This window comes from Gossypium raimondii, chromosome 11, assembly GCF_025698545.1.
Source record: "Gossypium raimondii isolate GPD5lz chromosome 11, ASM2569854v1, whole genome shotgun sequence".
Classification (NCBI taxonomy): Eukaryota; Viridiplantae; Streptophyta; class Magnoliopsida; order Malvales; family Malvaceae; genus Gossypium; species Gossypium raimondii.
This window is the reverse complement of record NC_068575.1, coordinates 54590128-54662216: the sequence shown is the minus strand read 5'-3', so window position 1 is coordinate 54662216 and position 72089 is coordinate 54590128. Positions and strand designations below refer to the sequence as shown.

Sequence of the window (72089 nt, the reverse complement as noted above, 5' to 3'; positions counted from 1 at the left end):
CACTGATATCAGGACGTATCAATTTTAGTAGAAAAGCGATGTGTCTATCAGTGCGATACTAACTACCTTGCTTTTGACTTAAAAAATTGGGTATAAATAATCTCGATGTTAAACACACCCTTTGACAATAAAAACAACATTGGTCAAAGGGTTTTAGTTCTATCCAATACACTTTTCAAAACATTAATTTTAGAAGTAAAGGAAGAAACTTATTTATATGGCTTAATGGTATTTTTTGCCTTCGAAATTTTTTGAAAAAATCAATTATACTCCTCTGATTTTTTACACCCAATTGAGCCTTTGAACTAACAAAACTAGTCAAATAAACCCTTAACTGACATTGATTGTTACAATGTTGACATGGCTGTCACCGGTGCCAATATGGCGCTTTTGATGTGGCAGTGCCATGTCATTTGCCACACCAGCAAAAAAAAGTTCATTTTTAAAAAAATAAAATATTTTTATTTTTTTTCAAAATGAACCTGAACAAATAGTTGTCCATATTCATTCATTTCAAAGCTAACTTTGTTTTAAAATTAAAAAATTATAAAACATTATTAATATTTAAATATTAAGCGCATTCATATTTCTACAAGAAAAGCTAACTAATATTAAGTGCTCTTTTGCAAATAAAAAGGATGGTTTTAAAAGAAAATTATCAAAATATTTTAATTATTTATCACCTTTTAGTTTAATTAATTCACTTTAAATAGCAAACATATAGATATATACTCTCTCTTTTGGTTATTCTTATATTAGACATACAATTATTTTCCTTTTGATTTTTATTTTAAATTTCTATATATTTAAATTTATAAATATCATGTTTGTAATAATTTCTATATCTAAAATATGATTTATATATTTAACTTAAAATTTTCAAACAAATAATATTAATTGTTTAAAAAATATTGAATGTTTACTGTAAATACCCAATCTTGCCCGGGTTTAAAAACCTGAATTACAAATGGGCCACAAGGCCCAAACTAAAACAAACAAAGGCCCGAATACAGAGGCCCAAGACAGATAATGAAACCCTAGGGTTTCTAATCTTCAACAGCGCCGCAAGACCAAGCCAAGGCCGAATCTCCCCGATCTTCACCTGCAAAACAAGGAAAGAAGTCAAACAATATATGGAAAAATCATAGATTTGAGAATCAAAGATATGACCGGATTTATTCCTTCTTTGCTTTATTTTCATTCGACTATAAAGGGAGATTAAATACACTGTAAAGGGGATCGGGATTTTGAGAAATCAATAAAAAACCTTATTTTCACAATACAAACAGAAGAATCAAACGCACTAAAGGTTGTTATTTACATTTTTCATCATTGTCTTTCGATTTTATTTTATACGATTGAAATAAATAGGAAAAAGGTGAGAAACCACCTGTGTTTGGAGCCCCAAATCGCCGTGAAAGGCCGAGGGAATCGTCTCCGAGGAAAGACGATCGGGAACCGAAGAGTTTCCTGGGGTTTTGGAGGTTTTTTTCTTTATTTTTTGAAAGTTTTAAGCCCAAATTTGGGCAAAAGAGGGTTGAGTAGGCTAAAACGAGGTTTTTTTTCCTTTTCCCGCCATCATGACGGTGTATTGGCGCCGGGAACAATGGCCGTAGCGGTGGTGGTGACCGTCCGATGACCGTCCGATGATCGGCCAATGGCCGGAGGACAGAGCGGTTAGGAGAGTTTTAAAGGTTTTTTTTTGTTTTTTTTTTAAACTGGTTTTGAAATGAAATTTTTTTTGAAGGAAAGAGACTTATATACGGCACCTAAACGGTGCCGTTTTGGAAAGCCTCCAGACACGCAAAACGTCGTCGTTTTGAGGCGTCCGACCCGAATTTGACCCGACCCAGTTTTAGGGTCCGCGTGTTTTATATGGAGGGGCTAATTGCGCTTTTAGCCCCTCCGCCTTTAAATGTCTTTATAATTAGTTTTTTTATTTTTTATTTAAATTCGCTCTTTAATTTATTTTAATTTCAATTTAACCCTTCTTGAACGACACCGTTTTAGAGGAGAAGGGAAAATTACCCTTCCAGTCCCTCTATGTAATTCGCACGTTCAATTAAGTCCTCATGGCTTTATTTATTTGCGGATTTACCCCTTTATTTTTTTACTAGCGATTCGATTTAGTCCTTTTTATATATTTCTCTTAAAATCAATATTTTAATAATTTTTTTAACTTCCATAAATAATTATTATTATATATACAGTTTTATGTATATATTTCTACTAAAAACATATTTTATATTCACGTGCTTAATTTATTTAATTTTGATGTTATTTTAATTGTTTTAAACTTATGTTTTTTATTTCAATCATTGGTTTATTAATTTAGGTTTACATATTTTTATCTTGTCCATTTATTTAATATTCTGCAGCCATTATTTATTTATTTGTTCATATATTTGTATTATTTTTTATGCTATTGTAGTATTATTGCATTATATATTTAATGTAGCATAACATTACATTTCTTCACTCGATTTTTTTAAATTCAAACTTTTTTCAAAATGGATATTCTTTTAATTAAAATAAAAGCTCATTATTGGGAATTCAACACGTTGTGTCCTAACGTATTGGATGTGGCGCATTGATTTCTCGAAATGAAGATTTTTTTTAAAAATCATGAAGGAAATATTCCGAGTTTGAGATTCTAAAGGAATTGTGCCCTAACGTATTGGGTGTGATTTCTTAAATCTTGGATAAGTGGATGTTCTTTTAAATTAAAGGAAATATTCCGAGTTTCGGATTCTAAATGGATCGTGCCATAACGTATTGGGTGTGGTTTCTTAAATCTTGGATGAGTGGATGCTCTTTTAAAATTTTTATATTCTGACCTAATTCATTTTTGGGGAAATTAGAAGGTTGTGCCCTAACGTATTGGGTGTGGCATTTTTGCTTCTCTGAATTGAAAAGGGTCTTAATATGCAACGTTTTAAGTTTTTAAAGATTAAATTTTTAAAATTTTCGACCTTAAGACATTAATTAATTAATTAGGTACCAATTTTTGGGCGTAATGGGGATGCTAATCCTTCCTCATACGTAACTGATTTCCGAACCCTTTTTTTTTTAAAATTCGTAGACCAAAGTCATTTTAGGTGACCCAATCACACCTTAATAAAAGATTGGTGACGACTCCCAATTTTCATTTTTTAAGTCGACAACCTAAAATTTTTGTTTTTCAAAAAATAGTTTCGATAGCTTGGCGACTCCGCTGGGGACCTTTTTTTTTAAAATAAGAGAGTCGAGCCACAAAGTTGATTAATTTTTGTCTTATGGTCGAGAAAATTTTTTTTTAAAAAAAACTCATGACATCCTTTTGCATTCATTATCTTCTTGTTTAAATATTGTTTGCATTATACATTTCATGAGTTGAACAATTTTACCCTTTTAAGTGGGAGTGAGAAGCTATGCATTCGTGAGGTTTTTACCTCCGTGTAGGGTAGTGGATTACTTTCGGGATACATCCGTACCTATGTCTTCGTGAGAATTTTTTCATCTCCGTGCAGCCATAGGGAAATGTATTCCCCTGAACTGAACTCGGTCCATATGAGCCTATAATGGGTGAGGATTGAGGAATTTGCTGGTTCGGGTACCTTTACTCTAGAAGCTAAACCACATATAGTGAACCTTAGAAATTCACCTTAGGTAGAACTATACTAAACCCTAGTAGATATCCAATTAGGGATCTTTATTATTTCTTGATTATATCTTGTGTTTTTATGTTATATTGACTTTTGATGTTTTATTTGCATGACATGACATTCCATTTCATTATAAAAGGCGTCAATTCAAATTCAGTTGCTAGATTGAAGGCTTAACATGGAAAGTGGGTTTCTTGATAAAGTGGAGGACAATACGGCTGTTCGAACTTGGTCTGAAACAACGCAGCAAGAAAAGGGTGATAGTTTGGCTGATGGGCATGTATCGGAGTTATGAGACTTTACGCATATCAATGCAACTCAAAACAATTTGCAAGAATTGAAGGAAATCTGGGGTCAGTGGAGTGATGAGGTTAGACAGCTCTTTTATGATAATTATGGGGATTTGCCTTATTTGCTTGATGTGAAGGTAGATAAGCGTTTGTTTCAAGCCCTTGCCCAATTCTGGAATCCTGCTTACAGTTGCTTTACGTTTGGGAAAGTCGATTTAGTACCTACGATAGAGGAGTATATGGCTTTACTCTGTTGTTCAAAGTTTCAAGTGGACAGGGTCTATTCGAGAACGGTAAATGTGCCAAATTTTTCCAAGAAGCTGATGAGTGTAACTGAAATGAGCGAGCAGTGGGTTGTCGCATGAATTAAGCAAAAGGGGGACAGTAAATGCGTTCCTTGGAGAAGCTTGAAAGATGCAATCCTCACACACCCAGATGTCAGGAAAAGGTTAAATGTTTTTGCTTTAAGTATATATGGCTTGGTTGTCTTCACTAAAGCCTTGGGGTATATGGATGAAACAGTCACTGATTTATTCGACCGGCTCGATAAGAAAGTTACGCCGATTCCAGCAATTTTGGCAGAGACTTTCAGGTCATTGAGTGCATGCCGGAAGACGGGTGAAGGTAGATTTATTGGATGTGCACAACTTCTACTTGTGTGGTTTCACAGTCACTTCTGGAAGGTGGATAAAGTGTTGTATCGAGTTTTCTTTGAAAATTATTCACCACTAAAGGAGATAGTCACTACACCCAGGAGAGACGACATTTCGAATGAGAAGTGGATAGCAATTCTTCAAAATCTTCGAGAGGAGGACATTGAGTGGAGAGCTCCTTGGTTACTTCCAGATGAGATCCTGTATAGGTGTGGTAGTTTTGATTGGGTTCCTTTGCTAGGGGTTTGGGGAGCTACTGGATACGCCCCATTATTGGTGCTAAGGCAATATAGGTCAAGGTAATTTATACCGGCGACCCAAGGGTTAGCTGATTGTGAATTTTCGTACAAGGATGATGGTTACAGAAAAAAGATTCAAGAGATGGTTAGTGTGTGGAAACAAACTCGCCGAATGAAGAGGCTAGCTGTGGGTCCAATGACAACTCCTGGGTATCATCAATGGTGGGCTAAAAGGATAAATGATAATACACCTAAGCTAAATCAGGAAGAAAGCCAGTCAATAGAAGAGCATTTGCGAGTCATTCCTTCTGAATTGGAAATGGTAAGACAAGATTTTGAGAGGAAGAATGCGGATTTGGAGAAAAGAATAGAGCAAGTCGAGGCGGAAAAGGCGAACTTGAGATTGGACATAGACGTTCAGAAGCTTGAGAATGAGAGGTTGAAGAAAGAAAAGAACAAAGCTGATAAGGAACTGGGCAGTCTTAAGACGGATTATAAAAAGCTGCGCTTGTCAATAAGAACTGCTGGGCTGGGAAAGACATCAGAACAGTGGCGAGTAGAAATCCATGGAGAAAAGGACGAGGCCGATAAGTGGGAACAGAGATTCCAAGAGATGCAAAGGCGAAATGAGGCCTTAGAGAAGAGTTTGTCAGAAAGTCAGAAGGAAAAGGGGGAGTTAAAGAATAGGGTGATTGTATTGGAAAGATCCATTCGTCAGTATCGAAGCCGAAATTCTACGATAGAGTTAAAAGCTAGCTTGTGCAAGATTGAAGAAATGGAGAAAAGAATTGAAGAGTTAGAGATGGAGCTGCAAAATTATGAGATCCAGATCAAGCACTTAAAAGTAAACGAGAGTCATAGTAATGAACAGCTTCACCATTTTCAGAATCAAGTTAGAAGAAGAGATCATCTTATTGAGGAAGTTGTAGTCCAGATTCGAGAAGTAGCTGATCATATACAGACTTTAGCAGTACAAGCTGACACGCTGAGTGTGAAGTATGAATTAGAGTCAGATCGAGGGTAAGAATTGGCTTTGTTACTAAGGAAGATTATAGTTCTGGGTACTAGGGCAAGGTCGTATTTGTAATTCATTTTATGTGAAGGAATTTAATTTCTAGTAAAGTTTTCTTATATGGGATTGAATTCAAATTGACGCCTTTTTTCTGCATTCATTTCATGCATTGCATTGTTTCATATGTATTAATAAATACATTAAGGGATTCTAATTAATCTAAATTACTCGTCAGTTAATCTGGAAACCAATCAAGCTATCAAACAGTGCTACGAAACTCGATCCAAAACTAGAGACATGGACCAAAGGCTAGAACAGTTCCAGAAAGAAATGCAAGAGCAAATGAATAAGCAATTAGAGAAGATTCAACAAAAGATGATGAAAAAAATAATGGAATCTCAAGGGAGTATGATGGCTAAGTTGACTCAGTTACTGGCTGGAGGAGTTGACAAAGGAAAGGGGTTGGTGCTCAACAATGAAGAAGGAGACAACGAAGGACCTGTTTATTCCTTAGGACTTACTTCTCAACAAGCGGGGATATATCCGCGCAAATCTTCTGTTACTATCAAACCTCAGGACAGTACTGAAACACTGATAAACTTCCAAGCTAGAGACAATCTTGCTAATCCTGTTATCCCAGACTTCGATGAGACAATCGAGAAAATGAATGATGAATTGCCAAAACAGCTCGAGGAAAAGTATAAATGGCTGGAGGAAAACCTTAGAGTGATAGAAGGTACTGAGAGTTACCATGGAATTGATGCTAGAGAATTGAGCTTGGTTCCAAGTCTGATACTTCCTCACAAGTTCAAAACTCCGAGTTCGAGAAGTATAATGGAACCAAGAGCCTCAAGCACATATTACTATGTTACGTAGGAGTATGATGGATATGTTAATAATGACCGATTCTTGATACATTGCTTCCAAGATAGCCTCAAATTTGCATCCAAATGGTACAATCAACTAAGTCGTAGCAGATTAATTCATGGAGAGATTTAGCAGGCATTTTAAAACAAGACAACCATGTGAGTGACATGGTACCTGATAGAATTACTCTGCAGAACATGGAGAAGAAGCCTGGTGAAAGTTTCAGGTAATACACACAGAGATCGAGGGAGGTTGCTGTCCAAGTTCAGCCATCTCTTCTAGAGAGAGAAATGACGATGCTTTTCGTTAATACATTGAAGGCCCATTTATTACGCATCTGTTATGGAGTGCTTCCAAAAGCTTTTTTGACATAATTATGAACGGAGAAATGATAGAAAATGCTATCAGAAGCGGGAAAATAGAAGCTGGGGAAGGTAGCAAAAGGTCAGCTTCGAAGAGAAAAGAGAACGAGGTTAACAACACAAGTTCATATTCAAAAATGATTACAGTCAATCAATCGGGAAGGCAGTACATTAACCGCCAGGATCATCGAAACAGAGATCTGACACAAGACAAAACACAGAGAAGCTTCAATTTACACCAATCCCAATGTCGTATAGGGAGCTATATCAGAATCTATTCAATACACACGTGGTTTCCCTTCACCACTTAAAACCCCTGCAACCTCCATATCCCAAGTGGTACGATGCGAACGCACAGTGTGATTATCACGCTGGAATTGTGGGGCATTCTATAGAACATTGTACGACATTCAAGAAGCTGGTAGAAAGGCTTATAAGCATGGGCGTGGTAAAATTGGATGATTCACCCAATACAGAAAATTCATTACCTAATCACAACGGAGTGAACATGATAGATGGGAGCATGGGTAGAAAGATCAAGGAAGACATATCAGAAGTGAAAATTCCTTTGAGGTGGATCTGGGAAAATATGGTGAAAAGGGGATTGATCACCCCGAGTTCAGAGAGAAGTGTCGAAGGGGCAAAAAATTACTGTGAGTTCCATCACGAGGAGGGACATAAAATCCAGGAATGTGCAGAATTTAGAACCTTGGTTCAAGACTTGATGGATAACAAGGAGATGGAATTTTATGAAGAAGTTAAGGAGGAGGTGAGCATTTGCACATCAGAGGCTTCGAAGGTTCCAAGAATAGTGCAACCTGTGGTCATTATCTCACGACCCAAGAAAGATGAGGTGAGAGCACCAGCAATGCCAAAAATCATAATAAAGAAACCTGCAACCTTTCCTTACCAAGACAGTAAGAAGGTCCCATGGAACTACGAGTGCAATACGACTGTCCCAGGAAGTGAGGTGGCAAAGAGCCGGTGTGTGAGTACTGATCCAGAGTTTATGTAAGAGGCTATAATAGGGGAGCAAAAAGGGAAAGTAGTTGAGCCAGTGAAGGAGGAAGAAGCTGTGGAATTCCTCAAAATTTTAAAGCATAGTGAGTATAATGTCGTTGAGCAGTTGCATAAACAACCGGCCCGCATATCTGTACTGTCTTTACTCTTGAATTCTGAAGTGCATCGAAATACGTTGATGAAGATGCTAAATGAAACCTATGTGTCCAAGGATATTTCTGTCAGTAAGCTAGACCGATTGGTCAATAATATCAGTGCTGATAATTTCATATTTTTCAATGATGATGAAATACCTTCGGGGGGCATGGGATCTACCAAAGCTTTGCATATCACTACACGATGCAAGGGGCGTATTTTGCCAGGAGTACTGATTGACAATGGATCAGCTTTGAACATTTTGCCGTTATTCACACTGAACAGGCTGCCTATAGACAGTTCGCACATGAAAACGTGTCAAAATGTAGTGAGGGCATTTGACGGTACAGAAAGGAAGGTCATGGGAAGAATTGAGGTACCCTTACTGATTGGTCCAACAGTTTATGAGGTAGATTTTATTGTGATGGACATCAAACCTTCCTATAACTGCTTATTAGGAAGACCATGGATACATTCGGCTGGGGCAGTTTCGTCATCATTACATCAGATGTTGAAGTTAGTGTCAGATGGTCGGCTAGTGACAATAAAAGTCGAAGAGGATATAATAGGAATTGTATCCAATGAGATGCCGTACGTGGAAACCAATGATGAGTCAGTTGAATGCTCGTTTCCATTTTTGGAGTTTGTAAATGCGGCATTTGTCCCTGAAGTGAGCAAAATTGTAGCTCCAAAATTATCCAAATCCATAGAGATGGGTTTACAATTGTTAGTAGGAAAAGGAGCTTTACCCGGAAGAGGGCTGGGGACATATCTTTAAGGGAAGACTGAGGTTCCAATGCTGAAAGAAAAGCAAGATCATTTTGGTTTAGGATACAAGCCGGATAGAGGACAAATAAAGAAGGAGATAGAAAAAAGGCAGGAAAGAAGAAGGGCGCGTTTGAAGGGGGAGGAAAATAAGTGGGAGCCAATGATAATTCCCCACATATCCAAAACTTTCATATCCGGAGGGATCATTCATCAGGAAAGAACGAAATCGGTTGAGGAAAGCATCGAGGAGACATTGGGAAATATGTACATTAACGCCATTCATGAGCTTGGGAATGAAGAGAGAAGTTGGCTAGACATTCGTCCTTATGAGCCTGGGAGTGTTCTAGACAATTAGACTGCGGAAGAAATACCTAAAGTCTTTAGAACTGTCTCAGAGTAATATTCAGAACAAACTTGTTGTTTTAGCCTAGAAATAACAAAGATTCTTTTGTGAAATAGGTTTATGTTTAGAAATCATTATTTTAATAAAATACATCCTTGCAATTATTTCGAGTAAATATTCTTTCATTCTTTCATACGCCTAAAATATATTCTTTCATTACATAAATAAATTGTACATAAATTTATACATTCTTTTGTAACCATAATAGGTCTCTGTGTATCAATGACGTGAATGACACTGCTACGAGCTCAGAGTGCCCTTTTGAACGAAACGTGTGTTTAGAGGGATCGCACGACTTTGAAGGTGATGAAGATGGTGGTTTATCTTTGGACTTGTTGAGGATGGTGGAACAAGAGGAAAAGCAAATCCTACCTCACAAAGAGTCAGTAGAAGTTGTGAGCCTGGAAGAAGGGAAGGAGGTGAAAAATGGAACCGAAATTCTCACAAAGATAAGACGAGACCTCATTGAATTAATCCATGAATTCAAGGATGTCTTCGCATGATCATACCGGGATATGCCTGGATTGAGTGCTGACATTATAGTGCATCGCTTACCCATAAAAGAGGATTGCAAACCAATACAACAGAAGTTTAGAAGAATGAGACCGGATATAGTGCTCAAAATAAAAGAGGAAGTTAAGAAACAGTTTGATGCTGGTTTTTTGCAGGAGGTCAAATATTCTGAGTGGGTAGCCAATATCGTCCCAGTCCCTAAAAAAGATGGAAAAGTACGAATGTGCGTAGATTACAGGGATTTGAATAAAGCAAGCCCAAAAGACAATTTCCCATTGCCACATATTGATACTCTGGTGGATAATACAGCGAGATTTTCGCTGTTTTCTTTCATGGCTGGGTTCTCAGGGTACAATCAGATAAAGATGCATCCGGAAGATATGGGAAAGACTACGTTCATTACTTAATGGGGAACGTTTTGCTATAAAGTGATGCCATTCGGATTGAAGAATGCAGAATCAACATATCAGAGAGCCATGGTAGCCTTGTTCCATGACATGATGCACAAGGAAATTGAGGTGTATGTCGATGATATGATTGCCAAATCCAGAACAGAGGAGGAACATGTGCAAGTCTTGAGAAGATTGTTCTTAAGATTAAGGAAATTTCAGCTCAAGCTTAATCCGACAAAATGCACTTTTGGAGCCAGGTCAGGAAAGCTGTTAGGTTTCGTAGTCAGCGGAAATGGAATTGAGATTGATCCAGACAAAGTCAAGGCAATACGAGAGTTATCGCCACCACGTACCCAGAAAGAAGTTCGAGGTTTCTTGGGAAGACGAATTACATTGCTCGGTTCATTTCACAATTGACCGAGAAATGTGATCCCATAATTCGCCTTTTGAAGAAACATAATCCTGATGTCTGGAATGAAGAATGTCAAAAAGTCTTTGAAAAGATAAAGCAATACCTATCCAATACCCCAATTCAGTCACCACCTAGCCCAGATAGACCCTTGATCTTGTATTTAACGGTGTTCAATAACTCCATGGGATGCGTGTTGGGTCAACATGATGCGACTGGAAAGAAGGAAAAGGCGATTTACTATATCAGCAAGAAATTCACTGATTGTGAGATGAGATATTCGCCTATTGAAAAATTGTGTTGCGCCCTGATTTGGACGACCAAGAGGTTGAGGCAATACTTACTCTATCATACGACTTGGCTAATCTCAAAATTAGACCCTTTGAAGTATATGATGGAGTCAACAGCATTGAATGGAAGAATGGCTAGATGGCAGATTTTGCTCTCTGAGTTTGATATCGTATATGTAAGTAAGAAGGCCATCAAGGGGAGTGCGATAGCAGATTTCTTGGCTAGTAGAGCTCTGGAAGATTATGAGCCTCTGGATTTTGATTTCACAAATGAAGATTTGATGTATGTGGCGAATGCTGAAGAGGATTCCCAAGAAAATCATTCTTGGAGATTGAACTTTGACGGAGCATCGAATGCACTAGGCAATGGGATTGGAGCAGTCTTGGTATCTCCGAATGGAGATTTTTATCCTTTCACCAGTAAACTAGACTTTGATTGTACTAATAATATGGCTGAGTATGAAGCTTGCATCATGGGTATACGGGCAGCCATAGAGCAGAAAATCAAGACATTAGAGGTGTACGGAGACTCAGCATTAGTGATATACCAGCTAAGAGGAGAATGAGAGACAAGAGATCCTAAATTGATCCGTTATCGGAGATTGGTTTTGGGATTGATCGAAGAGTTTGACGACATTACATTCTGTTATTTTCCACGGGAAGAAAATCAGATGGCTGATGCTCTTGTTACTCTAGCTTCCATGATTAAAGTGAATCAGTTAGAGGATATGAAGCCCATTCAAATTAGTATTTATGAGATCCCAGCTCACTGTTACAGCATTGAAGAAGTAGAGAATGATAGTCTTCCCTGGTACCAAGATATATTGCAATATGTGAAGAATCGCGAATATCTAGATCAGGCAACGGAGAATGATAAGAGGACATTGAGAAGGCTAGCTATTGACTATGTCTTGGATGGGGAGATCCTATACAAAAAGGGAAATGATCGAGTACTGTTGAGATGCGTGGACGCTGTCGAGGCTAAGGAAATCTTAGAAGAAGTCCATGAGGGTGTTTGTGGAACACACGCTAATGGACTCACCATGGCTAGACAGATTATGAGATTCGGGCATTACTGGTCCACCATGGAAGGAGATTGCATCAATCATGGCAAGAAATGCCATAAATGCCAAATTTATGGGGATAAAATGCACGCGCCTCCTTCTCCTCTTCACGTCATGACTTCTCCATGGCTTTTCTCCATGTAGGGTATGAACGTTATTGGACCAATATCACCGAAGGCTTCTAATGGACATCGTTTCATTTTTGTTGTTATTGATTACTTCACTAAGTGGGTAGAGGCGGCCTCATATGCCAATGTCACGAAGTCGGCAGTCAGCAAGTTTTTGAAGAAGGAGATTATATGTCGATATGGAATGCCTGAAAGGATTATATCTGACAATGCGTTGAATCTAAATAACAGCACAATAGCGGAAGTCTGCGATCAATTCAACATTAGACACCATAATTCATCACCGTATCGCCCGAAAATGAATGGTGCAGTGGAAGCGGCGAATAAAAATATCAAGAAAATCGTGGCGAAAATGGCTGAAACTTACAAAGATTGGCATGAGAAGTTACCTTTCGCTCTTCTGGCTTACCGAACATCTGTCAGGACTTCTACTGGGGCAACACCTTTCTCTTTGGTTTATGGAATGGAGGCAGTGTTACCCATTAAGGTTGAAATTTCTTCTCTTCGGGTATTGGCTGAGTTAAAATTGGATGAAGCCGAATGGATCCAATCTCGGTATGATCAACTGAACTTGATTGAAGAAAAAAGATTGAAAGCCATTCGTCATGGCCAAATGTATCAGAGGCGAATGATGCGAGCTTACAATAAGAATGTTCGTCCCAGAGAATTTCATGAAGGGGATTTGGTTCTGAAAAAGATTCTCCCTTTACAAAAAGATTTCAGAGGGAAATGGATGCTAAACTGGGAAGGACCTTATGTTGTGAAAAAGGCTTTTTCTGGAGGCGCTTTAATTTTGAGTGAAATGGATGGCAAAAATCTTCCGAATCCTATAAATTCAGACTCAGTTAAGAAATATTTCACTTGAAAGAAGAGAGGAATTAAGGTGAAAACCCGCAAAGGGCGCTTTGATTTCCTAAAAAAAAAAGGAGAGGCCAAGGTGAAAACCCGAAAAGGGCGCCTTGAGACCAAAGGGGGTTTGAGTTGAAAACCTGAAAAGGGCGGCTCAAACATTGTCAGATTGGGGCATATGGTGACCTTGCTAAAGTCAACAATAAAGGGATGCACGACGTCTTGGGGGCATTAACAAAGTACTGTAGATCCCCTAAACACATGTTAAATTCAGAATGGTTCTTAGCTTGTATGGAGAAATTCAAGCGGTGATATCCAAAGCACCTAGTCTTCATATTGTTTGTACCAAGTTTGTTGGTTCTTGTAAATAGTTCATTCTTTGTTGTTCTTGAATATTTTTTCTTTTCAAGACATTTACTATTAATAAATTCCTGAATTAATTCATCTCTTACTCAGTATTTTTTATCTTTGCGCAAGCATGTTGCATTAGAATAATGATTGATGGACTAATTAACTTTTACAAAAGAGGTTTGGCCTATTACTCTGGGAATTTCTAAATAATTTAGTAACCTAAAACAGGACTATTGTTTGGAACACCCCGAGGACAAAAGATAAAGAGTCTAAGAAGGAAAAAGTTTAAAATAAGACTGCTTCAGTTGTCTAAATAGCGAATGAGACAGCATGAAGTTTTTATGGGGTAGGAAGAAATCCCCTATGGATAGAACGCTCCTCATTTGGGCATAAGCATTTGATAGGACACCCTGAGAGTGGTGTAAATGAATTTCATAATCTGTATCCTTGAATTGTGATAGGAGAGGATTGAAGAAAATTCATATACCGTTGGGTTACCGTGGGAGAACGATGGTATGAATTTTGGCGCCCTAATGGATTAAACTTTGAGGTTTACAGTGGGGGGCAACCTGGCTAAATGTTTCTTCAGAAAAGCCAGTCAAGTAAGAAGGCGTTGCAGCACGTCAGTCACAAAGCCTTAATAAACTTCGAATAATGACAACCTAAGCGGGATCATTCTCGGAAAAATAAAATTTTGCATTCATCATTCATATATACCTAGTTAGGAGCATTTGACTCATTCTGATCATGACATCCTAATCACTAGGCATATTTAGGTTCATAAAATGAATTATACAGGTCATATTCCCCAGAAAACAAACCGGTGAAACACCAGATCTTATCTCCCTAAGCAATAGTGGAGCAGATCGAAGACGGCGAATCTTATCTTTCCAAGATAGTGGGAAGCAGATTTAAGCCACCAAGCCTTGTCTCCCTGAGCAGCAGCGGAGAAAGTTGAAGATTATAGATCTTATCTCCCTAAGCAGTAGTGGAGCGGATTGAAAACGATGAATCTTATCTTTCCAAGATAGTGGGAAGCAGATTTGAGCCACCAAACCTTGTCTCCCTGAGCAGCAGTAGAGAAGGTTGAAGATTGTAGATTTTATCTCCATAAACAGTAGTGGAGCAGATCGAAGACGGCGAATCTTATCTTTCCAAGATAGTGGGAAGCAAATTTAAGCCACCAAGCATTGTCTCCCTGAGCAACAGCGGAGAAAGTTGAAGATTATAGATCTTATCTCCCTAAGCAGTAGTGGAGCAGATCGAAGACGATGAATCTTATCTTTCCAAGAGAGTGGGAAGCAGATTTAAGCCACCAAGCCTTGTCTCACTGAGCAGCAGCGGAGAAAGTTGAAGATTATATATCTTATCTCCCTAAGCAATAGTGGAGCAGATCGAAGACGGCGAATCTTATCTTTCCAAGATAGTGGGAAGCAGATTTAAGCCACCAAGCCTTGTCTCCCTGAGCAGCAGCGGAGAAGGTTGAAGATTATAGATCTTATCTCCCTAAGCAGTAGTGGAGCAGATCGAAGACGGCGAATCTTATCTTTCCAAGATAGTGGGAAGCAGATTTAAGCCACCAAGCATTGTCTCCCTGAGCAGCAGCGGAGAAGGTTGAAGATTATAGATCTTATCTCCCTAAGCAGTAGTGGAGCAGATCGAAGACGGCGAATCTTATCTTTCCAAGATAGTGGGAAGCAGATTTGAGCCCCCAAGTCTTATCTTCCTGAAGTTGCAGAGAAGTAGATTAAAGCACTAGTTCCTGTACTTCTGAAGATGCAGTAGGAAGGAATACTAAAACCCAGCACGACCGAGCAAAACTTGGCATTTTTAAGGAATACTAAAACCCAGCACGACCGAGCAAAACTTGGCATTTTTAAAGTCTTTGCTCCATTCTCGTTACACGATAACGAGCAAAGAGGGGCAGCTGTAAATACCCAATCTTGCCCGGGTTTAAAAACCTGAATTACAAATGGGCCACAAGGCCCAAACTAAAACAAACAAAGGCCCGAATACAGAGGCCCAAGACAGATAATGAAACCCTAGGGTTTCTAATCTTCAACAGCGCCGCAAGACCAAGCCAAGGCCGAATCTCCCCGATCTTCACCTGCAAAACAAGGAAATAAATCAAACAATATATGGAAAAATCATAGATTTGAGAATCAAAGATATGACCGGATTTATTCCTTCTTTGCTTTATTTTCATTCGACTATAAAGGGAGATTAAATACACTGTAAAGGGGATCGGGATTTTGAGAAATCAATAAAAAACCTTATTTTCACAATACAAGCAGAAGAATCAAACGCACTAAAGGTTGTTATTTACATTTTTCATCATTGTCTTTCGATTTTATTTTATACGATTGAAATAAATAGGAAAAAGGTGAGAAACCACCTGTGTTTAGAGCCCCAAATCACCATGAAAGGCCAAGGGAATCGTCTCCGAGGAAAGACGATCGAGAACCGAAGAGTTTCCTGGGGTTTTGGAGGTTTTTTCTTTATTTTTTGAAAGTTTTAAGCCCAGATTTGGGCAAAAGAGGGTTGAGTAGGCTAAAACGATGTTTTTTTCCTTTTCCGGCCACCGCAGACGGTGGCGCCGGCGCCGGGGAATGGCAGCCGACGCGGTGGCCGGTGACTGTCCGATGACCGTCCGATGATCGGCCAATGGCCGGAGGGTAGAGCGGTTAGGAGAGTTGTAAAGGTTTTTTTTGTTTTTTTTTTTGAAACTGGTTTTGAAATGAATTTTTTTTTGAAGGAAAGAGACTTATATACGGCACCTAAACGGTGCCGTTTTGGAAAGCCTCCAGACACGCAAAACGTCGTCGTTTTGAGGCGTCCGACCCGAATTTGACTCGACCCAGTTTTAGGGTCCGCGTGTTTTATATGGAGGGGCTAATTGCGCTTTTAGCCCCTCCGCCTTTAAATGTCTTTATAATTAGTTTTTTTTATTTTTTTTGAATTCGCTCTTTAATTTATTTTAATTTCAATTTAACCCTTCTTGAACGACACCGTTTTAGAGGAGAAGGGAAAATTACCCTTCCTGCCCCTCTATGTAATTCGTACGTTCAATTAAGTCCTCCTGGCTTTATTTATTTACGGATTTACCCCTTATTTTTTTACTAGCGATTCGATTTAGTCCTTTTTATATATTTCTCTTAAAATGAATATTTTAATAATTTTTTTAACTTCCATAAATAATTATTATTATATATACAGTTTTATGTATATATTTCTACTAAAAACATATTTTATATTCACGTGCTTAATTTATTTAATTTTGATGATATTTTAATTGTTTTAAACTTATGTTTTTTATTTCAATCATTGGTTTATTAATTTAGGTTTACATATTTTATCTTGTCCATTTATTTAATATTCTGCAGCCATTATTTATTTATTTGTTCATATATTTGTATTATTTTTATGCTATTGTAGTATTATTGCATTATATATTTAATGTAGCATAACATTACATTTCTTCACTCGATTTTTTAAATTCAAACTTTTTCAAAATGGATATTCTTTTAATTAAAATAAAAGCTCATTATTGGGAATTCAACACGTTATGTCCTAACGTATTGGATGTGGCGCATTGATTTCTCGAAATGAAGATTTTTTTTAAAAATCATGAAGGAAATATTCCGAGTTTGAGATTCTAAAGGAATTGTGCCCTAACGTATTGGGTGTGATTTCTTAAATCTTGGATAAGTGGATGTTCTTTTAAATTAAAGGAAATATTCCGAGTTTCGGATTCTAAAGGGATCGTGCCCTAACGTATTGGGTGTGGTTTCTTAAATCTTGGATGAGTGGATGCTCTTTTAAAATTTTTATATTCTGACCTAATTCATTTTGGGGGAAATTAGAAGGTTGTGCCCTAACGTATTGGGCGTGGCATTTTTGCTTCTCTGAATTGAAAAGGGTCTTAATATGCAACGTTTTAAGTTTTTAAAGATTAAATTTTTAAAATTTTCGACCTTAAGACATTAATTAATTAATTAGGTACCAATTTTTGGGCGTAATGGGGATGCTAATCCTTCCTCATACGTAACAGACTTCCGAACCCGTTTTTTTTTAAATTCGTAGACCAAAGTCATTTTAGGTGACCCAATCACACCTTAATAAAAGATTGGTGGCGACTCCCAATTTTCATTTTTTAAGTCGACAACCTAAAATTTTTGTTTTTCAAAAAATGGTTTCAACATTTACAAAATTAAATTATTTAAATATCACTTAAACTAAGTTAAATTGAAAATTTAAACACACTTTGCAGGATCGTATTTTACAACAAATGGTGAACACTTTCTAAACCACTTCATCTAAATAAGATTTTCAACATTAAACAGACCTGACATCCACAACGGGGATATTGCATTATTCTCTTAGGGCCCGTTCTCCTTTGCGTTAGAAAAGGGCTTTTTATTGAAAAAGTCCTTTTCTCTTAAAAGGAAAGAAAAACGGCCTCCGTTTCGGAAAAAAAATCACCATCGGAGAAGTCCTTTTCTCCAGATGAAGAAGTTAAAATTTTCTCCTTTTCTTCAGCCAAAAGTGCTTTTGGCTGGTAATTTCCATTTTTCTCCCCCAAAAATTGTTCTTCCCTCTGGTTCTTTGCCTGAAATATAAAGTTCTTTGCCTTTGTTTCTTTTCCTCTGGTTCTTTGTTCCTCTTCCGCCGGTGAGTTTCTTTATTTGCATTTCAGTTGATGAAATCGGTATGAAATTGGATTTCGTTTGGGCACCTTCTGTATTTGCATCTGCCACTTTTGATTTATTTGCTTCTGCATTATTGAACAAAATCGATACTTCTACATTTTGATGTTAACTTCTACAATTACCTCATTCATGCTGTCTGCTTTGTAATTTGACGAACATATTTTTTTCCTTTCCTTCTTTAATTACTAGGCCATTTCGTTCTCTGATCTTTTCTGGGTCACAAAACTCAATATGGCAAACATCTGGATTCTGTCTCAGATGCTCTCTTCGTTGCACTTTCTATCATGGTTTAGGGTCAAAAGCTTCACTGAAGCAGTTTTCTGTGAAAATGCCATGAAGTTTATTTATTTTACTAAAAGAGGATTTGGCTAGTCAAAGTAATTGTGATTCATGTTAATGGAAAGTTGCCTTTTAATTAATTCTATATATAGTGAGATCGAGTAGAAACTAAAAGACTTTGGTTTTAGTATTTCCAAAAGCAAAAGATTTCGTTTCTACTTACTCCTACAGTGTGTATTCTCTTTTCGTTTAAGTTCATTGAATTTATTATTTGATGAAATGTTTTCTTGGAAATTTTGCTGCAGAGTGTTTTTGTAGTGTTGAAGTTTTCTTAATGAATATACATCTTCCAATTTGTGTTTTTCTAATTAGTTTTTATATTAAAATGGTATGCTATGAGATATTCATAGAGCCTCTAATCAGTTCACAAATCCTACAATGGCAGGCTGCGAAGAAGCATTTGAATCAACTTATTCAGAACCTGGATGGTAAAATGGAAACACAGAAAGAAATCTTGAAGAGCATTCAAACAAGTGTAAGTGCACATGTGTTTCCATCTTTGACATCATAGCCAGATTATCTCCTCAATTAGAAGCATTTGAAACAACAGCGTGTAAGTCGTAACTAGTTGCACTCTTTTGTTTATTCAAAGTATTCTAGTGTTGCTTTTGCTAGCATATGCTTCACTCTAATGCTCGTTTAATTGTTTTTTCAGGCATAGCTGAAGTTGTTGTTATGCTGGTCACAACTGCCTTGGTGACACTTGTAATGCTTCTGTGGCGACCAATTTGCTTATGGCTTTGTGTTTACATAATGCATTACTTTATATCTAATATGCTGGACATTGTTATGATATATGTAATGCTATTTTAGTATAGTTGACTCGTAGGTGTCATTCTTTGAAGAATTTTTTCCGATTTGTACACTTCTTTTAGGAACTGATCTAGAAAACAAGAAGCTTGACCTTGAAATCCGATTTTATAGTGGTACAATTTGTAGATGAAGATATAGAAAATTGTCTTTCCCCTCTGTCTTGATGATTCAGTTTTTACTGATATTATCGGTTATATTCTTATCTTGATTACCACTGCTTGCCCCTAGAGTGTTGTATTCTTTGCTTTATATGGTGATGGGGCTGCTAATCAAGGGCAGTTGTTTGAGGATTTGAACATATCTGCACTTTGGGATCTGCCTGCAATTTTGGTCTGCGAGAATAATCATTGTGAGCAATTTGAATTGGAATGAAATTTTATTGGTCTATTAAATTTTTGTGGACTTTATTTATTTCATGTAACAGATGGTATGGGGAAGGCTGAGTGGAGAGCCGCAAAGAGTCCTGCTTACTAGAAACGTGGGGATGATGCTCCTGGTTTGAAGGTGAGACTTGGTTGGCTGAGAGATAAATAGTGGTTATAATTTGTTGGTTATTTAGTATTGTTATTATGATTATTAAGTAAATGAGGATTTAGATGTATGTGATGTCGAAGTGACTATGACCAGTAAATGTCATAAGAGTGATAGTGGATGGTAAAAAACTGTGATAGTTGTGATTTTGGGCCATGTGAGATGCTTCTGCAGGTTTTATATTGTTGTTTTGTTCTCTTATCCTTTCATATAAGAAACTAAACGTTTGAATGAAGTTTCAGAAAAGTAGAATCTCAAGGGATTTTTCCTGCTTATACTATCGGTTCTTAATATTTAAGTTTGTTTTCTTCTAAGGTGTAAGGCATTGATGCAAAAAGAATGCCTTCTAGCAGAACTTTAAAGCAACAACCTCTCTGGTCAGCTTAAGAAGCGTAATTTTTTTTTGACAAAACATGTATTAGGAGAATGCATGCTTAAAATTCCTTTTCTCCAGACGGTAGACATTGATGTATTTTTTAACTTCAATTCTATTTGTTATGTGTTTCATATCTTCTAGGTGGATGGAATGGATGCTCTTGCTGTGAAGCAAGCTTGCACGTTTGCCAAAGAACATGCCTTTCTGCTTTTAATACTGCCATAGCTTGTAATAACGTTCCATTCAAACCTTAAAGTTATTATTGTAAAAGAGCTATATATGTTTAGGCTTTGACAAAAGTAATTACATGGGGCAATTCTCTTTTAATGATTTGTCTTTATGTCCTTGAAATTAAGCTGATATACCTAAATGGATAGCGTTTCTCCAATTATTTGTTTCAGTACATAATTCGTCCAGCCTAGATATGCATTAAGCAGAATGAACATAACAAAAAATGGCCTTGTCTGGTGGACCTTATTTTCTCGAGGAAGCGCTTTACTCACTCTTTGTGTTCTTCATCAGACAGTCTCGACTTTCATTTTCATACGCTTATCAAATATAAGTATTGTATTAACCAAATCATTTTCATATGCTTATCAAATATAAGTATTGTATTAACCAAATCATTTATTGAATATAACAAATTCATTTTCATATGTTTATCAAATATAGCATCTAGTTTAATATATTCATTTTAAATTGTAAATGCTATTGACAAATTTTAGTATTTATATTTGGTATATAAATATTATCCCTTTTAAAATTTTAATCCAAATATATGTAATATTTTAATTGTTAGGTTTATGTTTTCTATGTTATGTTAGTATATAATATGAGTTATATATTCAAATACATTTTAAAATAAAATAATACAAATGTGTTAAAGCATTAATTAAAAATAAAAAACAATTTTATAATAATACAATCGTGTCAATATCTAATTACAAATATTTAATTTTATATTTAAATATTTAAATATAGTTTATATATTCTAATTAAAATTTATAAATAATTAATATTAATTACTTAGAAATATTTAAAATTAATATTATATAATAAAATATTAACAATAAGTTATAATAAATTGTTTTTTTATATTTTTGCTAAAATGTCATAATATTAACTAATTTGAACATTATTTAAATACATATTTGTTACTTTATAATCTCATGTCTAAAATGAATATTTTATTCTTCAAAAATACTTTTTGACAGCAATGCCAAACACTCAAATTTCTCAAAAGCACTTCTTAAAAGCAATAAAGAACTGGCCCTTAGTCTGCTTGAGCAAGTCCAGGTCCATGGACCTACTCAGATCTTGTTTGTTTTTGGGCCAATAAACTAATGTGGGCTTCAACTCAAATGTAGCCCAAACTCACGCTGGTTTGTTGTCTTTCATCCATGCACCTGACGGTTTTCATCATTTCTGATATTCTAATGATTCAGTGCTTTCACTTGTTGCTATGAAATATTAACCCTTAACCCTTAAATCATTCTACGGCTAGTAACTGATACAGGTAGTAAATTTATCACATTATCTTCTTCTTCTTCTTCTTCTTTTAATTATAAATAAAAAGGGGTGATTGGAGGGAAAAGGATGAGCTGGAAGCCCTGCCTGCTACTGCACAGCAGAGGAGAGGAGAAGAAAAATGAAGGAAAGAAAACAATCAGAGAAGGTCGTTTTTTGTTCATTAATTACAATGAGAAAAGGTGTTTACTCGTTATGTACTTCCAACTTTCACTAATTACAATGCTACAGCCTAATCTATAAGGGAAGTAGTTTGATTAAATGTGGGGTCGGGGTTTGAAACTTGAAATAAATTCTGAAAATGTTGCAAGGGTAGGGAGGCTGAAAATAATTACCTATAGTGAGTGTGGAATATTCTACAATCAACAAATACAACCCATGGAAGCACTCCCTTAGTACTTTGGTCGTGCTTAATGGAGTAGACTATTTCCCTTTTTCTCCATTCAGACACCGAGTTCACTTGGAGTTGCTAAACTTGTGATAAACTTTACCTCCATTTTCAACTCTGCCTTTTTTGGAAAGAGAAAGAGAAAGCACGTGACCATGCATATGGAGAAGAGTTCAAACCTAAGCTAAGGCCTGTAAGGGAGAAAAGAAAACCTGAAAAAGTAGCTGAATTTATTTACTATTTTAATTGTGAGTTTTTGGAGAGATGCAGGATTTGACATGAACGTGTTGTTTCTTTCCAACTTTCTCTCTACCTGTATGTCACTCTTCACACAATTTTCAAGACTGTAAAGCGTTGAAATATGGAGCTAGTATCGTCCTCTCCCTTTGTCACTCCAGAAACACAAAGGGACAGATAAAATGGTGCATGGCATTGGCAACAGACCTTCCGCCCACTCCCTTTAATTTAAAAACCAAGACGTCAAAGCGCCAACGCTTTCAACTAAGTGTATTCACTGAACCAGCTTTCAATTTATATAAACTTTACTCTATGTTTTGTATGGTGAGTTAGTAATATTAAATGGCACCTGGAATTTAATTGGAATCAGGAAATGTAGAAAGAAGCAATATCCCACCTAGATTTTCCACAGTTACGTGATTATTAATTATAGGAGCAGTGCGTCATAAATACAACTTTGCACTGCACGGGGAACAGTAAATGCAGCTGTATGTACAATAACTTTCAAATACAGTTCCCTTCTGCCCTTCAGCATCAGAATTTCAAAGATTTGCCATTCGAAATTTAATTTATTGCCCCCAACATATTCATATGTAAATTAGCAGACTGTTAAATCAGTAACTTCAATAATTCCTAACCACTTTTCCTAGTTAATAGCGCACAAGTAAATTTGATTAGTGTAGGAGGGAGAAATGAAAGTAATGGGGGTGGCAGAAAAACCAGGACAACAGCGAGAAGTGAAGGCATTAATTGGAGGAGATACTAGTTTTGTTATGTCTTTATCCTGACACCCTCAAAAGTAATGTCTGTTTTTCCAACCATCACAAAACCCTATAATCTCATTAAACCCACCATTATTTCTTACTACCCTAACAAAATCTTACGCAACCGGGAATGGAATAAGGATTTAATGGAGTAAAGCTGTAATTAATAATTTATTTGTTTCGTTTAATAGAATTGAATAAAGTTGTAATGGTATTTTTATGTTTATTTGAAATTTGAATGAAATAGATGTTGTAATAGCATAAAAAATATATTTAAATGATCAAAATACCCTTAACAATTTCTTAGATAGATGATTATTATTGTTATTAAATTTTAATAAAATTATTATTAAATATAATTTAATAAAATAATAATAAATAACTTAATCATATTTTAAAACAATTATTATTAAATACAATTAAATAAAATTATATATAATTTAATAACATTCTTAATATAATTATTATTAAAATATGAATTAATAAAAATCATAATATATAATGTTATAAAATAATATATAACCTACTTTATTGTTTTTAAACTGTAATGCATATTTAATATGTTAAAATATCATTAGCAAAACAAATAATTTAATTATCTTCTAAACTAAAAATCAAAAGATTAGAATAATAAATAACTTGAGAATTATATTTTACATCCAAACATAATGTTCATATATTAACAAAAAGTTACATGATGTCATTAGCTTATATGCCATAATCTATATGTTAAATTTTAGAATATCAAAAAGTTACAAAAGTATGTGGCATTCTATCATGTTATTATACCATCCAAATATTACATATGCAAAAAGTTACCAAAACATCACCAACACAACCACGATTTTAATGGTCAGAAAGAAATCTTCTCACCCATTCCAACCGCACAGAAGAAGGTAGACTAAAGAAAATGAGCATTTGCGTTGGATGCTTTAGAATTTTTCTCAACGCACGATAGTGATCATCCTTAGTTAATCCTTCCACTTCACATAAAGCTAGATATAATTTTTGAGCACTTTCTTGAAGCATTTTCTCAGAGGCAATGCTCCTACTTAATTTAGGGCCAATAGTCCGTATGTTTTTCCCTCAATAACATGGCAACATCAGTAATTGAAGTAGAAATTTGTTCACTTCCATCAGAAATCTTTTTTTTTCTTCTTTGAAAATGTGGAACCATCTTGGTTTGGCTTCGACGGTTGCGATGTGTAGCCGAGACATCCATCTCATTTAAGAAAACATTATCTTCGCATCCATGGTAATTGTTTCCTTCTTCAAGATTATTTGTTGTAGCTACATCCTAAACGTCTATTTATTCAACAATATCTGCAACTGTTTGAGCATATTTCCTAGTGGCTGCTTTATGCTTCCATTTAAAAAAAAAGAAGGAATCCACATTAGATATAACTTTTGGTCAAAACAATATAATAAAGAAAAAAAATAATTCTTACACTTATATATGAGTTCCACACAACATCTTCAACAACAACCATTTGCCTATGCTTGTCCCAACCAAGGCCGCTATTGTCTTTTCCATTGAGCATGTCGTAAACAATTACCCAATCCTTTTTCAATGTCCTAATCCTCGATTCAAGATTAGGTTTAGACTTCAACATAGCATAAGGTAAAACTTTTTCTAACATTCTTTCTAGCTCATTTAAATAACCGACCTTAAATCTCGTATCTGTGTTATAGGTTTCAACATTGTACAAGTCGACCATACAGGAAACCAGCGTAGCATCTTCTTCTAGAACCCATTTCTTTTTTTCTTTCTCTAGAATTTTGGAAAGAAGCAATTGATTGTGAAAAGCCTGACACAACTATCTTAACAAAAAGCGCAAATTAAAATTAGGTTTAATATTATGAATCAAAAGGTTGAAACTTTATAAAATTATAACGCATGACAAATCAAAAGAAAATAAATTAAAGTTCTAATTCAATAAGTCTAGTACAATACATAAAGACAATTCAAACAATACCAAAGTTTCGTAAACTAGATACATAAAATAACATAAACAAATTAATCTTCTACTATGTTTTAATAAACCTAACTAATTTCTAGATGCTTGTCATTCATAGAACATTTGATTGGCTAGTTCCATCCTTTAAATAGCCCATGTATTCGATGGATAAATATTTACGATATTCGGTTCATCGTCGTCTATCATATTATTAGGTAATCCTTCTCCCAACTTCGGTTTAATATGACCAAGACTCATATAGGTTCGAATAAAATTATGAAGCAAACAACATGCAATAATGATTTTATTGTGCACTCTCACATGATATAATGATGGACTCCTAACTATTCCTCATCTAAGATTTAATAACTCAAAGTATCTTTCAATAACATTGCGTGCTGAAGCATGTTTCATATTGAAAAATTCTTCTAAAGTACTAGGCTGGTAACCCTGACGCCACTAATTCAAATGATATCTTTGTCATTTAAAGGACGCAAAATGTCCTTCATAGTTTGTGTAACTAGCACCAATTAGATAATAACAACCTATAAAAAAGAAAAATATTTATTATGGTTAACTTTGCTAGAAAAATTATGTAAGAGCCTAAATTTTCAGTGGTAACAGAAACGGTGATTTGAAGTCACCAATTTCAATAAGTAAGGTCGTAAATTTTATTATTTAGTTTTTACAAGTTAAATGTGATTTTAGAAAGATTTGTGAAATAGTAATTTGAGTTTAGAAGGAGTTATTAGGTTAATTGGTTTTAAAAACGAGGTATATCGAGACCTCGATTTTATACACCGATTCGTAAATATTTTTATAAATATTTAATGAGTGCCATTAAGGTAGTATTAAAGTTTCGTTAGAAAATTTTATCGTTTCGATAGTTAATTCATTAAAAAGAACTAAATTGAAAAATGTGCAAAACTTGCTAAACTGATTAAATAGCATAAATGGTAAATAAGGGAAATTAGACACCCAAAGAATCGCTGAGGCGGCATAAGCAGAAAAAAATCTTGGAATTAGGTGATTTAAAGGCAAAATTGTGAATTTTGTGAAATTAAGCTTATATAAAAAGAAATCTAAAGATTTCTAGGCAATTCTACTTCAATTCTCAGGAAAAAATAGCCATTAGAGAGATTCTTAAGCTGGTTTTTATATTTTTACTTCATGTAAGTTTAATTCTTGCTTTTCTCTTGAAATTTTTATGTTTTTAAGACTTTTACAATTAGGTTCAACTATCTATTTCATTAGTTTTTGATATAATGGGTAATTTTGAAAGTTACCATTTATGAGTGCTGGATGTTTATAATGAGTTAACATGGATTTAAAGCTTTAATTTTGTTATATGATGATTTTATCAAGAAATTTCAATAGAAATTGATTTTAGGACCTAGTTGTGAAAAGATTAAATCTTAGGGTTTAGAATTAAATTATATTTATCAAAGGTTGTGTAATAGCTTATAATATTTAAATATAGTGTTAATTGAGAAAAATTAGCTCATTTGATGAGTTAATTGGTTAGGGACTAAATTGTAAAATTATAAAAGTTGGGGTAATTGTATAATTTCAAAATTTGAAAGGTACAAATTGCGAAGTGGACTGAAATTGAAATATATGCTAATGAATGAAAAATTTTACATTCTAGATCAAGAGCTTATAGATCAACGAGGAAAAGAAAAATTAGCCGAGTAGTCTCTAAACTATTACCAATTTTACAATCCAACCCAAGTTAGTTCATATGGTTAAAATTTCTTGATTATTTGTTAATATAGGAATGGTATAATATATTTATTCAAATTTTTTTTGTTGAAATTAAGATTATTGTAAAAGTATGAAAATTGAATTGAATGTTTAAAATTAGTAGAACGCAAGATTGAGTATGATTGTTCCGTGGCAAAGAATGAATTGACGGATAAGACCATGGTTGGACCATGGAAATTTTTAAATGTAAGACCATAGCTGGGCTGTGGCATTTTAATGAAAAGACCATAACTGAGTTATGACACTTTGAACGTAAGACCATGGCTGGGCTATGGCATTCTGATGATAATACCATAATTGGGTTATGGCACTACAAATGTAAGATCATGGTAGGGCCATGGCAATACATGTGTAAGACCATAGTTGGACTATGGCACAAAAAGAACAATATACTCATATCCGTAAGCCGTTCTTCGATTTAGTAAGAAATGCTAAGAGACTTATGTGATTGAATTGAAAGATTTATAGATTATTATTAATATTGATCCGAAGGAAGTGTGTTTATTGATTATATTTTATTTGACAGGGAAAAATGTATGATTTATTTACAATTTAATTTATTATATTATATTAAGTTCAATAAGATCAATGTTTAACCGATTGAACTTACTAAGTTTCATTAAGCTTACTCGTGTTGTTTAATGTTCTTGTAGATTAACGTGTAGTCGAAAGATCGGATTAACACATCAAGCAACACTTTCTAGTTTAATCTAGTAGTTTTTGCAATATAAATTTTGGTTTATATGGCATGTATAGGGTTGAATTGGTAATGATATAATTTGAAATGTGGTTGTGAATGATATATATATTGTATGTATGTTTATGTAATTAGTAGTAGAATTTGATAAATCAATGAAATAAGTTAAATAGGTAGATATAAGTAAATGAAATATTTGTGATGTTATGTCTTGTTGAGAACATGTTTTAGTTTGTATTGATTGCTTGGTTGGCATATATTGGTGTATGTGAATGTTGAGTGCAGGTTAATGTTAAAATGGGTGAGAAAAGTGGCTTTAAAATAACCTATTTTCGTCCACACGGGCAGAGACTCGGGCGTGTGTCTCAGCCGTGTGTGACACACGGCCTGGCACATAGGCTTGTAGTCTGGCTGTGTGACCCCTGCACCTTAATTTCATAAATTTGTTACCTACATGGCCTGGCACACGGGCGTGTGACTTGGTCGTGTGACCCAAGTCAGAGAGTTACACGAGTAAGGACACGGGCTGGGATACGACCGTGTGTCTCATATCAAATGCCCACACAGCCTAAGACACGAGTGTGTCTCCTGGCTGTGTGGGCCACATGGGCGTGTTTCCCCTACTTCTAAGAAAATTTTTGAGATTTTGGGAAAATTCTCTGAGTACCTGGTTTAATCCCAATTCACTTCTAAGGTAAATATTGGGCCTTGAAGGTCTATCTAAAGGACAATATGAGTGTTATATGATTGATTCTTAGTATGTGTAGCAAAGGTTGGGAAATGCCCGTATTTAATTCATAAAGTTCGGTAATGCTCTGTAACCTTGTTCTAGTGACGAATAAGGGTTAGGGGTGTTACATTTATTGATATCAGAGCTTCGGTTTAGCCGATTCTCGAAATAAATGTAGTGTGTAAAATGTCTAAAAATACATGCCATATATAAATCTATGATAGTGAGATGTGTATAATCCGATCTAACCCTTGTTTTTCTTATAGATTGTAAAGATGTCAGAAAGATCTGAACATACTGAACATCATGATAAGGTCAATAGTAGAGTACAGATATTTGAATATGGGACAAGCAGTAACGTCCTAATTCCTCCGGCTCAAGAACAAGAACTTAAAAATATGTTTTATGGGTTTACGAATCAATGGTTTAATGAATTTATGTATGAAAAAAATCAGGCTCAACAACCTTCTCTCCCTACTGCACCGTCCAAAATGCCTCCGGTAGCACCTCCACCTCCTCTGGTGATTGAATTCAGTAAATGTACTCCAATCGAAAAACTTAGAAAATATGGGGCCGAAGAATTCTAAGGTAGGTCAGATGATGATTCTGTCAAAGCTGAGTATTGGCTTCAAAACACAATAAGAGTTTTTGAAGAAATGGCTTGTTCCCTAGATAATTATTTGAGATGTGTTGTTTCCTTACTGAAAGAGGAAGCATATAATTGGTGGATGACTATAGTGGCCATGGTGCTGAAAGAGAAAATCTCTTGGGAATTCTTTTAGAGTGAATTTAAAAAGAAATATGTCGGTAAGAGATATTTAGACAAAAAGAAGAGAGAATTCCTTGATTTGCGACAAAGTAATCGATCGATAGTCGAGTATGAAAAAGAATTTGTATACCTTAATAGATATGCTCGAGAAATTGTACCAACCAAAGAAGAAATATGTATTCAGTTTGAGGAAGGATTGAATGATGAAATCAAAATGATGATTGGGGGCACAAAAATACGAGAATTTTTCGTTTTGTCAGATCGTGCTCAGAAATTAGAAGAGGTATATAACAGAAAAATGCAGAGAGACAGAAGGAATAAGGAATCTTTTAAGAGAAGTTCCTTCAAGTCAATTCTAACAATTCCGGCTAAAAAGTCTAGTGATGATTTTAGTCGAGCCATTCTAATGTCGGAACGATCAAATAAGAATAATGTGACTCAACAAGATTACGAGATGAGTAATAGACCTACAGCTAGTGTGCGTAGTGGGCAAAATGTTCTTAAGCTCAAATGTAAATATTGTGGGAAAAATCACTTCGATGAATGTAAAGGCAAGGCAGGAGCTTGTTATAAATGTGGGGCAACCAATCATTTTATTCGAGATTGCCCTCAGTTGCAAAGAGAGGAAAAAGAGCAGAAAGAGAAACAAATGGCCACTTTCCAAAGAAGTAAACCTTCGGGCCAAAATAATGCTATTGGGACTACTCGTTCGAGTATGAGAGATTCTGTTGCTCGGTCAAAGGCTAAGGCACCTGCACGTACTTATGCTATCCGAGCGAGGGAGGAAACTACAACTCTGGACATAATAGTTTGTACATTCTATCTTTTTAATGCTATTGTGTATGCATTGATTGACCCTAGATCCACGCATTCTTATATTGACATTGCATTAGTAACAGAAAAGAAAATGTCTGTTGAGTTTACTGATTGTGATATTCAAGTCACTAATCTATTAGGCCAAAGTGTGATAGTTAATTTAGTGTGTTGAAATTTTCCACTGAAAGTAAAAGGCTGTGAATTCTCTACTAATTTGATGTTACTACCTTTTCGAGAATTTGATGTCATTTTGGGAATAGATTGGTTAATGAAGCATAATGCTGTAGTGAATTGTCGAGAGAAACGAATTAATTTGAAATGTCAAACAGGAGAAGTAATTTCAGTTAAGTCTGGGAATCCGAATGATACTGGTAAAATTATTTCAACTTTTTCTGTTCAGAGATTGTTGCGTAAAGGTAATAAGGCATTTTTAGCCTACATTCTTGATACTCAGAATTCTGAATCAAAGCTAGAATAGTTACCGACTATTAATGAGTTTACTGATGTGCTTCTTGAGGAATTGTCGAGTTTACCATCTGACCGTGAAGTTGAGTTTGTAATTGATGTGATCTTGGGAATAACTCCTATATCAGTGACACCATACCGTATGGCATTGGCTGAGTTAAAAGAGTTAAAGACATAATTGCAAGAATTATTAGACAAAGGGTTCATTAGGCCGAGTATGTGTCATTGGGGTGCACTTGTATTATTTGCGAAAAAGAAAGACAGTTCTTTAAAACTGTGTATAGACTACAAACAGTTGAATAAGGTCACAATTAAAAATAAATATCCTTTGCCTCGTATTGACTATTTGTTTGACCAACTGAAATATGTTGTAGTATTTTCAAAAATAGATCTCAGATCTGGGTATTATCAGTTGAAGGTTAAAGAGTGTGATGTTCCGAAGACTGCTTTAAGAACTCGGTATGGTCACTATGAGTTTCTGGTAATGCCATTTGGTTTGACCAATGCTCCTGCTGCTTTCATGGATTTAATGAATTGGAATTTTCAACCTTATCTGGATAGATTTGTGGTTGTATTTATTGATGATTTACTAATCTATTCCAAGACAGAAACCGAGCATGCATAACACTTGATAACTTGAGGGAGAAACAGTTGTATGCAAAGTTCAGTAAATGTGAATTCTGGCTTCATGAGGTCCGATTTTTGGATCATATTGTGTCAGTTGAAGGAATTCGAGTGGATCCGAGCAAAGTATCTGCAGTAGTAAATTGGAAAACACCAAAGAATATAACAGAAGTGCGAAGTTTTCTAGGTTTAGCAGGATATTATTGTCGATTTGTTAAGAACATTTCGATGATTGCTTCACTAATGACCCGATTACTACAGAAAAACGTAAAAAAAAATTGGTTTAGGTCTTTGAATCAGGTGTACCATATGTTGTTTATAGTGATGCATTTCTGAATGGTTTAGGTTTTGTATTGATGCAGTCAGGAAAAGTAGTGGTCTTTGCTTCTCAACAATTAAAACAGCATAAGAAGAATTATCCTACACATGATCTTGAGTTGGTTGCAATTGTTTTTGCATTAAAGATTTGGAGACACTATTTATACGGTGAGAAGTGTTACGTGTTTACGAATCATAAAAGTTTGAAATATTTGATAACTCAAAAAGAGCTGAATTTGAGATAGAGACGATGGCTAGAATTGCTAAAAGACTATGATCTGGTTATTGACTACCATTCGGGAAAGGCTAATGTGGTTGCAGATGCACTCAGTCGAAAGTCGTTTTTGTTAGCGCTTCGAGTGATGAAAGCTCAATTAACTCTTAATAAGGATGGTTCTGTATTAGCGGAGTTGAGAACAAAACCTTTTTTCCTTCAAAGGATACGGGAGTTGCAAGATGATGATCCAAAATTGGTGCTAAAACGACGGATAGTTCAGGACAATCTGAGTTCAGAGTATAGCATTAATGATAATGGTATGTTGCGTTACCGCAATAGAATTTTTTTACTGAATAATTCAGATTTGAAAAATGACATTCTTTCTGAAGCTCATAGAAGCATGTATTCCATTCATCCGGGTAGTACGAAAATGTATTGTGATTTGAAAAGAATGTATTGGTGGTCGGGTATGAAACGGGTGATTTGTGAGTTTGTAGTAAAATATTTGATTTGTCAGCAAGTGAAAGCCGAACATGAGGTACCAACGGGTTTGTTACAACCTGTTATGATTCCTAAGTGGAAATGGGAGCATGTCACGATGGATTTTGTATCTGGATTACCTGTGACTCCGAGAAAAAAAGATTCAATCTGGGTGATTGTTGATAGGTTGACTAAATCGGTACATTTTATCCCGGTCAGAATAGATTTTTTACTTGAAAAGTTAGCAAAATTGTATATATTAGAGATTGTAAAATTACATGGGGTTCCCATATCTATTATTTTAGATCGAGATCTGAGGTTTACATTGAGATTTTGGAGTAAATTGCAAAAAGCTTTTGGTACAAAGCTAAATTTCAGCATTGCGTTTCATCCACAGACTGACGGGCAGTCAGAACGAGTGATTCAGATTCTGAAAGATATGTTGAGGTGTTGCATACTCGATTTTAGAGGTAGCTGGGAAAGGTATTTACCGTTAGCTGAATTTGCATGTAACAACAATTATCAATCCAGCATAAAAATGGCACCATTTGAAGCACTTTATGGAATAAAATGTAAGACTCCGTTGTATTGGTCTGAATTGAGTGAATCCAAGCTAATGGGAGTCGACCTAATTCGAGAAACTGAAGATAAAGTTCGAATCATTCGGGACAGTTTAAAGGCTATTTCTGACAGTCAGGAGTCATATGCAGATTTGAAAAGAAGAGAAATAAAATTTGAAGTGGGTGATCGAGTGTTCTTAAAAGTTTCACCGTGGAAGAAAGTATTGCGGTTTGGTAGAAAAGGGAAACTAAGCCCAAGATTTATCGGACCATATGAGATTGTTGAAAGAATAGGCCCTGTGGCTTATCGGTTAGCTTTACCTCCGGAACTTGAGAAAATTCATAACGTGTTTCATGTATCGATGCTAAGACGGTACATATCAGATCTTTCACACGTAATCCCTCACAGTAAAATTGAGCTTCAACCGGATATGACGTACTATGAAGAACCAGTAAAGATTTTAGCTTGAGAGGTTAGTGAATTACGAAATAAACGAGTTTCACTAGTAAAAGTATTATGGCACCTTCATGGTTCGGAGGAGGGTACTTGGGAAACAGAAGAATCGATAAGATCACAATATCCGAATATATTATCAGGTAACAAATTTCGAGGACGAAATTTCCTAAAGGGGAGAGAGTTGTAACAGCCTGAATTTTCAGTGGTAACGAAAACGGTGATTTGAAGTCACCAATTCCGATGAGTAAGCTCGTAAATTTTATCATTTAGTATTTACGAGTTAAATGTGATTTTAGAAAGATTTGTGAGATAGTAATTTGAGTTTAGAAAGAATTATTAGGTTAATTAGTTTTGAAAACAGGGTATTAAGACCTCGATTTTATAGACCAAGCTGTAAATATTTTTATAAATATTTACCGAATGTCATTAAGGTAGTATTAAAGTTTCGTTAGAAAATTTTATCGTTTCAATAGTTAATTAATTATAAAGGACTAAATTAAAAATGGTGCAAAACTTGCTAAAGTGATTAAATAGCATAAATGGTAAATAAGGGAGGACTAAAAGGGAAATTAGGCACCCAAAGAATGGCTGAGGCGGCATAAGCAAAAAAATCTTGGAATTAGGTGATTTAAGGGTAAAATTGTAAATTTTGTGAAATTAAGCTTAAATAAAAAGAAATCTAAAGATTTTTAGGCAATTCTCAGCCAAAAACAGCTATTAGAGAGCTTGTTAAGATGGTTTTTATATTTGTACTTCATGTAAGTTTAATTCTTGCTTTTCTCTTGAAATTTTTATGTTTTAAGACTTTTACAATTAGGTCCAACTATCTATTTCATTAGTTTTTGATATTTTGGGTAATTTTGAAAGTTACCATTGATGAATGCTGGATGTTTATAATGAATTAACATGGATTTGAAGCTTTAATTCTATTTATCAAAGGCGTGTAATAACTTATAATATTTAGATAAAGTGTTAATTGAGAAAAATTAGCTCATTTGATGAGTTAATTGGTAAAAGACTAAATTACAAAATTGTAAAAGTTGGGGTAATTGTGTAATTTTGAAATTTGAAGGGTATAAATTGTGAAGTAGACTGAAATTGAAATATATGCTAATGAATGAAAAATTTACATTCTAGATGAAGAGCTCGTAGATCAACGAGAACAAGAGAAATTAGCTAAGTAGTCTCTAAACTATTAGCAATTTTACAATCCAACCCAGGTAAGTTCATATTGTTAAACTTTCTTGATTCTTTGTTAATTTAGGAATGGTATAATATATTTATTCAAATTTTGTTGTTGAAATTAATATTATTGTAAAAGTATGAAAATTGATTTGAATGTTTAAAATGAGTAGAACACAGGATTAAGTACGATCGTTTCGTGGCAAAGAATTAATTGATGGATAAGACCATGGTTGGACCATGACAATGTTTAAATGTAAGATCATAGCTGAGCTATGGTATTTTAATGAAAAGACCATAACTGGGTTATAGCAAGTTCGATAATGCTCTATAACCCTGTTCCGATGACGGATAAGGGTTAGGGGTGTTACAAATTAATTGCAAAAGTTAATTCAAATTCCTCCAATTCTGCAATTTACCATGAGAAACATTTAGTTCATGTTTGCTACTAATGACAACTCGAAGAATCCATCCATTAGCAACAGAACCTTTTCAACCAGGAAGAACATAAACAAAATGCATATCAAGTGTACTAACACCTAACATATTTGGTTCTATGTCACATTTTCGTGTTCGATATATAGATTTATCAACTTTTAGAACCCTAATCTTGATGTGGGTTCTATCTAAAACACCTAAGCAATTCTACATTACATGTATAAAACCTTGGGTTAGGATACTATATTTAAGTCTAAATAAACTAAATGATGTACAAGCTATATATGGAACTCACTCCAATAACTTCAATCGTTTCCACCTTGGGTTTGTAGAATTAGTTGTAATTGGCTCTGCCTTTTTAAATAGCAAATCTTGTAAATGTATAACAGCATTTAAAACAGTGTAAAATGATTTGTTGACGGTTTCTGCGGACCTATTACAGTGATGCTTGATAACTCGATTTTGAAAGTGATGAGAAATGATATGTAAATACATTGTCACTTGCTCGTCAAAAAGCATGTTCCTTGACGACTTCAATCCTCCCAAAGTTTGTAACATCTTACATAGTTTAAAAAAAGTAATTATATTCATTTTAACTTGCTCAATCTAGGTCTCGTCACTAGCATGTACAAGTCTTTTTTCATAATCTCGTTGTGTATAAAAATCTAAAATATATGATCTAATCCTTGGTCTATAAGCATGTAGGCTAGAGATGAGATCCAATGTAACTAAGAACCAACTCGCAACTGTACACATTTGCAACCATACTGCTAATGCAAGATCAATTCTATTACGCCTCTCACTTTGTACTATTAAAGGTAAACGAGCCATTACTGCAAGATATTAAAGTGTTACATATATTTAAATCATAGTAAAAGGGTCATATTTCTTCAATACTATTATCAATAACAGTAAAACAAAATCAAAGAATTTAATTGCAAAAGAACTTACAGTGATCCTGTGAATACAAGAGGCTTAGCTGTGGGAGGAGGAAAAAATCAAGCAAGCCAAAGAAGAAGAGGAAGCAATAACACACAACCAAAGAAAAATAAACAATATATATTAAGAATCTTTGCAAAGCACAAGATAGAAATTACAATTATCTTTGCAAGTAAAAAATCCTGAAATTCATTTCATTATCAAATTTCATTCAACAAAACCAACTCTTTGTTTAGCAAATAATAATGTCTTGAACAAAAATTTAATTATAGTTGTTTTAAAAATGATATTTAAAGATAACTAAATTACTTACAAATATTATACCTTGTTGAATAAAGATGAATTCCAACACACATAGAGGACATTATAATTTTTGAGGTAGTATAGGGACTGAAATTATAATTTAACCAATTTAACATGTATTAGAAAAGCTTAATACATGCCACATAATGCTCTTATTGTGTATAATAACCCTAATCTAGGTCCCCATTTGCAGATGTAGCCAATGGTGATTGATATTGATGCAGATAGTGAAGAAAGACTCGATGATGATAATGATTCTGATCATAAGTGGGAGGTTTTTAGTGACCTTGATCTCGATAACGTTCTGGATGATATTGACCAAAAAGACACAGACGATGATGATAATGTAGATACCCCTCTGCTTGGGAATTTGACTCTTGGCATTGTTATGCATTATTATCTTTCAGTCCACATGCTGAGCGTAGATCTTGATGCTACACATGCATATGAGTTCCCAGAACACTTGAATATAATACATTCACATAAGTTACCGCCATACTCTAAATTAGAAGAGTTGGTTGCAGGTCAACAAGTCCCAAATAAGGAGGAACAAGTCCCAAATAAGGAGGAATGTGTAGCGGCCATCAAGAAGTATAGCATGAAAGTGTCGGAGGACTAAAAAGTTGATGTATCTAAACTGACATTATATATAAGTGAGTGTTCGAGGTCTATAAAAGGTTGCAACTGGTGGGTACGAGCTGCATTGATTCAAAGGTCACAATTGTGAGAGATTCAGAAATATGTAAAGACTTACACATGAACTGCTGCAAGGATGACGCAAGATCATGGGAAACTTGATGCAAAATTAATCTATAACTGCATCATGCAGCTGGTGAAAAACATGTCCTCCATTCTTGTATCAGTCTTGATTGCCAACATGCAATCCCAGTTTCAGTACAAAGTGTCATATAGGAAAACATGGTAAGCTAAATAGATGGTAGTGGAACAGTTGCACGGTGATTCGGATGCATCATATAATGAACGCTAGGGATGGTTAGTCACGATATGAGAGTATGTGTCAGGGATTGTGGTTGACTTGCAGACGCTACTTGCTTATGACCTGGATGAACAACTAGATTCAGGGAAAATAATTTTCCACTGTTTGTCCTGGACATTCGATCCATGCGTAAAGGCCTTTCGTCACTATAAGTCGCTTGTGTAGGTTGATGGAACCTGGTTGTATAGGAAATATATGCAAATCCACTAGCTCGTTATAGTTGCACAATATTCTAACCGGAATGTTAATTAAATATGTCATATTAGTTAAATATGCCAATTAAAATATTAATGACATGCAAATTTATAAAATAATTGTGAATAGCAAGTAAAATTTTTTTATCGACTTTAAGGGATGGGTTTTTGTGACTCATAATATAAAAAGGGTTAGGGGGCTTTGGGGGATGGGCCGCCATGATTGATTCGTCACGTTGGCGGCAAGGTGTCAGGTACCCTTTTTTTCGACATGCTTGCTTCTTCTTTTTTTACTCTAGTTTTTTTTTAAAATTGGTTTCACCAATGTGTCAGGTGATACCACTTTAAAAAAATAATTTTTTTTTATATTCCAAGGATATTTGTTCAATATTTAAAGGAGGCTCATATTTTTTTATGTTGTTTGCAATGTGACAACATCACTTAAAAATAGTTTTTCTTTTCACCTAGAATGATTGGGTGATAATAGGTTGCTTTTGAGGCTGGCTTCGCCTGACATATTGGCAACACCTAAATTTACGGTAGAAAACATACCATTTATGTAAATAATCTATAATATGTTGCATTTCGTAATTAATTCTTTTGTATTATGCATGTAAAAAACCCAGTAGGGTAAGATTTAGTCGTTTCTAAGTTATATTTTTATAATCCAATTGTTATGATATGATCATTATTATTATTATTATTATCAATTTGTACATTTTGATCAACGATAAATTTTAGCTCAATATATATATAGGGATTAGTTGTGTAATAAAACCTAAAATTTTTGTTTGAATAATAATATAACATGTCACATCAATTTGTCATTATACCATTAAAGACAGTGAACGGCTCAATGATCAAAATATAACAAATTAATAATATTAGTGACTATATCATAAAATTTTAAGGTTCTATAATCAAAATGCAATTTAAACCATATATAAATTATTGAATTTGTAATTTTCCCTAGTAGAGACTTTAGGGATAATTTGAAATCACAATTTAAAGTTATTTTTGAATTCTTTTTATTTAAGATTTAATGCATTGTTGTTAAATTTTGTATTTAAGTTTAGTTCATCCACAGTTTGTGTGCATCAATGTAATTAATAAATGTTTTGCTCATCTCATGGAGCATCTTCCCTGTTTGGAAGAAGTTAAGGAGGCTGAGATGCTCAGTATTTCCCAGTTTCATTGAAAGGAAGATATTCCCTCCCAACTGCTCTACCTCTTGTTTAATCTCATTCTCTAACACTGATACCACTGCATTATTTAGTACTTTCCAAGTTGCACTACAATAAAACAAGTTTTTAGCGGCGTTTATGTGGAAAAACGTTGCTATAGAACATGACCTTTAGCGGCATTTCTTAATGGCGTTTCTCACAAAAACGCCGCTATAGAACATGACCTTTAACGACGCTTTTCCCACAAATGCTGCTAAAGAACATGACCTATATCGACGCTTTTCCCACAAATGCCGCTAAAGAACATGACCTTTAGCTGTGCTTTTCTCCTAAACGCCGCTAAAGAACATGACCTTTAGTTGCGCTTTTCCTCAAACACCGTTAAAGAATATTGACCTTTAGCTACGCTTTTCCAAAAATGCCTCTAAAGAACATGACATTTAGCGGTGTTTTTCCCAAAAACGCCGCTAAAAGTCATGTTCTTTGGGGACATTTGTGGAAAAACGCCACTAACTTTATCAGATTTTTAACAATCCATTTTCATTCATATGGAACCTGAATTGTTAACATAATTTCCTGTAACATCAAATCCAACCAAAAATTGCAAATCTAAATGATACTTCAAATCTAAATGTCGAAGCAAATCACCCTTAAATCATCATGACCAAAGGGTTGTCATGTAATAATACCAAATAAGTTTTCATCCTCCTCATTTAACACTTTATGCAGATTTTGCCTTGGGAGTAAAACACAAAATCCATGCAAAATAATAATATTAAAAAAATAATTGAAAATAGTATTATTACGCTACATTTAGAAGTCAACAAACGACGAAACTATCCATATAATAACGAAAAAGAAAATAGAAGTCATACCCATTTCATAAACCCTAATTTGAGAAATATGGAAGAGACAAGTGACCTATAATCGAAAGGAAAAAGTTTTAATGAAAAAAAATAAAGTTAAACGATTAAGGGAAAAAAAGAAAAGAATATTTTACCTTTTGAAGCAGTGGCGAAGAGAAAGAGGCAAAGAATTTCCAGCCAAAAATTAGGCTCAAACAAAAAGTTAAATGATTTTGATAATTTGGAGGGGTTGAGGAAGAAATAAAGGGATTTGGGAAATTGGGAATTTTGATCAGAAAGGGATTTGGGAAGTTGAGGATTTTGATCAGAAAGGGATTTGGGAAGTTGGGAAATTGGGGAAGAATAACTCAGGGATTTCGATCAGAAAGGGATTTTGGAAAAATTACTTAGGGATTTCGGGGAAATCTGATTTGGGAAAAACTAAAGAAATTTCGAGGCTAACAAAACGACGCTGTTTAAGTCAACTTTAATTAAAATTTGCGGTGTTTATGAAAAATGCCACTAATGTATAACCTTTGCGGCATTTTAGTCCAAATGCCACTAAAAACGCCGCTGAAAGCGGCACCATTTTGCAAATTTTTAATACATATTCGCGGCGTTTTTGGTGGAAACGCTGCTGTTGCTTCCTTTTGCGGCATTTATAATAAAAAAAATGCCGCTACAGCTCTAACCTTTTGCGGCATTTTCTAATTAGCGGCACTAATGTATAACTTTTGCGGCATTTTTAGTTCTAACGCCACTAAAAACGCCGCCAAAAGCTTAATTTGTTGGTTTAAAATTTTCATTGCAGAAAATGTGATTTCCGTTGCCTAAGCACTCCTCTGACTCACTTTTAGGCCCTCATTTACTTTGATTCCTTTTCTTTTCAATTATTTATGTCATCATTATATTTTTATGGTTAGTGCAGCCTTTTAAACATCACACACACAAATCTTACGCTTCTTAGGGGGTTTGTATTTCTACCCTACATCAAGTAATTTCTCACTGTTTTGGCAGAATTAGGAATATGTTTGAAAATTTTTTAAGGATGTTAGCTAAAATTTTGATTATTTAGAGATTTAGCTTCCTTTTCCAAAAACATTTCCTTAAAAAGTGATTTCTTTTCACAGTTCCATTCTTATCTCAACTACATTTATTTTTTATTTCAGTTTTTCAATTTTTATTAATTTTAATGTTTTAATTAATAAACATGTTATTTTAAGTTTTTATTTTATTTAAAATTGATCTATTTAATTAATAATTTTTATTTATATAAATAAAATAATAAATTTAAAATATTTTAATTAATAAATTATTTATTTATCCAAACAAAATAATAAATATGTAGTTATATAATGAAAATATATCTTTTATATATATCATTATGTTAAAATATTTTATTTTTTAAGAGTATCAACTAATGTTTTATTTATTTTTATTTTATTTAATATTTACATGTTAAATATTTATTTTCTTTCCACCTACATTGTAAGTATGGTAAATTTGAATATTATTCAATCAAATTATTATTTCAAATATCATTATTATTTTTATATATAAAATATTTCAATTAATTATTTCTCGGATATCATTATTTTTATATGTGAAATATTTCAAATACACATATAAAAATATATAATACTAAATTTGCCACACACTCGTGATTTAGATTGAAAATAAATATTTCACATATAAAATTATATCTACTAAAAATCATGATATTTTATATTTACATATAAGAATAATATTATTATTAGAAACTACCATACCCACAATATGTAGATGGAGAAAATAAATATTTGACATATGGAAATTATATATAAAGAAAAAATATATAAAAATAATTGATGTTTTTAAAATATAAAATATATTTAACATAATGATAAATATCACATATATAATTTTTCATTATATAATTACATATTTATTGATTTATTTATATAAATAAAAGAGTTATTAATTAAAAATATATTTAACATAATGATATATATAATGTAATTTTATTATATAATTACATATTTATTATTTTATTTCTATAAATAAAAAGTTATTAATTAAAAGATGAATTAAAAATAAAAAACTTGAAAATATGAAATAAAAATTCAAATGAACTTAGCAAATGAATTAAACTTAGGACCGAAGGATGAGCACACTAACATTTGACCATTTAACTAAAGAAACTAATATATTAAAGAAAAACACATTTTATAAAAAGTGTTTTTCAAAAATCACTTTTTCAAAAAACATCCCTCTAAATAATTAAAATTTCGGCTTATATCCCTAATTCTTCCTTCAAATATGCATATACTCCTAATTTGGGGGTAGTGTTTTAATCATGTTTGGTGACACCATCAATCATCTTATGCCTAAGCCTAATGGTATGTTTTACTCCAATGGAGTCATTTAAACCGGTCAACTTTGATTGTACGAGGAGTTTAACATCGTAATCATGTAGGGAATCCATACTTCATAAAGGAGATTTCAGACATGGTTTTCTGATAATAGGTAAAAGTTCAAAACACCCAAAGTATACAGAGAGAAAAAAAAGTAGAATGTTAGAGAGTAATAAAAGAGAAAGATTAGAGTGCAATTGGTCGTGGTCATTTCTGTAACTAAGGAAATAGCTTGTAGGGTAGAGTGATCAGCTATGTTTTGCCTATTTTACTGTTGGTTTCCCACTCCTTTTTACTCATCATATACACCCCCTCACGGCTTCACCCGTATCATTCTCTTCATTATATCATTACCGCCCCACTCCATCACTCTCCCATCCATCCATCCATCCCTCGTTCGCTCTCTCTCCTTCTATCTATCTCAGTCCCCCTTGACAGCAGGCAAGACTCTTGGGGGGTGGGGGAAGTGATAAGACAATTGCATTATTAACCCCTGGAAGACAAGCAGATAGTTACAATCAACAATTCAAAGAGAAGTCTCTTTTGAAGATGGTTTTAATTGGGATGTCCTAAAGGAGCTACTCTTTTGAGGGGAACGTTGTCTGGCCCGAGGACACCGGCTCCATTTCCATTTGCCTCTACGGAAGCTGTTCATCACTTGGTTGTTAAATGGTTTGAGCTTGTGCCGGTGTTGTCGGACCAGGCTTCATTCCTCCCAATTATTGCTCCCATATCGAGCCGTGCAGTAAAGGGTATATATCTTAGATCATCGATAGCAGCATGTAAAGGTTTGGTTATGATTATTCTGGGTGTTCTTTCTTTCCACCTTTAGGAGTTAATTGTTAATGTGCAAATTGTGGGGTAATGATGAAGGGTTTTCTTGACCGGTATTATTTTCATCATCTAGAAAAAAAGGTTTCATCATTACTTTTTTTTTTGTTGTTGTTCATATTTCTGCAATTCTATGTGTTATTTTGTCAGTCTCAACTCCCAACACTCCTTTCAAGTTCATCATTTTGGCAGATATATCCCATGATGCCTTCCACTGTCTGATCTGTCTGTTTCATCTGTTTTCAGATATGGCTTTGAGTTGTTGTATATAATGCATTCTCTCTTTTCTTTTTATATCTATTGCTTTCTAACTCATTTTTTTCCATTTCTCTCTAGGGTTTCATGGTGGAGAGCTTGGCGTCGGTAAAGGGCCAAAGTTAAACGGAAAAGGAGTTGCCTTTTCTTTAACAGTTTGAAATTACCATGATGCAATCAGCTTACTTTTTCCACTCCTATGTACATGGGCTCTTTATCTTCATTCATCTTACACTAACAAGATCTGTATTATCTGTTACCTGCTTTGCATGGGGATGGATGGAAACGCATTAAATCTTGAATTTGGTATGATGCAGAGTAATAATGTCGATTATCTTAGTTATATTTGTTCTATTTTATTTTCCCTAATCTCTATAGATAGCTTGCTTGCTTTATTTGAATGAATAATAGATCTTTCATTGTAATTATTACAATTCTTGTAGAGTCAGCATAGGATAATGACAGATTTTGCAAGAAGTAAGAGCTATGCCAATGCAAGTGTTGACACAGACAGATATGAAAATCTGATTAAAGGCGAGCCCCCTAATGCCATGGTTTTGTCACTCATGACATCTAAAACCCTAAATTTGATCAACAAGATGTCACTATTGAATGTTCAAATTTAGTAAAATGACTCCCTTAATTGTTCCATCAAATGCTTTCTTTCTTCACTCTGTCCTGATATTTTAAAGACGCACAAATTTCCCCTTCATGGATTCAGATGCACGCTTACTTATTTAGTTTTTGTTGAGCTTTAGTTAAGGAGCACAACCACTTGAAGGAGAGTTTTTTCCTCTTCGAATATTTTTAAATATTTATATTGTTCCAATAACTATAAATAAATGTGTGTAATTAATTAAAAGTTATATTATTTGATTTTATAAAAAAAATTATAATTATTTAAATAATATTATTTGAATAGTATAATATTCAATGAATATTAATTATGTTTATTTTAATGACATTATTATTTAGAAAGACACCTATTGATGAACATGAAAATTCCTATAAATAGGAATGAGATTTCATTTGGAAAACATACCAACAAATTCTAATATTCTTTCTTTCCTTCCTTCATTTTCAAATATTATTAGATTATTTTATAAAGTATTATTGCAGAAATCTTTTACAGAAATTGAGTTTCTTGTCATACATTGCTCAGTGTGTAGTGGGCTATTCTCGTCAGTGCAAAACGTAAATAGTCATTGGCTTCATTGTATCATAGATGTTAATTTGCTTGGAACTCATTTGCACACCGAAAATAGGTGGGGGCGAATATAACCTTAAAGATAGTGACTTGATACACGCCTTGGAGCCTTGTCCTATTTCTTCTTTTTCTGTTCGAGTTTTTTCTTCACCGGAGATTTGTACTAACAATTTTAAGATGACTACCATAATACATGAAAGTGGAACACTAAGGGAGTTGGCTTCCAACTTTGTCAAACTTGATGGGTTTGGTGGTGGCAATTTTTGACGATGGCAGAAAAAGATGCACTTCTTATTATCAATTTTGAAGATTGCTTATGTTTTGGATACTCCAAAACCTGAAAAGAATGAAAACGAATCTGTTGTTGCTACCCGGGAAAGAAAAAAATGGGACGATGCTGACTACATGTGCATGGGTCACATATTGAATGGTTTATCTGATGGTTTGTTCGAGTTCCGTTTGTGTGTTCGAAATTTTTTTCACTTGATATTTGTACTAATATTCCATATGATCGTGCTTCTTCCTCGCTACACATTTTAGAATAGTAATTAAAACGAGGTTTAAAATATTTTCTATTGTTTACCTTTCCCATCAAACTTTTTGCATAATTTGCTATTAGCTTTATTCATGGATGCTGAGAAGCATAACAAACGAAGGAACTGTTGATTAGAAAAAGTAGCAGGGAAGAAGGGGTTTCTTTTTCTTCTGTTTCTAGCTCTGTTGGCCATACTTAACACGTATCCCGGTAGCTTGTCACACAGCACAAGCATTTATCATCTAAATCCTTGGCTCTCTTTGTCCTTCTCAGCATCCCTACATTGTCGAAAGTATTGATCAATCATCACATTAAGTTAACAAGCGAAGTTGAAAGATTAGCGGAGTTACATTTAAAGGAGATGTTTATGACCTGAAGTATTTGAGATTGTATCATGTTTATTACCATTATAATATCTTTTTCTGGTTAGCAATAAGAAAAACCATATATACTTTGTATTACTTGTATGTGCATTGTAATGATTGGTCGGTTTTTGCTTATAAGCTTGACCAAGACTTCAAAATGGCTTGCTCATTACTTGCAATACAGCGGGTGCCATGTTGAAAATTGGCTTTTTCCCTCTAGTCTTGGTGTGTGATCGAAATGCATTACAGTATGGACTTTGGGTATTTGCTCATCCGTTTTCTGCAATCTTGATGTGAGTAATCTGTTTACCACCTGATTTGGGGCTAGGTTTGAATGATAAAAATAGCAGAGGTCAGATTTCTACAACTGCTGTCAACCATCTGCACACAAATCTTGCTTGATGATACATTTTTCGTCAATGTTGTGAATTATCAAATCACACAAATGCTTCATTTAGTCATCCACTTCCTAAAAGTCCAAGGGAGAAACAAAGATTAAGCATTGATTTCTCCGGAAAACACTAACATGCATATGAAGTGGAATTAATTTGGTTTACTAAAACTGCACGTCAATGATGTTAATGCAATTTATAATTAAGTGCCGTTTCCTTTCTTTCTAATACAGTATTTATCATGCGCGCAAGAAAATTTCTGAAAATACATGGAGAAAAACGTAAGTTTAAACGTCGAAATTACAAATGTTAACTGCTTCTTATTGCTTGCAATTTTCAGTAATAAAAAATTGGAACCCTAAAAGCAAAATCTATTTATCAAATTCTTGGCATATAACTTAAGCAAGTAATTTTTTATATATTTATTTTTTAAAATTTTATTTTATCTGAGTCTAAAGCCTCTCACCAAATATTTACCCTACAAAAATATATAAATGGGTTTGTATTTGATATTCTAAAATGTAGTTTTTTTTTAAATTTCACAAACAAACTTGAAAAACTCTCATGTGCTTTATTTCTTTTAATCTTTTATTTGCCATTACTCTAACTTGTGTAAAACCTCATTAAATAATATACCAAATATTTTGTGTAGGACACAAATTTACAAATATATTCGTGATTCAGATATTATACCATTAGATGATGTGGATATATTATATTTGGGAGATGAGAAGCAGCAATGGAGGGTGAACTCCTCCATATCACAACATTTTCTTTGGATGAAAAAGGAGAGGTGAGTGTAGTTATCATTATCAAAACTCCTCATCTTAAAACGTGGAGGACGGAAACACCGTCTTCAATCAGTCGGCAACGCTTGTATGGTCTAAGGATGAAGTATTCAGTACCCAATCAATTTTAGATGACATCTTGATATTAAGGAATCTTTCTTAAGTTGTAGGGATAATAATGAGCATAAAAATGTCTTAATAATGGTGTATTTTTGAAAGAAAAAATATCCGCCATTAACACCACACATTTCCAACTTTTTTTCAGACTCTGTTTTTAAAGGTTGATATGGTTGGGGAATAACCAGCCTCAATACGGAACCATTTATGTTAAGAAAATTGCAAGGTCAAAGCCATGCAGTATGAACTCATTGAACGTACGTGCAATAGAATTTAATAATTTTTAGGGTTCTGAGGAGCTGTATTATTTTTATAAATTTATTTCCGTAATTGAGATTGCTTATATTCATGAACTTGCAAGTAATTGTCCATTTTGATATTATTTTCGACATAAAAATTGGGTATGATGTATGCATCCATCCTCTTGTACTTGAAACAAAATTATAGATTGGCATAAAAACGAATATAAAGCATCAATTTGAAGATGACATTTCCTATTCAAAGTATTGATGATGAGGAGGAGGAGTTGATAAAGTCATGGCATTACTGGTACTGGGCGGTGAGTAGCACTAAGAGTGCCCAACTTGTTAATTTTTGAGGACAACATAACGTACAAATCTGATCTCAAAGAGGTGCTCAATAAATATTTAAACAGTATATGGATGATTAATAGGCCAGTAATCTATCAATCCTCTTTGCTTTTGTTCTTAATATATTGGATAAGATAATTAAAAGAATGGGGGTGCTTTTTAAAAATTAGGAATTTGTTGGAATCCATTAGTTTCCTCGGTCTATGCTGAACCTAACATGCTTACTCTATACTGGGATCAGGAAAAGGGCAAAGGAGCAGTACCTTGTTTCGAATCACAAGCCCCCATTTCAAAGCCCAAATCAATTGGACCCAACCCATTTATTGAAAACAAGCTAACTTGGCCCAACCAACCATTTAAAATATGAGTCGACCAAGTTTGGGCTCTAATATTTAAAGTTCAAGCCCATTTATTTTATATATTATGTGAATATTTAAAAAAAAACATGTTATTTGTCAATTGAATTTTAGTTCGGTTGACTTTTATATTGTTGATAATGTAAGAGGACGTGAGTTTGAACTCGCTCAAGTGCATTTTATCCGCTTATTTAAAGATTGAGAAGTGTTATACCAAGCTATAGGCACCGTATAAAAAAAACATGTTATTTATGTGTAGAAATTTAATAAAAATCTAGATAATAGTAGTAAAATATATATTAACTAAATATTAAATAACAAAAATTATATTTAAAAATTAAAAAATAATATGGGTAGAGCATAAGCAACATTTAAGATTCTTTTTACTAGTCAAATTAGGTTGGGGAAACTATGTATGTTAATATGATATTGACTTTTATACCATATATGAGCTTCACTTGACCCATGAACATTACTAGGAAAATTATGTATGTTAATATGATATTGATTTTTATACATATATGAGCTTCACATGACCCATAAACATCTATATTTTGATGTACTATTTCAAATTTATTGATATTTTGAAATATTTTAATACATATTTATGGTCTAATTTTCAGTTGAAGGTTATATATCTCTAATATATATTTAAGGCATATTGTACTCTCAAAAAGAAAATGCACTTGAACCTTAAAGACGACATTATTAGGAGGGATTATTACTTACCTCGAACATGAATCATAAAAAAAGACATGAAGAATTGAAAAGAATAGAAATTTTAGAGGTATTAATTAAAGGACTTAATTTGATGATTATTTTTTATTTTAATGTAATTATAAAAATAAAAATGATTAAGAAAAAGGTATCAAAATTTGATTTAAAATATCAAAGTCTTGTATCAATGGGACACATACATGCAAGCCATACAAAGTTAATTCTTCAGCTGCGGCCCATCCACGCCAAGAACCATGCCCTCCCTGCCTCTCTGGTGTCTTCTTCTTTCCCCAGAATGTGCCAACAGGTTAAGAAGTCAGAACATTCAAGTCACATCCTCATCTCCTCTCACCTCATGCACTCTGATTGCTTGCTGACTGTCTATTTACTAACCACAATTCCTAGTTACTACTATTCTTAATACAAAATCAACAAACATAACTTTCATTCGAAACTTCTTGGAACATTGTTTGAAAGTGCTTCAACAATAACGAGATAGGGATAATTGGCTACACAGTTTCATGATCGTATCACACAGACAAACAATATGCTTTAGCAACCACCACTTGCTGGTTCAATTGAACTCAGGAACTGATTTCATAATATTTGGTCAGTAGTAGCATTTATTTTATCATCTGGCTTCAAAGTTTTGAGAAGAAACTGTTTTTATTACATTTTGCAGCCTAATTGCTAATCGAAAAGAAGAAAGAAAAAGAAAACCTTGGGACAAGGGAGAAGAGGAAGAAAGAAAGAAAGAAAGGAATACACTTAAGAACAGGGGGAGAGAGGAGAAAGAGTTATATTTAACGTCATCCATTTGTATGATGAAAAACCTTTAAAAGCCAATTTGAAAATCGGAGGCATAATTTAGAAAGATTTTCCATAAATCCTTAAAACCCGCAGATCTCAGCCCTTCCCCGCTGAAAAGTCCAAGCAAATGTATAGAAACATAACCACCGCACATCTTACAACAGTCCATCTTCTAGTCTAAGTAATCTTAATTCAAAGCTCAAAATCTGGAAGCCTGACACCCACATTCATACATGCACGATAAGCAAAAAATGGGACATGAGCAAAATCAATCTTCTCACCGTAACTTTTCCTCCACAATCTCACTAACAATATTCACTTATGCACATTTTTTCCCCCTAAAGCAAAAATAATTTTTGAAAAAAAAAATTATCACAAGTCATTCTAAATGCCATGAATTTTAAGATTATATATGAACGGCTGTAGATTAATGATGTCTTGTATTTGAGCTGCGAAGCGTCACACCATGTAAAAATTTGGTATATCCAAGCAAGCTTAGCTTTCCATCCGAGACCCTGATCCAGTCTTTGAGGAATGAATACGCTGAATGGCCAACATTCAACTCCTGCAATCAAATCAAAAGAAATCACAACTCCATAGTAGTAAAATAATAATAATAATTAGTTCAAGCTGAGCTAGTGAGATGCGTGGAAGCAACAAGCAACATACCCGTGCCAATTCTTCAATTGAGATTACTCTATTGCCCTCCTGTTCAAAATGTTCAAAAGCAGTGGAGGCAATCTGCTCCCAACCTTCAACTGCTTCCAATTGATGTGTGCTAATTGCAGCAGCACAAAACTCTTCAAAGTACATCTTCCTATATGCAAGTGTTCCCATCTGAGAAAACAGCAATACAATATGATAAGGAACTGCAATTCAAATGACCAATAAAAGACCAAAGCAGGGGAGACAGGGAGATTGTCTTGTGGTATTCCAAGAAAGCACAAACATCACAAGGCAGAATTAAGGTGATAGAAGAATCTAACCACCATGAATGCTGATTAAGATGCTTATATATTTTGGAAAGAAAAAGCATACGAAGTCACCAAACTCCTCACATCTTTTCATATTAATAAAGCAATTTTAAATGAAAACCATTTTCCTCATGACGTGAAGACTCTTTAGCCAAAATGTCTAACCAAAGGGACTAAACTGTGAGACAAAAACATGATACAAGTTGCAACCGAGGAGAACTTCTAGTAAGAGCCTTACAGTATTAAGAATGTCAGGTACCCTTGATTCACCCATTGCTTCAGTAGCATTTCGAGCAAGTGCCTGAAAAATGATATGCGAATATCATATAGACTTTTTATAAGCTAAATGAAACAATAAACAAAAAAGGAAAACAAAGAGATCAAAGATAAGGGCTCTAGGAAAACTTAGATACCCTATAATTGTCTAATTAAGTCACATGTGAAGCGAAAGAAATAAACAGAGATTAGCTTCAAATCATTAACCATTTTAGTTTTAAAATTGATTTGATAGGATTACAGAGGCAGTCAATAACCATTTTAAAATTTTCAAGAGAGACACTCCCATCTCTACTCGGTTCCAACAGCCTGAATTGTGCTCTGAGATAAACCAGCTCATCTTCAGTCAATGCTTTTGAAAGAGCCTACAGTTGTAACAATTGCGAAAATACAAGTGAGAGAGTGACAGAAAGCAAAAGTAATGTTCATGCACCTTTACACATACATACTTCTACAAGCTCTAGCCAGTCAAAAACAATCATTATTTATATGGATATCATGATTAATTGCCACAACAAAAAAGATTCTCACAATTTCTTTCGCAGTAAAAAATTGCAGCAAAATTATGAAATATTTGCATGACATAAGGAAGGGTTTTAATTTTCACATACAAAAACCAAAAACCTAACTTCTGCTGAATTGTTACCAGTATAATATAGCACTGATCTTAATTAAGCTAATGCTTTTGCCTGAAAACACCAATTATAGCTTAGAACTTTCATAAGCATACCACTAGCGTATACAACAGGTTTAAAGTGGAAAAGGGTGTTTGGCAGTTTTTACTAAATTGGATAGCTGAAAGTCAAAATATTAATTCAACTGAGCTATTTTTTATAACAATCATAGCTTTCACTAAGACTTTTGCAATTTGTCAGAAAATATTTTGGCAACCCAGAGCAAGAAATGTTCTTAAAGAAGCCCTCAGAGAGAGAGAAACAGTAGTAAGGAGGAAAAGGAAAGCAAAGGTTCAAGAAGTTGCTGTGCACATTTCTGTCATAAATTCAGATAGACCGAGAGAGAGAGAGATCATACCTTTAGAGCTGCACGTTTGAATGGTGTTGCATGCAGATATGACTTGACTAACTTATAGACCAATATATCAAGAGGAACCGGACGACTGTCATCCCGCAACCAAGGATGAGCTGAAATGTCATAAAAGCATATTATTCATCTGATTTGTGCTAATCCTACCATTAAAAGTGACTGGCTTCTCAGACATATGTAATTAATATGCTAATCCTACCACCAACAGTGACTAGCTTGTCAGACAAAGGTAAGTAATCATTTCAATGGGGTAAAGTCCACGTGTTCACCAGTTAAGTACAAAGTGAGAACTTACTTAGAGCTTGAACAGCAGTCATTCTTTTTCTGTAATCCTTGTTTAGGAGTCTCTTGACAAAATCTTTGGCCTCTGGAGTGACAGATGGCCAAGGCAAATCATCAAAATTGGGATCGGATCTTAGCACAGAACGAAAAATTCCAGATTCAGTACGTGCCCAGAAAGGCCGGCTTCCGCATAACAAGATGTAGGTGATTACTCCAATGCTCCATATATCTGCTTCCAGACTATAAGATCTATGCAGAACTTCAGGGGCAACATAATAAGCACTTCCAACAATGTCATTTAGTCTTCCATCTGTTACAACATTCATAACATCAAAAGTTAAAAAAAGAAAGCAGCAGTAGCTTTGGTTTGATTCAGTCTAAAGATATATGGCCATCATATGAAGTGAGAAAAGTAAATTGATAGAAGTCCAACATAAATTTATCTGTTTCCTACTTAGTAATCCATTGGGGTTTAAAAATACCTCACAGGGTCACATAATTTCGCTTCATTGGGGTTTAAAGGGTTTAAGGTTTTATACATACGAAAGCAACTTAATTTCTTCTCCAATTTACAGCAGAACAGAGGTGCAAGAATATTGCGGATTGTAGGTTTAAACTTAATTACCCTATAAAAATCTACAAAGAAACCAACCAAAAAATAAGGTATAATCAGCTATGACCTGGTCTTATAAAATCAGAAAGACCGAAATCAATTAGTTTCATGTCCGCATCTTCACCACCAGAAGTGAAAAGGAAGTTCTGTAGCTCAAGCAACAAAGAATAGAATTAGAGATGTGATAATTTGACAGAATATATACTTGTCAGTTTCACAGTCCATAAAAATCAAATGCAAAAGTGAAAACCTCTGGCTTTAAGTCACGGTGAACAACTCCCTGCAGATGACAAAATGAAACCACACTTAAAATTTGTACAACTATAGCTTTTGCGTCGTCTTCGGTGTACCTTCCTCCCCTGGAACAGAAAAATTCTTATTTCAGTTTCACAATGTATCACACTTATCACATTACGGGCCTTCAATCTTCTGTATAATCATGACAAACCTAAGGCGAAAAAAGTAGGGAACAAAAAGGCAGGCATAAAGCTTGCTTAACAGCCATTAACATGAATCAAAAGGGAACAAATACAATGCTATTTATCTAACCTTCTGCCTTCTGTAAAGATAATGATATTCAAACAGAATGGCAAATAAGACGGCCTAAAAACATGGACATTATAAGAAAACAAATTACCTAGCCAAAATTCTGTCTAATAGCTCTCCGCCTTCACACAATCTGAAAAGACACAAAAGTCCACTACTGTTAGACCAAAACTTTAAAAATGCAATACAATTTTTTTATGGTACAGTTGGAATGTTCTCAAATCTCTACAGAGCAAATCAGGCCTGTTATTACCATGCAGAAAGGTTCAAAAAGTTATGAAAGTAAAGCTACTAAAAAGAAGGAAAGGAACCAACTAGAAGACCAAAAATCAAATCATATGCAAGTAGAAAGGATAATGCATGGACATAGCTTTAATGAAGATAAACCATTTTACTACAATAAGTTTTAACAGAAACGAGAGAAGACATACTCCATGACTATGTACACATTATTGGCATCCTCACATGCATCATAAAATTTGACCAGATGCTTATGTCCTGATAGTGCTTTTAATATTTTCACCTCCCTTCGAACATCTTCAATCGATATTGCTGTTGTCATCTGTCAAATAAATCTGGTTAAAATGCAGCCGTGGCAATCAACATTTCATACTTTTTATTATCTCACTTGATTAAAAAAAGAGTATATATAACCCCATAGAGATACAGGACCTAGGATTTGATCCTTGTCCTGCGGAAGACCCCACCAAATAAAGGGAGGGGAGGAACACCAGGCTGAGCCTTTGGTCAATCAACACACTTGATCACCTTCTATTTTCTTCTTCTTCTTTTTTTTTTTTTTTGGGGGGGGGGGAGAACTTACCAGTGAATAGGAAACCAAAAAGAGAAAAAAGAACTATATTGGAAACTTAACTACAAGAATAATGCAGAAAAGAGAACCTCTATCTGCTTAAATTATGAGAAAGGAAGGAAAAACAGGAATGATCCTAAGATAGAAATTTAGAAAGAGTTGCTTTGACACAAAATAAGGTAGAACAAGGTTGTCATCCGCAGACTCACTCAACAACAATGCCATTCTGTAGGCAGAAAGATGGCCTGAGGATTTAGGGGATAAGATGTCGATATTACACCAAAAATCTCTCATTGAAGAAAGTAGAAAATAAAATTTGCATTCCAACCAAATTCTATTGTGCTTGATTTGGCTACAGTTGCATTTCCATTTTAGACTTTAGGTACAAAATATCCCAAGTAGCACTGCATTATTGATATACACCCTAAATGATCACCGAATAAAGACAAATGCACCTTTGTCTTCTTTCGGTCGGAAATCGCGATCGCCTTGCCTCCTAACGGACAAAAAAAATACGGCTAATCAAAGCAAGAGGTATCCTTTAAACTCACGTATGTCCTATATAGCTCATATAATTGAAAAAGATCAATGATCATGATCATTCTATAAATAGTACAGCTTATGTAACTTATTTTCTTCAACTAAGAACTACTCCGGCCGAGTTTACTTGAATCAAGAAAACAAACATCCATCAAATGTTCGCAATACATAACAATACCATCTTGAGTTCTTAACTAAAGGCCATTCTCTTAAGACTATCTTATAAATCCAATACAACACCTCCAAATGCATTGAGAAAACAATCGAAATATGTAAAGAACTTAATAAATTAGCCAAAATTACTCATTATAAACAATATAAAAAAGGAGGGAAAATGAGCAAAAGAGACAGCAGTGTACCTTAGCTTTTGAGATGATCTTAACAGCGACAGGTTGATCCTTGAGCTCACCCTTTTTACCTCTAGCAGAGCAAGTATGACCAAAATGTCCCCTCCCAACTTCCTTTCCAAGCTCATACTTAGCTCCAAAATTCTTGCCATAACCAAAGTTCTTATCCAAAGCTTGCTCCGGCTCAGTTCCACGATCCTCGGGGATCGGTCCTTCCTTTGGCTTACCGCCAAGACGCTTCACTAGTGACGCCTTTATGTGTTTCGCCGGAGAAGGCGGCGGAAACGGCCGCCGGAAGAATCTCCTCGGCGTCGAGCCCCTTGAAGCTCTCGCCGGAGAAGGCGATACACCAGGAGGAAGCGGACTGGAAGACACCCCGTGCGGGTATGGGCTGGGCCATGGACTCTGGCTCAAAGACCTAGCTGGAGTATTCTTCACTGAGGGAACATTACCGGCGCCATTAGCCGATTGTGCGGTGGTTTCGTCCCGATCCGCTGAAACCACCATAGTCGTCGTTGTTCCTTCATGAACTCCCGATTGATTAACTTTGCCGTAACACTGCCCCATCCTAAATTACCCCCGATCACAACGAAGTCAAAAGTCCAAACATCGGACGGTTCCAGCAATCTTCCCCCTCCCCTACCTGACCTGATAACAGAAAGAGAAGTGCGGCGAGAAAACGATAAAAGAAAAGAATGAAATAGAAATTCGAGTCAGGGAAAAAAAGTGAGACAAAGACACAGAGAAAGAGAAGGGCCGAGGAGGAAAATTATAAAGAAATTTTATTATTTAATGTTACAGTGAAGATTGATAAAAAGGAAAATTTTCATCATTCATTTTGAGACGTTAGATTTGAAGAATCTTGTTTATTTTTTATTAAGGAAAGTTGAAATCACGATTTTTTTTTCTTTTTAAAAAAATTAAAATAGGGGGAAATTTCTTTTTACTTTTTTTCTCTTTTATTTGTATAATTTCCTTTTATTTTGTCTTTTCTACTCCTCTTGCCGTTATGTTACTATTATCTATAATCAAAAAACAAACAACGAGGGTTTGGATTCTATGCTTGTTCTAATATAAGAGAAAGGGTATTCTGGGACTGTCGAACGCCATAAATTGCCAGGTGGCTTGTTGTGGTTAGTCAGGGGAGGGTACGCATCGTGGTTAATTGTGGAGGGAATGAGAGCTGACGCAACACAGGCAGAGACCTGGTCGAAGGTTCGAAATACGCGACATTTCATTTCAGTGATAGTCAGATGACAACTTCTTTTTTTTCTTTTTATTTATATAATATTATTAATTAAATATAGATGCAAATGCAACATGTAATAAGAGTTCAAGATGCTTATGTTACATTAAAGTTTTTATATGATTGCTCTTATTCATTTAAGTATTTTAGTTAATTAGTATAGAGACATATGAAATTATTTTATTATAAGCTATTACAATATCTATTTTTTATATAATGCTTACAACTATTCTTAATCTCTCTCCAATTCTTATCTTAAATACAAAGATAATACGCTTTAACACTCAATTACCAAATGAATACAATTTTTAAATCAAAATAATTAAAAAAAATTAATAAAAAAAATTCAAAAATAACCAAAAACGTCAAAGGTGCTGTAAAACTTTACCAGAGCTTTAACGTGATGGAAATGAATTTCAATTGGCTGTAGTAAAATTGGGCAATAAAGCGCCCATTCAACCTACTTTTAAACCCAAACCAAATTTTATCTTTACACTTTTATTTTTAATTTTATTGTTTTTTTTTTGAATTTTAAATTTTAATTAATTATTTCTTACTATTTTCAAATTTTTAAATTTTAAATCCTTTGCTTAAAGAAAAAGTTGGTCAATGAATTAAGTAAATGTTTTTTGCATTAAAATTGAAGTTTTAAAATTAAAAAAAAAAGTATTGAAACTAGTAATGATCAAATTGAAGAACATGAACCATAAGGTGTGTTATGGTAGTTGCTCACCTCCTCTCTTAAATTTGCCATACAAATACCGAGAAGTACTAATGAAGTAAAGTCAAGAGATCCCATACTTTTTTCTAAAAAACAAATTTATTGAATAACCATGTGAATATCGGAGAAAAAGTGAGTAACAATTTTTCATTAGGCATTTAAATTACATTAGATTGTAGCACACCTACGATGTAGGTGAAAACTAAATTTATATAATAAATATATTTATTAAAAATAAAGCATTGGTTGAATGATATATTTAAGGTTTTATTAATGTAATCGACATAGGTTTAAATCTAATCATATGTATATTTTTATTGCTTTTAAATAAAAATATTAAAGTATCGTTGAATAATATAATTTACTTTAAATATGAAAAAGTGTTTTAATAATTTTCCTAATCGAGTTGATGCTCGATTAACTCTTGACACCAACTCAGAAGTTTAAATGATATTATAGATTACTTCAAACCAATAAAAAATCATAAAATAATATAATTTACACTATACTACATGTTAAAAAAGAAAAAAGTAATTGTGTAATAACATAATATTTGGATCAGAACAAACAACATATCATATTTCCTTTAATCCCAGAGGAGTCTATTGCTTCAAATTCTATATCCTCTTCCATGGATGTGTTGGTCCGGGTAGCATCGGGATCATTTTTGTTGCTTTTAATGTTAGATCCTAAAAGAATGAACTATACAAATTGGAATACATATTAACATATATAATGGTTCAACAATGTGCAAAAACATTAAAATAAATATCCATCTAAACTTTAGACATTGTGTCTATTGAGAACCTCTACAAATTTCTCTAAATTGCACATATAATTTTTAAAGAGAGTGAAAGAATTAGGAAAAGCAAGACCCAACTTCTTTTATCTAAATCTTCACCTAACTCATATGGTAACTACCTAAGTCAAAATAACCACTCAATAGTAACTACCTAAAATACATAAAATTATCTGATTCATTGTAATATTAAGGACTACTGCAATATTTAAAATATTTATTTAGTAATAAATATTTCAACACGACCTAGACGTTAGGCCCGAATTCGAGAAATTATATTGGCCACCGAGATGGCCTAACAAAATTATTGGAAGTTATAAAACAAACATTTTAAAACTTTTGTTTATCTTAGAAGAAAACTTAGTTTATTTTTAGAAAAACTCTTGAGTGGACAAAAATACAATTAATCTAATATTTTTCTTGAAAAAGGTGATTACCATTGAAAACTTAGTTAATTTCTATTTTATTTATTAATCAAAATAAATTTATAACCTAGCAGAAAAAAAAGTGATATTTACATATGTTTTAATAAAATCGGGTTCATGCATAGCTAATTAATTATTTATAATTAAATGTCCTAAAATCAAACTAAATGTCATGCAATATAAAAATAAAAAGAAATATAACCCAAATTCTATGTTCCATGCCACGGTTCAAAATAAAGTTATACAAACTTTGAATAATAAAGTAAATAATAAAATAAGCCTAAATAATTCAATAAATAAAAACAGAGCTGAGACCCTTTGGATGTCGCGTCTACGTCCTAACCTAATAGGTTATCTGTAAGGATGAAAATAAAAGGGAATGAGCTATGAAGCTCAGTGTGAGCACTATCACGAGCAAAATTAGTGCAACTGCATAAGTATATAAAAACACAACACATAGACTAATTCATAATAGCAATTTCAGAATATCATATTTCAGATCACTCAACAATTTACACATATGTGTATATATGTCATCTTAGAAAATCCAGTTTGTATGCACATGCTTATGTCATATAGTTTTGGTTTAACGGAAAAGATCTTACCCCACCACTATACACCACAATGGGAGTTCCCTAAAACTCCATCCACCAACACATCGAAATTGTGGTTAAACTACTACAGGTTCGCAGATAAACAACCAATGTTTGTGGACACATAGCAAAATCTCTACAGATGGAATCTGCCCCTGGCTGTGGATACACAACAAAAATAATGCATATAAGATCTGCCACTGGCTGTGGATGCACAACATGTTTGTAGGTAAGAGCTGTCAACAGGTTGGGGATGTACAACAATTAACCCACAATTGGAATCTACCTCTGGTTGTGGGTGCACGGCAAGACCCATAGATAGAATCTGCCTCTAGCTGTGGATTCATAGCAAATTTGCAGATAAACTGCCAATACTTCCTCCGTATAAATTGTCTCACCCCATGCAAAGTAATATGGCATGCTTAGAACAGATCAATACAGTAGCACTTGATATGTTTTTAACAGAACAATAAGGTAGCAACCAATATGCTTATAACATATCAAAATTCAGTAGCAAAAGGCATGCTCGTCATGTGTTCGATTTGACAGTAACATAAAGCGTACTAAACATACAATCAGTAATACAAACACAATAGGCATAAATTATTCACATATCATGCATATACAATAATAATTTAGACATTCATATCATAAATTCCAATACTCATATTATTAGGGGTTCCATTGTGAGAAATAAAACTCCAAAAATATATCAGAAACTATTTAGAGACTAAACTATATAAAATATAAAAATCCTAGGCAAAATTGTAAAATTTAAAAAGCATGGGTCACACGGCCGTATGACCAAGCCGTGTGGAAAGGTTACATGATCGTGTAACAAGTTGTGGTTGTGTGGAAAATGACAAAAATAACCTACAAAGAAGGTACGGGCGTGTAATAGGCCGCGTGGTTCACAAACTATACTAGGGTTTCTAGGGCACATGGTCGTGTGGTTCACATGCCCATGTGGCCCTAATTCTAGGCCCAGTTTGCCCCAATTCACTTTTAAAATAACACACACCTTTCATCGGAAGCTTGAATAACACCCCTCATGTTCAAATCTGATCTGATACATCTGAAACAGGTCCTTCAAATGACATTTATGTACGAGTTAACGATCGATTTTGAGATTCTTCGAGATTAATCAATATTATCAAAAAAATTTGTCAAATGCTGTGAAAGATTGACTAGTTTATTTGAAAGATTAATATCAGATAGAAATTCCACAAAATTGGGGTCTAAACTTTAGAACGAGATGTACTTACCGGACTTGATAGTATTACGGAGGCTATCAACAATGAATTCAACTATCGGTAGAGAGTCAATTTATCGAGAATTGATTTGATATGGAAAACAAAAATAATTCCAGTAATTGAGAGAAAATATTTTGCAAAGAAGAGGATGAAAAAGAAAATGGGGAAAATATGAGAAAAAGACCAATTCTAATAGGATTTGAAAAAGTAGAAATTGAAAACCAATTAGGAGATAAATTGCATAAGTACTTGGGGTTTGGAAACCCTAAGGGTGACATGGGTAATTTACCCAAAATTTTAGTTGGAAAAAATAAAAGAAATAGAATTAGGTAAGGCTTAACCTTAATTTGCTAAAGGGAAAGAGAGAATGCTTAACCATTAGGTTATTGCCCATACTTGTTAAGTTTTTACTCCATTCAATATGCATTCTAATGTGGTTTTCGTAATAAAAAGAAATGAAATGAAAAGGAATGGATGAAACCTGAGATCTCTAAGGAGTGCACTAGTTATTTAACCATCAAGCCTAATTCAATTTGTTAGTTATTTCTTACAATTAACTCCTATATTTTGGGGTGTGACAATTAATTGGCTTACCTCATCCAGACAATTTTCCTTTCAACTGTTAAATCAATCATAGTCATAAAAACCTTATTCGATTCATGGATAAACCTTAACTCATTTCCGTAATCCTTAATATTTGACTAGCAATTATTTTGTTGCTCTTCGCAAATAAGAAACCCAACAAAAGCTCCCTAAATCTCTAGTACATACATTGAGTAATGGGGCATGTGTTTAGAGAAAACTTGAATGAATTTTAAATAGAATTTGTTTCCTAAATATGAAAAATATTTATACTTAAGATTAAGATGTAGGTTACATAATTATATCAAGATTATAATAGTTGAGGTGTGAAGTTATGAGAATGTCCAATTGTCATATTTCGACAATGCAACATTAATGGATTTCCTTGGAACCCATTTATTGTTTTGCTACATTAATTAGTTGGCCCAGGAGGAGAAAAGGCAGATCGGTCTCTCAAAAAAAAGCAATTGATGTTGAGAAAAATAAGGCAAAACATTTCGTTGAAAATAGAATTGAATTGTTTTTTAAGTTAATTCGAATAATTATTTTATTTTTCGAGTTAAATTTTACAAATTTCAACATGGGTAAATTGATCTTTTCAATAAAAATTATAGAAGAATTCAAATTTAATTTCATAAAATTTAAAGTAATTTTCAAGAATTAAAAATATTTACATAAATTCAAAATTTCATAAAAAAATTGAAAATAAAAATTCAAACATCTAAATAATATATAAAAAATTTATTTTAAAAACCCCAAAATAATAATTTTGAGGAACTAAATAAGTAAATTATCAAGTCAAATTTATAATACTAAAGTATCGTATTTTTCTATTATTTTACTTTGATAGAGTTTTCAAATATATATACATATATAAATATATGATTTCAAATTTATGTGCTCTAACATAACATTAATTATATTGTAGTAAGATTTTAATTGACATGTTTATTTTTTAATTTAACTCGAACATTTTCATTTCACTTAACTTAATTCAAGAATATATTGAGATAAAATATAATTTATATTCATTACTTTTATTGCAAATCTTCCATTCCTTGCTTGCTTTCTATTACTTTTATTGTATTCTTTATTTGTTACTATTTCATGTTATATTTTCTTTCCTTTTAGACTTTTATTTTTATTTTGGAACAAATTTAAAGTATATTTCCTCCATTTTCTCCTAAAAATCCATGTAAAATTAGGGTCAATTAAAATTAAATTTTAAACCCCTCATCTTCTTTTTAATTGATTTATTTCACACGTAATTTTAAAATTTATGTATTTTCAAACTTACAGTACCAACAAATAGCAATAACCAGAGTCAAAATGATGATGTTAATTATGCAACACACGGCCAAAGGATAAATTAGCTAATGTCAAAGAGACACCTCCGACTTTGTCTGCTGCCTGCCAGGAGCATCTAAATCTCTTTTTGGCTAAAAAAATCGCACAAGATACGTTAGATCCTCCCAATAAAAATTAATCTTAATTACTTTAAAGTATATAAATACTAATAGTATAAGTGTACATATTTAGTGGAGAAATTATTTATATTAATGTAACATTGCGGTGATAAGATTAAGATAATCAGTATTATATCAATGAGTATATATTAATATATTTTGATTTTAGATTTATCAATATTTTCATTTTCACATATATATTTAGGGTCTTGTATTTAATTTCTTAAAAATATATTATATATACATGCAAATCTATCTCAATTATATCCATATAAATATATTATATGTAATTATAAATTATAAATTTATTAATTAGGTTCATTAACATAATTTAATAATTATATCCCGAATGCATTTACTTCAAAATTAGTTGGCATTGAAATGTCATTCTGAAAATAATTTCTAAAAAACTTCTCAACTCTATTTAGCAAATAGGCATAATTGTCGAAAATGCACTCAACGGTTATGGGTTTTTGGGTTTTAGCCATTAATTTTTTTTTTAGGATTGGCACCCTCAACATTACGATTTTTCTAGAAATCAACCTAATTTTAACGAGAAACGTGAGTTAACCGTCAATCAAGCACATTTCGACGAAGTAACCTATGTGGCGTGCCACATAAGTGCGAGGATGAAGATGACGTGTCAAAAATAAAGAAATAAATAATTTGTAAAAAAATTCTAGGTAAAATTAAAAACAATCATAAAATCTCTAATCCCTTATTCCCAAATCGTAAAATCCCTAAACCTCTCACGATAAAAAAACTTCAACAATCTCTAATCTTCAAGAAACCACTATCTCTTAAGAAACCCGGATTGAAATCCCTCTCCTCTCATTATCTCAATTTACCACAAACCCTAAGAAATTGTTATTTTTCTTCCTTGTCGTTCGAAATCATGGATTTAGGAAATTTGCTCAAATATGAATCACATAGTTCGAATAGCCAGCTTAGAGAATGGGTATCGCATGGTTCGAGGGAAAAATCGAGGTATTCAAATATTGTTACATCAATGCGGAGGGAGTATGAGTACAATAGGCAAGAAGTAAAGTGTTATTGCAAGAAATTAGTTCCAAGAGACACTTCATGGAAAAATATAAATCTGGGGAAGAGATTTTATTTGTTGCTTAGATTTTCAGGTAAGTGAAAAAGAATTTTATATGCTACGTCAGCTCAATTTGGATGATTTCAAAAACTTCCCTAGGTTGAAGGTTTATGATTTAAATTTTTTGTTGTTGTCACTCACGGGGTTTGTTTGCAGGACTGTTGTTGTGGTTTTTTCAAGTGGTACGATAGGAAAATGTGTGACCATGCAACTGAATTATTGCATCAATTGCGTGATAGTAAACGAAATCTTTCAAAAGAGAATTTAGCACTTAGAAAGAAGGTTATGAATTTGGTTGCATTTGATGGTAGCCATAATGGTGGCAATAATGGTGTTAACATTGAGGTTGAAAGAGGTAGACCAATTTGTGGTGTTGAAGGAGAACTAATATTAAGGAATAAAATGATGACCATGAAATAAAAAATGAAAGTTATCAAGAAGGATAAGTCAATATAAAATATATTTTTTATTACTCTATGTTATGTATTGTATGCATCACCATAGGTTTCTTTGTTGGTAGTAGTGTCAAGAGGCGTGTGCAACTGCCAGTTGGAAATGTTGATTGAATGTAAAATTTTCCAACATAACTCTATGTTATGTTGTTTATTTAATTTGGAACATTGATGTACATTTTGCTTGGAATTAATGACCAATTTTGGGTGTTGTTTATGTAATTTATTTTGGATGTAGTAAATAATGCAATGAAAAGAAATGTAAGACTGTAAAACATCCCATAGTTAATCATATAATTTCCCTTTGAAATTAGGATAAAATATGCTTTACAAAAGCATTCCACAGGTAATGATTTAGCCTATATACCATTCATGCTATACTAACCAAAAACAAGTTTGATGTAACATATATAACATACTATTGTAAGTGAGCTATACCTAACTACATCAACTAAAAAAACCAACATCTTGGTTATTAGTATAATAAAATAATAGTTACCCTTGGTGCATTCCAAAAGCAGAAGGTTTTAGGCTCAAAATGTGGCAAATTAAAGGAGATTATAACACTTGCAACTATTTCTTCAATGATTTACTCATGTTTCTTGTAATTGATTTTTGTATTTCCAGATGATCGAAAGGAGCCTTTCTCTTGTTCTTTGGTGACTTGGGTGTTGAAGAAGATTGTCCACTACATCCTTACATGAACCTGTCACCATGCTCATTGTGGTTGTACCAGACTGCTAGTGTGTTTTAAGTTGATCAGAACTATACACAACGTTGTTGGTTGGGAGATTAATAGTAAAAGGAAGAAAAATCACATAAAATGTTTGATTCCCAGTCTTCAAATTTGTATACAACTCTATTCTATGTATTTTTCCTTTTTTGGGTTGTTTTCCTTAAGATTTATCAGAGGTAATTGACTTTTTAATGGGAGATTTCCCTTTCTGTTTGGGTGATTGTGCAGCTTGCTGCAAAACATGGACCATAATGAAAGTGATTAGACATAATAAATTTACTCAAGTTACATAAGTGAAGAACAACATTGTACTTGTTTAGCATGTTCACTTCCTTGTGTGCAAGACTGCTTGTTATGGCCATGTTGGTCACGTTGTGTACATGTCATGATTAGACATTTCCTACTCAAGTGGCCAGACTTCAATTTCTTCGATTCATCTTTGGCCGTCATCCTATTCTTTTTGGGCCTTCCAATCATCTTCCTTTCAATAGGAGGAAGCACTAGCTTAACATCCGTTTTTTCCCAATCATGTGGCCCATTTATGGGTTGTATTGGAAATGAGTAAACACTCTTGTAGGTTTCTATGTGATAAAATTCATGCAGATAGTCATCTAGCTGAAGCCCTAGGTGATACATGGAATCCCACCAATCTGTCAACTTCTACAACTACATGTCCTTTGGCTTACGTCCACTGTATATTGGTAACTTCTTTTTCTCATTTCACATCCATTTTTATCCTTCCATATCAATTGCCACTCTATACAGTCCTTGTTGGCATCAAACTTAACTATCTATTACAAAACTTCATTTTCTTTACTATCCGAGTCATCATCTTGGTCTTAATATCCTCAAATATTCTGATAATGCTTTTGAATCTAGCTTTAGCAATGCTTGAATTAAAGGCTTCACATAGATTGTTGTCAACTAGATCTGATTTACAAGTAGTCCCCCAAAAAGTCCTAGTCCATATCTTTGGAGACTTTCTCATCAAATTATCATAAGCATCATTATTTTTTTCTCTAGTGTTGCACAAATTTCCTCCCACTCCCTCTTAGTCATAGACTTCACAATCTGCCAGAAATCACACCCAAAAGATTTCCCTAGCTTCCTCCCTGACCAATTTGCAAACACGTGTCTTGTACAAATCATAATCTCAAAGCTCTATTTGTGTCATAATGAACCAAAGATATTGTTAGGAAAATGTAGTTAATTATAATTAAAAGAATAATAAGACAACACCAAGCACAAATGAGTTAATTAACTAACCTTTTGTTGGTCACTAATAACTATGTACCCATACCCATCTTCTAATCCTCAATCAGTTGATAGAAAATTAAGAAACCAGGCCTACGAATCAATGTACTCTACTTTAACTACAACTCATGCAATAGTAAACATCTGGTTGTTTGCTTCCTTTCCAACAATTACGAGAAATTCACTTTTAAATGGGTCTTTTAGGAAGAAACCATCTAACCTAATGAGTGGCCTATACCCTGCTTTCCAGCCTCTTTTTAGTGCATCAAAGCACACATAAAACCTCTTAAAATGAGGAGAGAAGTCTACTGTCACCCTTTGAACAACCATTTTTATTGTGTTACCTGGTATCTTTGACCTTAACTCATGAGCATGTCCCAGAACTGGCGAAATTCTTCTTTGGAATTCTCAATCATTTTCTCCTTAACTATTTTCTTGGCTCTATAACAAAAGTCAATGCACACATTTACATGCATCTTTGAAGTTATATTTTTTGAATTTTCCTCAGCTTCATCTTAGGGTGATCCTTGATAGTCGCTTCAAAATGTTGGGCAACCATAGCGACAATTACCATTTTATTCTTAAAAATAACTTAACAATGGGACTCCTCCTTAAAAGTCCTAATCTGCAAACACTTGGCATGTAACACCCCTAACCCGTATCCATCGCTGGAATAGGGTTACGAAGTATTACCAGAATATACAGATCAAATACAAACATTTTAGATTATTTAACATTCATGTCATAAATTATTCATAAAGTCTCTTATATGACTATGAGACCTCGAGGCCCAAAACATACATTAGAAACAAGTCGGGACTAAGCCGAGTACTTAGAAATTTTTTTACAAAATTTTAAAATTTTTCAAAGGTGCGGGGTACACACGCTCGTGTGGACAGGCCATGAGGGCATTCGAAATAGGGCACACGGTCGTGTCCCAGCCTGTGTCCATACCTGTGTAACTCTCTAACTTAGGTCACATGGCCAAGTCACACACCCGTGTGCTAGGCCGTATGTAGGTGCAGGGGTCACACGGCTAAGCTACACGCTCATGTGCCAGGCCGTGTGATCAATTCTGAACATTCTATTTTGAAATTTTAAAAATGCAGGGGACAGACGGCCAAAACACATGCCCATGTGCTAGGCCGTGTGTCACACACGGTTGAGACACACGCCCGTGTCTATGCCCGTGTGGACAAAATAAGGTCATTTTCAAGCCATATTTCTCACCCAAACTTGCCTTGCACCTACATTAACATTTCAACACATTCACAAGGCAATACCAATAATTCAAATCAAGTTAAAACCAAGTTTAATACATATTATAAAATCCTATATATCCAAGTATTCAGTTTCCCCTAATTGAACCAATTCACATACGTGCATATCTTACCAATTATACTAACTCAAATCAATTAATAATGAGCCTATATATTTTCCATCATTTATCCAATTTAAAGACTCATCAAACATATTAAGACCATATATAAATTCATCAAAATATGTCATTCACAAGCCATTCCAATGGCTAGTTACAACCAAACATTTACAGTGTCACCATTGGTCATATTTAGCCTACACATGCCATTATAACTAAAATCAGTTTGCTATATATATATATTGAAGAGCCCGAGGGATAGTGTGATGTAGCTCCCACCAACTTCCAACCTTTACGAGCCTCCAAGTACTATAAGACAAAGGAAATAAAACAGAGTAAGCATTTAATACTTAGTAAGTTCGTATAATGGAAAATTAACTTACCATTCATTTACATTTAAGGTAAATATGCAAAATTCATCCAAAGAAAATTGACAATTTGCCTAAACACATATAACCTCAAGAAACCTGTTAGTCATGTACTTCATGTGAATATCAAGAACAAGGATGAGCTCATCATGTAAATTTTTCATATACATATGCTTTCCACATCATATATCCATATAACATGTACATTTCCATAATAATTCATCTCAAGTTTAGATTATCCTATGTTGGAACTTTGCCTGTTGAATTTATTTGAAATATCGATGGACACACAGGTAATACACACGAAGTGTATTAATCTACAATCCGTCAATTCATATTCAGGAGTGCTCATTAGAACACATAATCGGGAAGCCCTCTCTTGAGCCATATAATGGGAAGCTCATATGAGCCATGTTACGGGAGCTTATACGGGTTGTATAACGGGAAGCTCATAAGAGCCATAATTGGGAAGCTCATGTGAGCCAATAACGGGCAGCTCCGAAGAGCCATTAATCAAGAAACTCCAGATAGCCATATATCGGGAAGCTCCGGAGAGCGATTAATCAGGAAGATCACAAAGAGCCTTTAAACGGAAAGCTCACAAAGAGCCATATATCGGGATGCTCATAAGAGCTACGATGTGTCCACAACACATGCATTATCACAACTGATTGGGATGCTCTTAAGAGCTATTAACGAGAAGCTCGCAATAACCATATAACAGAAAGCTCGAGAGGACCATATATCGGGATGCTCATGAGAGCTAATAATGGGGCGCTCTTTCAAACTATGGTGTGTCCGCAATATATGCAGGATCACAACCAATTCGAGAACCTCGTATCCATTGAATTTTATATATCTAATTGGGATTTATTACTTGATGATCATTGTCGGTTATGTGTACAATTTTCATAAACATAGCAATTATACATTCACTTACACACAATTCAATTTAATATATATAATTATACAATTTAGTTACACGAACTTACTTTGAAAATGTTCGTGTATACAAAATCTACTAGTCCGTTACTTTCTCTTTTCCACGATCTATCTCCGTATTTGGTCTATCCGGATCTATACGAGCAAATTTAACTCAATTTAATACAATTCATAATCAATTCAATTCAATTCACATTTTAGGCAAAATTACCATTTTGCCCTTATACTTTTGATTAATTACAATTTTACCCCTATGCTCGGAAAATGAAATTCATGTAATTTAATCCTTATTCCAATCCTAGCCGATTTTTTCATGTAACATTTTCAGCCCATGTAATTCATAAAATTTAGAATTTTTCATAAATTTTACATCTTTAGAATTTAGTCCCTAAATCACAATTTCATCAAAATTCACTTTATAAAAGTTGTTTATCTATCAACAACATTTCATTTTCTACCGTAAATTTTATAATTCATACATATTCATCCATGGAAAAACCCTAGTACTTTGATAACTTTACAAATTAATCCCCGAGATAGCTAAATTAAGCTTTTACGATATCGGAAACATAAAAATTACGATTTCAATCATTTTCTCCTTAAATATTTTCTTGGCTCTATAACAAAAGTCAATGCTCACATTTACATGCATCTTTGAAGTACATGTTCTTTGAATTTTCCTCAGCTTCATCTTAGGGTGATTCTTGATCGTTGCTTCAAAATGTTGGGCAACCATAGCAGTAATCACCATTTTGTTCTTAAAACTAACTTAACAATGGAGCTCCTTCTTCAAAGTCTTAATCTGCAAACACTTGGCAATAGGATTGTAGCTAGCCAAAACTCTCCATGGACAATTAGAGGAAGTAAGGCATTTCACAGCAACCCTTTTTGGTTCATTATTAAAAAACTTCAGTTGTTTTCTACTATCTTTAGAGTAGTTTCAAATTGTAGTCTTAAATTGTTTGCTATCCTTAAACATCATTCTCAAACTAAATTTTTGTTTAATTGATCGGTCATTGTATAAGGGAAACTTGCTTCTTCTTCTCTCACCATCTTCATGTTCTTAATCTTCATTTGATCCAACCAAGCTGCCATGTTCATCTGAGTCCCATACCTCAGTCTTATTCCCATCCAGCACTGCCTTCGACTCTTCTTCTCCATTAGTTGGAGCAACAATATTGCCCACTCCAACTGATGTTGCAAAATCAGCAACATTTTCATGACCAATAGATTATACAAAACCACTATAATTATCTTCTCCAACTATTGATCCTAAACTCATCAGCCCACCACTTTGCCCACCACCATGCTCATCTGCCTCAAATTGCGCATCAGTCACACCCTCCCCATCAACTTCTACCCCATTGATTTCTTCAACATCACCATATGTGCTCCATTCTCCTTTATTATCAAATTTATCTAAATAGGGGGAGGGGGCAAGCAATAGTAACATATCATCTTCAACATATAGGTTAATCTCCTTAAACTTAACCCAAAAGTCTAACATAGTTATTATGGCAGTGTCATCATAAACCACCCTTAGATTATTTTGTAACCCTACTGTACCAAGCTCATGAAAATATATTAATAGGATAGCGTGAATCCCTAACTCATTTTTAACTATTTTACATAATTTAAAATAGGATATTGTGTCTGGGTTCTCTTTAAGCCTAATCACTTCCCTACCTACATATCTAAAATATGGATCCTTTACAAAGTGCCCACCCACATGGAAAATAAGGTAATATTCCTCATCACATGTTATCTGCAAGTATAAACAAACAATTTACTCTGTAAAAACCAATAAAAAACAAAACCCAAAACAACATAGAGACTATTTCTTTGAATACAACAACAAACACTAAGACGTTACTAAAAGTAAACAACACAGTAGGCATCTACATTTTTCGGTATTCAAACCTTTTTAAAAGTTTTTTTTCTTGGAATTATTGCTTTTCTATGCAGTTCGGTCCCTATATCTTCTACCCCACTATCGCATTGAAAATCGATAACACTAACAATTTTCAACCACCATCGCAAGTAAAAACCCATTTTTTTCCATTGAAACTGTGATTAACAATCCTAGATTGTTGTTGTAAAACCTTCGATTTTGTGTATCTAAACTATACCAAATTAAAAATAAAACAAAAACCATAACATATTCCCAAAAAACCCAATCAGAAATCACCTACCTTTCAATATGGGTTACGGAGTCTGCCCTAATCGTATCAATCTTTGGCTCCCCTTCATTTCCTTGAAATTTCTTTTGCTACTGCAAAAATCTAGATTAGAGATTGTTGAATTTTTTTTATTGTAAGGGTTTTAGGGATTTTACGATTTGGGAATAAGGGATTAGGGATTTTACAATCGATTTTAATTTTACCTAGAATTATTTTTTTACAAATTATTTACTTCTTTTTAATTTCATATTTAATTCTTTATTTTTGACACGTCATCTTCATCCCCGTGCTTACGTGGCATGCTGCATAGGTTACTTCATTGACCTGCACTTGATTGATGGTCAACTTATTTTTCCCGTGAAAATTGGGTTAATTTTTGAAAAAATTGTAACGTTGAGGGTGTCAATCTAAAAAAAAAATTTAAGTCCTCAAACCTAGAAACCTATAAACATTGAGGGCAACTTTGTGTTGGTTTATTAAAAAAAATACTATAAAATATTGCAAAAAGTTATTTACAATTAAAAAAATTGTATCTTAGAATAAATTATATCTTTGTTAAACACATTTAAAATAATAAAATTAATATAAAATTATATTTGATTAAAAATAAAATCAATTTTTATAAAATACATTCTAAAATGTTTTAATAAAATATTTTCAAATTTTAAAATTTGTAAAATACATCAAATTTTAAAACTTCTCCAATGTTACTAGTGGCATACTCCCTATTTAATGTTTGGAGTAAACTTCCTTCATTTATTATCTTGCACATGCTTTCTTTATTTTATACCAAAATTCTTTAAAATGGTTAAACACTGACAATAGTAAGGACATTGACATATTCATATATTTGGGAGAATTTAATTTGTAAATGTGATAGTAAATATTTAAGACGATAAATGCATATGTTAATATTTACATATTCGCTTCACTTAAAAAAAATAGTGAAATTAAGATATTGGTATAGAGACAAATCAAAAAGTAAAAATATTTGAAACAATTAAAAATATTATTTATATTATTATTTGAATTGAAATAATATTTACATATTAAAAATTGACCAAAGGAAAAATGATATAGTTTAGTAATAAACCTTTTACTTTAGTAGATAAATACACCTATTTGCTTAAAAAGCAAAAATGAGACCCTTGAAATGTTTCGTTGCAAGATTAAAGTTGAAATACCCTTAAAATTCTTCTAAAAATGAAATATTACAAACAATTATAATTATTAAAAATATTATTCAATATTTTTTAAATATTAGAAAATTTAATATTTTAAAATTTTATAAATTACATTTACTAGATCTTGAACATGAGATTGTTGTCTCTTGGAAGGATACCACCTACAATACTTTATTTATAATTTATAATTAGTAGACTATTTTAGGTGATAAATTTGGATAATTTTTTAAATTATTTAAATAATGAAGAATAATATCATTTCAATTAAATAATGTTGTAAATAATATTTTAAGTTATTTCAAGAAAAATTATTTGTTTCTAGATCAATATCTTAATTGGCAAATATATATATTTTTAAATGAAGTGGATATCTAAATATTAACATGTGCATCCATTGCCTTAAAATATTTGAATCCAAATATTTTTTTTACGAATCTTCAATATTTATGATCACAATTAGAAATCAATACCTACAAATATCCAAATATGTCATCATTCTCCTTACGTCCACCATTATTGTCAGTGTTCGACCATTTTAAAGAACTTTAGTACAAAATAAAAAGAGCATGTGCACGATGAGGGATGAATGAATGAATCTTACTTTAAACATTAAATATGGAGCCAAATCAAATAACCATGTTGCCAGTAATACTGATAAGTTACTAAAAATGATATTTTTTAAAAATATTAAAAAAATTGAAACAAAATTTATTAAAAAAATCAAAACACAATTTTTATAAAAATGGATTGTATTACCATATACAATTTTTATATCAATATTTTAAATGTGATTAGTTAATATATACTTTATTAAAAGATACAACAATTATTATTATTTTTTAAAAGTTTCAAAAAATTTTAGGGACATAATAGAAATTTCCAAAAATTATGAAGACCAAGGCTGAAGGCTCGCCTCCTATTACCATCAGCCCCTGGACATAATTTAGTTGCTTTTGTGACAGTCTATGTTTCATTTTCAAACATTAACTTAGAAAGCAAGGATATAAAAGAGAAAAGGTAGCAAAATGAAAAACTTTCAATCAAATTTTAATCTTATCGGATAAGTAACTTAAATGCGTTTAATAACTTGATTTACCACTAAGCATTATAAGGGAAAATATGAAACTTGGAGAAAAAGAAACCCTCCCTCTCTCTCTCTCTCTCTCAATCCAGCAGGTAATGGATCTATGCTTCTTCATTGCATTGTCAGGCTGGTTTGTTGTCAATGAAGCATTTAGTTGGCCGATCTAGCATTCAGCAATCTAAATTTCTCTTAAAACCTAACAGCGACGAAGATCTGAGAAAAAAAAAAACCCAATTAGCAAATATGAAATTAATGTTACCCATAATACAAGTAGTCTTTAATTCATAATATTTTTAATACCACAAAAAAAAGAAAAGAAAAGAAAAGTAATTACTGAAGTTGGTGAACAGGGCCAGATAATATTGTAATGAATAGGCTGGGTGAAGAGGGAGACCAATAAACTTAAAATCGGCCACACATGGTGGAGGGTACGAGGAAAGTGGGTTAGCATGGGGCAATGCCTATGAATGGGATGGATGCTTGAAAGTTGAAAAGCCTCACTGAATTCACGTCATAAGAAAATGT

The 72089-nt window shown here is 33.6% G+C and overlaps 1 protein-coding gene and 2 long non-coding RNA genes across 3 annotated transcripts; 2 read left to right on the top strand and 1 right to left on the bottom strand.

Annotated features, from left to right (window-relative positions):
* Window positions 1-17882: 17882 nt before the first annotated feature.
* Window positions 17883-19415, top strand: LOC105802829 (uncharacterized). Its single transcript, XR_001136301.2, has 3 exons — window positions 17883-18060; window positions 18823-18990; window positions 19093-19415. It is a non-coding gene; the product is annotated as an uncharacterized LOC105802829 (long non-coding RNA).
* A 22245-nt stretch (window positions 19416-41660) lies between these two features.
* Window positions 41661-43127, top strand: LOC128034979 (uncharacterized). The gene is made up of 3 exons (XR_008191369.1): window positions 41661-42155; window positions 42571-42795; window positions 42933-43127. It is a non-coding gene; the product is annotated as an uncharacterized LOC128034979 (long non-coding RNA).
* Window positions 43128-48469: 5342 nt separating this feature from the next.
* Window positions 48470-54570, bottom strand: LOC105802830 (CDPK-related kinase 3). The gene is made up of 11 exons (XM_012634704.2): window positions 53812-54570; window positions 52533-52663; window positions 52193-52234; window positions 51806-51914; window positions 51623-51701; window positions 50956-51252; window positions 50649-50758; window positions 49874-49981; window positions 49579-49641; window positions 49036-49203; window positions 48470-48931 (listed from the first exon to the last, which is right to left on the bottom strand). The coding sequence occupies exons 1-11, from the start codon at window positions 54364-54366 to the stop codon at window positions 48794-48796; spliced, it is 1800 nt and encodes a 599-aa protein (XP_012490158.1). The 5' UTR covers window positions 54367-54570; the 3' UTR covers window positions 48470-48793.
* Window positions 54571-72089: the final 17519 nt, after the last annotated feature.

Excerpts from the sequence above, each read along its gene's own strand:
- LOC105802830 (XM_012634704.2), bottom strand. The coding sequence starts at position 54,366 with ATGGGGCAGTGTTACGGCAAAGTTAATCAATCGGGAGTTCATGAAGGA. Across the intron at positions 50,759-50,955 it reads GACTGCTGTTCAAGCTCTAA|CTCATCCTTGGTTGCGGGAT; the intron begins GTAAGTTCTCAC and ends ATGACATTTCAG. Across the intron at positions 48,932-49,035 it reads CAATTGAAGAATTGGCACGG|GAGTTGAATGTTGGCCATTC; the intron begins GTATGTTGCTTG and ends ATTTGATTGCAG.